The sequence below is a fragment of the Caretta caretta genome, chromosome 2 (genome assembly GCF_965140235.1).
Source record: "Caretta caretta isolate rCarCar2 chromosome 2, rCarCar1.hap1, whole genome shotgun sequence".
In the NCBI taxonomy this organism is placed as follows: Eukaryota; Metazoa; Chordata; order Testudines; family Cheloniidae; genus Caretta; species Caretta caretta.
In genome coordinates this window covers 13585231-13657319 of record NC_134207.1, presented here as the reverse complement: position 1 = coordinate 13657319, position 72089 = coordinate 13585231, and the positions used below count along the sequence as shown (strand labels likewise).

The 72089-nt window shown below is 42.5% G+C and overlaps 1 long non-coding RNA gene across 1 annotated transcript; it reads left to right on the top strand.

Moving 5' to 3' along the window:
* Positions 1 to 21041: 21041 nt before the first annotated feature.
* Positions 21042 to 70318, top strand: LOC142070726 (uncharacterized). Its single transcript, XR_012666678.1, has 3 exons — positions 21042 to 21131; positions 64728 to 64853; positions 70180 to 70318. It is a non-coding gene; the product is annotated as an uncharacterized LOC142070726 (long non-coding RNA).
* The last annotated feature ends 1771 nt before the right edge of the window (positions 70319 to 72089 follow it).

The window sequence follows — 72089 nt, the reverse complement described above, 5'->3', positions numbered from 1 at the left end:
TGATGTGTGCAAAGATATTTTCTGAGCAAGGGTAAGAAAGAGAAAGAGTTTACTTTCTGGAATATACCTTACTGTGGTAAAGAGAGCCCCCTGCTTCACTGCAAAACTTTTCATTTGATCATTGGCCATTTATAAGTAAAGATAGTAGCGGAGCCAGATTGTGAAACCAATTTTTGAGCAGGCTTCCCCAGTAAAGTCAAACAGGATTTCTTCAGATCTGATCATACAATGTTGCTTCATGTTTGGAGCACCACTTGGACAGATAAATGGTTTCTAAGTGTTCTGCCACACTTGACCGGCCTTGCAGAGATAAGTGTAGGCAAGATGTTTAGGTACACACTACTTCAAAGGTGGTCATTTGATGAGAATGGTGGTTACCACTCTTTTCAGGGTCTGCTATGTCACTCATCACTGTGGTGTTGGAACAAAGTCAAGATATTAATGCTCAGGTACTCCTGTCTGTGGAGTGGGTGGATGGAGATGGAATGGGTGCAGTGTCACCAGTCCTAGTTGTTCAATATTCATGTCTCAAACCGATACACCCCAAAATCATGAAATTGTCTTAAAAATCATTGGCTTAAAATTTGGGCTGTCGAGCGATTAAAAAAATTAACTGTGTGATTAATTGCACTGTTAATAATAGAATACCATTTATTTAAATAGTTTGGATGTTTTCTACATTTTCAAATATATTGATTTCAATTACAACACAGAATACAAAGTGTACAGTGCTCACTTTATATTTATTCTTGATTACAAGTATTTGCGCTGTAAAAAACAAAATAAATAGTATTTTTCAATGCACTACAGTACTTGCATGAGGTGAAATCTCTTTGTTATGAAATTTGAACTTACAAATATAGAATTATGTACAAAAAACTACATTCAAAAGTAAAACAATGTAAAATTTTAGAGCCTGCAAGTCCACTCAGTCCTACATCTTGTTCAGCCAATCACTCAGACAAACAAGTTTGTTTACATTTGCAGGAGATAATGCTGTCCACTTCTTGTTTACAATGTCACCTGAAAGTGAGAATAGGCATTCTCATGGTACAGGTGTAGCAAGATATTTATGTGTTAGATGTGCTAAAGATTCATATGTCCCTTCATATGCTTCAACAACCATTCCAGGGGACATGCCTCCATGCTGATCTTGGGTTCTGCTCGATAACAATCCAAAGCAGTGCAGACCAATGCATGTTCATTTTCATTATCTGAGTCAGATGTCACAAGCAGAAGGTTGATTTTATTTTTTGGTGGTTCGGGTTCTGTAGTTTCTGCATCGGAGTGTTGCTCTTTTAAGACTTCTGAAAGCATGTGCCACACCTCGTCCCTTTCAGATTTTGGAAGACACTTCAGATTCTTATACTTTGGGTAAAGTCCTGTAACCATCTTTAGAAATCTCACATTGGTACCTTCTTTGCATTTTGTGAAATCTGCAGTGAAAGTGTTCTTAAAATGAACAACATGTGCTGGGTGATTATCTGACACTGCTATAACATGAAATATGTGGCAGAATGTGGGTAAAACAGAGCTGGAGACATGCAATTCTCAGACAAGGAGTCCAGTCACACATTTAATTAATGCATTATTTTTCAAATGAGCGTCATTAGCATGGAAGCATGTCCTCAGGAATGGTGGCCGAACCATGATGGTGCATATGAATGTTTAGCATATCTGGCACGTAAATACCTTGCAATGTCAACTACAAAAGTGGCATGCAAATGCCTGTTCTCACTTTCTGGTGACATAGTAAATAAGAAGAGTGCAGCATTATCTCCGGTAAATGTAAACAAACTTGTTTATCTTAGAGATTGGCTGAACAAGAAGTAGGACTGAGTGGACTTGTAGGCTCTGAAGTTTTACTTTTTTTTGTTTTTGAGTGCAGTTATGTAACAAAAAAAGGTCTACATTTGTTGTCATAAATATAAAGGGAAGGATAAACACCTTTAAAATCCCGCCTGGCGAGAGGAAAAACTTTCACCTGTAAAGGGTTAAGAAGCTAGGATAAGCTCGCTAGTACCTGACCAAAATGACCAATGAGGAGACAAGTTACTTTCAAAAGCTGGAGGGAGGGAGAAACAAAGTCTCTCTCTGTCTGTGTGTGTGATGCATCTGCTGGAAACAGAAAGGAATGGAGTCTGAGAACTTAGTAAGTAATCTGATTAGATATGCGTTAGATTCTGTTTGTTTAAATGGCTGAGAAAATAAGCTGTGCTGAATGGAATGCATATTCCTGTTTTTGTGTCTTTTTGTAACTTAAGGTTTTGCCTAGAGGGATTCTCTATGTTTTGAATCTAATTACCCTGTAAGGTATTTACCATCCTGATTTTACAGAGGCGATTCTTTTACCTTTTATTCTATTAACATTCTTCTTTTAAGAACCTGATTGTTTTTTTTTATTGTTCTTAAGATCCAAGGGTTTGGGACTGTTTTCACTTATGTAAATTGGTGAGGATTTTTATCAAGCCTTCCTCAGGAAAGGGGATGTAGGGTTTGGGGAGGATTTTGCGGGGAAAGACATTTCCAAGCGGGCTCTTTCCCGGTTATATATCTGTTAGCCGCTTGGTGGTGGCAGCAATAAAGTCCAAGGGAAAAAGGAAAATAGTTTGTACTTTGGGGAAGTTTTAACCTAAGCTGGTAAAAATAAGCTTAGGAGGTTTTCATGCAGGTCCGCACATCTGTACCTTAGAGTTCAGAGTGGGGAAGGAACCTTGACATTTGTAATTTGCACTTTCACAGCAAAGAGATTGCACTACAGTACTTATTTGAGATGAATTGAAAAATACTGTTTTTTGGTTTATCATTTTTATAGTGCAAATATTTGTAATAAAAACAATATACACTTTGATTTCAATTACAACACAGAATAGAATATATATATATATATATATATAGGAAAATGTAGAAAAATATAGAAAAATATCCAAAATATTTAATAAATTTCAATTGGTATTCTATTGTTTAACAGTGTGGTTTAAAACTGAGATTAATTTTTTGGAGTTAATCGTGTGAGTGAACTGTGATTAATCGACAGCCCTACTTAAAATCAAGAAAATATTTTAAAACTTTAATAAATGTTGGGCTCTTAGTGTTTAGGAGGCACTTGGGACACATTGTCATTTTCTCTACTGCCATGATGGCCAGAATTATACTTTTAAAAAAATAAGATTCTTACACAATCCCCTGGCGAAAGGAGCTGGAGCTTTCAGTGATACACCCAAAATGTCAAGACTGATGATAAAATCACAAGAGTTGGCAACACTGAGTTTAACCTTGACTCCACCTCCTCCCACCCTGTGGCCAGTTGATTCAGCATGGGGTAAAAATAGTAATTTACTACTAGTATAGGCCAAGAGCAGATGACTTCTGGAGCATAGCGCATAGCGAAGGGAAGAAACTGGGAATCTCAGAGCTACTATGTCTCCTAGCGGCTTCTGCACCAGCCCTCGCTCAGAGCTGTGCAGAGTTTCAATCTAACCTTTCATGTTGAATGGCTTTATCTACAGTACAGCACTTCTAATTATCATCTAATTTTAGATTAATTTCCAATTCTCTCCACTGGGCTTTTGTAATGAGATAGTGAGTTACACTTGCAGAAGGCACTTATTTAAAACATATCTTTATTGTCAAACCTCCTAGGCAGTTAGTTTACAGTGGGATTTAAAAAAACAAAAAAACAAAAAACCTGTTTGCTGAACATCTGGAGTCTCACTTTTTCATCTCATCAGCTATAATCAAGAAAAGAATCTGAATATGTGGAGCTCCCAACATTGCTCATTGATTCTCTTTACATGCGTTAAGAAGCTGCATATTTTCATTGTAATGTTGATGTTACTGTTGTTTTGCTTCAGCGCCCAGAGTGCTTGAGCAAGGAGAAGAAGACACTTAATAAATAAAATGAATTAGCCTGCAGTTTGAAACACGAGTACTTCGAGTGAAACAACTACATCTGCATTGTTGTTTTAAACACCAAAACTTAAAAATCAAATAACTGATCCGATCCAGATCTGCCCATACTATCATAACACAAATCCCTATTTAAGGGTCCAATGTGATCAATGAGAGATTTTCCAGTCACTTACTGGGATTTGGATTAGTCACAAACTGAGAACCTAAAAGGTATTTAAAAGCCTAACTACTTTTGAGGATATGGACCAAAGTGCCTAAAACAATATTTAGGTGACCAGATCCTAGGCTATGTCTGAGTGCAACTTGGAGTTTGGGTCTGTTTGCTATAACCCACCTTTATACACTCTGAGACTGGGGTTGTGTAATTAATGTACAGATCCCAGTGTTTTACAAAGACAGGTAAGCAATATTATCTCTCCTATAGAGATGATTAAACTGTGGCACAGAAAGGTGAAAGGACTTCCCCAAAGTGACCCAGCAAGTCAATAGCCAAGCTTGGAATAGAAGCAAGGGCTCCAGACATGCAAGCCAGTACCCTAGTCAGGGCCGGCTCCAGGCACCCGTGAAGGAAGCAGGTGCCTGGGGCGTCCAATAGAAAGAGGCGGCACTCCGTCCGTCATCAGGGCGGCACGTCCGGGTCTTCGGTGGCAATTTGGCAGCGGGGCCTGCAGTCCCTCTCTTACTCTTCGGCAGCACTTCGGCGGCAGCTCAACCCGGCTTGTTTTTTTTTTTTTTTCCCTTCGCCACTTGGGGCGGCAAAAAAGCTGGAGCCGGCCCTGATCTTAGTCACTGGATTATGCTGCTTTCGAGATGAACTTGCATAAGAATCCAAACTGCACCTCTGAACCGGTTTAAAACTTCTCTCTCCCTCCTCATCCTCCTAAGTAACTGACCTTCCTTTCTTCCTCTTACCATGGACAAGCAAATCATCACCAACTATAAGCAAGCATATACTGTGGGGCTCGATTACTGTGAAAAGACACAGCGCTTTCTTCCATCGCTTTCTTTTCTGAAAAGCACTTTTTTTTTTTTTTTTTTTGTGGTCAGCACATAAAACTTCTAGGTAGCCTTAATAGAAGGACTTTGAGAAGGAAAACTACTGTGATTAATTATAATACCGTAGATAGCTAAGTATTTACTAAATAAGACCACACTGATGTGTGCAGTAATGAACAGGCCAATGTGCGTATTAATTGTTTTTATTATTATTGTTCGAACCTAGTGCCCAGCATTGTGCTATGTACCACTCAAACACATAAGATGCTATCGGTGCCCTGAAGAGCTGGTAAGCTAATTTTAGACAATGCACTACCAGTGAATGTAACAAACAATAGGAAGGAATTTTATTTGCTCCTTAGACTGTAAGCTCTCTGGGGCAGGGGCCATCTCTTTGGTATGTGTTTGTACAGCATCTAGCACGGTCCATGGCGTGGGCTCCTAGGCACTTCCACAATGCAAACAAATAGATAATAGTGAGTAATGGGATGGGGGAGGGAGGATGGGGGTAATCGTATTAAAGACTTGATGGACCTGATTCAGCTTTGTACAGGGAGACTTTGGCAAACCAGTAAAGTGCCTGAAACTACTATTGCTTATTGCTAAAAGCAGCCAAGTCAGCAGGCCGTAAAATGGCATTTTAGCAGCCTCAGCTTGACCAAGGCAGGAGGGGAGGGGGGTTGGGTGAAACAGAGAGGGCAGCTTGACCCTGCGTCCTTCCTGATAAGAATTGTGTTGAAGTTGCTGATACATGCATTTTAGAAGAGCAGGATGTGCCCTCAGGAATGTTTGTTAGGGCCTCCAGGCTGCAAACTCTGGGGAAAAACCACACCTGGTTAATCAATAATCAGAGGGAAACCTCTTGCTGCACTACTGAAACTGCTTACTTACCAAGTTCTTTAAGGGACATGTCATTGTATTATAAATAAAGGGGAAAAGTTTGAGGTGGGGGGGACTCTTCAAGTCTGCACGCTCTCTCTCTCTGGATGCATCTTGTATTCTCCACCAGCAGCTACTGTGCCACTCAAGAGCCACACTTGGTAATTATCAAGGGTTGGGGGTGTTTTACTAACCTGTTGCAGACGTGTGTAAGTGCTTGAGACTAAGTAAAGTTTAGCTTTAAGTGAAAGCACTCTTGTGTTGTCCTGTTTGTGCCAGTCATCTATCGGTCGGACAGCTGTGTCTCCCTGGATTTATTTCCTGACACCACCTCGCACAGAGTAAAAGTTACCAAGAGCTTTGGGTTGAAAGAACTCCGGTAACAGCTTTGCCTGGGGTCCCTTGGCACCAGATAGGTTGATACGAAGGACTCTCGGGTAGGAGTGATCCCCAACCCAAGAGGCCACTATGCCTGATGCAAAACCAGCTCTGCCTTTGCAGCAGACCCCATGGTGCAGGAGGAGTTCCAGGGCAGGGTGGAGGTAAGGTGGGATGAGGGCAGGGCAGAGGAGAGAAGGAGCAGATTTGGCATGGCAGGAGATTGGGCCAGGGAATTCTTATGTCCTGGCAATTCTGCAATGGTGTAGTGGCCCACATGGCTGAGCTTAGGGGGGCTGAGCTAGCCCCCAGCAATTCCTGAGTAGACGAGGTGCAAGCTATCTTGCCTCTAACCCTACACTGACACCCACACAGGGATGTATCTCGTCTATTGTGAGCACAACCTGATGGTTCCATTAAGAGATACAGTACAGACCTGTTTAAGCGTGGATGTCGGGAGTCAAGCCGTCATGACCGCATGTTAACGGACTGCGGATTAAGAGGGCCATGCAGAAAAAAGTGTCTATGATTCACTTAGAAAAAATGCCGTTATTTTCTGCTCTTTCTGGCTCGCATTTTTTTTTCTTTCTTATGAAGTCTGTCATTCGCCACACATGAATGATTTCGATATTTTCCGCATTTTGCTCTTCGATAAATCATACAACAGTTTCTACAGCACTAAGGGCTTCTGTGGGCAGAATTTTGACCTTTTCAATGACATCCTCGCCATCACTTTCGCGGTCCGACGTAGCCTCGCAGCCTGTTAATATTTCTTCCTGGGACAGAAATTCTGAAGTCGGCCAATCTTCATCCATCTCCAGCCACTCGGTAATGATTTCCAGTGACATATCCAAACTAAAATCTTTTATCATTTGAAAGAGAAGTTTACCTTTATCCTCTTTTGTCTGCATGCATGTTTGTAGGAAGTCTTCTTCTGAAAATCCATCAAAGTCTGGCTCTGAATCAGGGGCCACTGCTGGAGTTTTCCGAGTCTGAGCCGTCTTTGACAGAAAAGGCATCACCGAGAGCCTTCATCCAGCAGTTTTCAATGAACTTTCGTTTTACTCTGTCCCAAGCTTTTTTAACTAAATAAATAATTTCCTTCATGTTTAACTGTTTCAGGAATTCGGAAATGCCTGAAGACATGCATGACACGATCGCCGAAATCAGCTCCCGTCTATAATTGTTTTTAAAATTCTGAATAACGCCCTGGTCTAAAGGTTGAATTTTTGATGATGTGTTGAATGGTAGGTATAGCACTCAAATTTTTCCATTGCTTGTTACCAGTGATTCAGCTGGAGGATGGGATGGACAATTGTCAAGTATTAAAAGTGCTTTGGCTTCAAGTTTCTTCGACCGCAGATGCTTACGAATAGCTGGAACAAAGCTGTTGTGGAACCAGGCATCAAAAATGTTTCTCATCATCCAAGCATTTTTGCTGTTAGCTTATATTACTGGCAGTTTGGCTCTATTGAGGTGACTAAAGCAGTGAGGGTTATGAAAGCGGCCAATGAGAAGAGGGGCAAGCTTATGGCTGCCCGTCTTATTACTACAAAAAAGAAGAGTCACACGATCTTTTATCTTTTTAAATCCAGCTGTTTTCTGTGTCTCGTAATTAAAGGCTAAAGTCTTATCAGGTAGCAGTTTTACAAATAAAGATGTTTATTACAATTATAAAGTTGTTCTTCGTGGTAGTCTTCATTTTGTAAAATAGATTTTAACTCGGAGGGAAATGCGTTTGCGGCCGATTCATCGGCTGATCGGCTTTCTCCAGAAATTGATACCTACGCTATGCATGACGCTTTTAAAATGACTTATAAACCCTTGCTGGCTTGGAATTATTCATCCCTCATTAAATTTCCAAATTTTGTCGCTTGGGCTTGAAGAATTGGCCCACTTTCAGCCTTTCCTGAGCAAACCCCGTGCGCATGGCTTTGTCTGTTGTGGGTTTTGCTGAATAGTGCACATGCTTTCGCTTAAGCCCCATGGCAGAATCGATATTTTGTATAAAGCCATTCAGTTTAGACTCATTTTTTAGCCATCCTCTGAGAGTAGATTCGGCAATCCCAATATCCTTTGAAACTTTGGCCTGGGTTTCTCCGCTATTTACTCAATCTATTGCAGCTAGCTTTTCTTCTACAGTGTAGGAACGCTGACGCTTGCCCTCTGCCTCTATATTAGGCCTACAGTTAAAATTTTCTAAGTTAGTATATATATTACTATGTAATTACTATATATTATATATCTCTCTAGCGTGACAATGAGTAAGAGTGTGTAATACGTCTTTACCAATATCGGTAAAGACGTACAACACGTTTCCGCTCCACACTTCCTGTCGATTTCTATGTCAGTAAGTTAGTGAGCAAATCTGTAGCGCTACATAGCAAGTTCCTGTACTGCATGTTAACCAGTCTCGTGTGTTAAATAGGTAGCACTGGGAGGCACGGCGCTACTGCGCGTTAAGCGGATTCGTGCGTAAACGGGTCTGTACTGTATTAGAAGTTGAGAGGGAGGTGTCAAGAGGGCATATGAGGCAGCGAGGGATGGAGAGATGGAAATGGGTAGTGGGCAGCGGTCAGGCCTAGAGAAGTGAAGGTAGAGGAGAGGGGCAGGTATCAGGAAGATTAATGCACATTACATGGTCAGGGAAAGTAGGGAGGCGAAAATCAGATGGTGGCAACGCTTCCACAATCCCTCACTCTGTACCATGGAAGGAAGAATAACTACATAGTTAGTCCTACAGTGATAGTTTGAGGATCCCTGCAGTCCAAAGACTTTGAAAAAATGATTAAGGTTTTTAAAAAATAAAGCCATCTTCATATTGATTCAAAGGCATTTCAGGGGGAAAAAAATGAGGTTTAAAATATAGCCCTTGTATTAGGAGTATTTCGAGGCTCCAGGAGTCTCTCCTTTGGGTACTGTTAGATGGTTTATTATCCATTATCTGTAACACAAAGATAATGAAAGTAGTTCTCTTGTAGTGTATGTGAAACCCACTGGAATACTAGGATTTGACAGCCATGATATATCTCAGTTAGTTTCTAATGGGTAAAGCCATCACAAATCATATAACAGACAGTTTGTTGGTTAAATAAGTCTACAAAGTGAGATGATGGAGCTCTTCATTTATCTTCATTGAAAAAGCTTTGACTGCTGTGTAGTTGATAAAATAAATCTAGTCCTATTCACAATCTTCCCCCCTTCCCATTCTTAGCAGTTTCTTTTCTATTCTGTTTAGGTTCGTATTCCTCCCTCATCATTGTAATATCTAAACACCTTCCAGTAGAGCATTAAGTGTGTGGTTCATTCTTTCTCTCATTCTCCTCCCAGAAGAAGAATGATGCAGTCATTGTAATGTGGGTTTTTGTGTGTGTACCCACTACTCTAGTTCATATTAGAAAAATGTATCTTGCAGTTGGAGCAGAAGGTGGAGTGGCTTATGATGGTCTTTAGTTCATTCCACAGTCTTGGGTTGGCCCCCTAGGAAAACTCCACCCTTGTGCTAGACAGTTTCAGTGTGCTTAAGGAGCAGCAGTTGTCATTCACAATCCTCGTCCTGGAGCTTCAGAGTGGACTTTTAGATGTGCTGGACCCAGAACTTTGGGCATCTTGAGGATATAGGCCATGACCTTGAACTTACCCCAGTACTCTATGGGCAGCTAGTGTAAAGAATGGAGGAAAGGTTTGATGTGCTTGTAGTATCCTCTGTTTCTGAGGAGACTCTCTGCTGTGCGAACTGGAGTTTCCAAGAGGGTGGTGATAACTTGATGCCCAGGTATATTGCACTGCTGTAGGCCAGGTGAGAGAGGGTGAATGTGTGTATAATTGATGCTAAGTCTTTGTTTGACAGGAGTATACAGAGTCTCCTAGCCAACTGATGATAGCAGAAAGTGTTACTCAAAGTTGCTGCTATGTGAGAGCTTAGTGTCTGTGAGGAATCCAAGAACACTTCTAAGCTACAGACTGAATTGACCAATTGTGGGTGTGTGCCTTCAGCCAGAGAAGATTGTACTGTGCCTGCACACTCTTCAAAGTGCTTTCCTTTGCTCACCTGCATCACTTATCTTGCTTGGATTCAGCTTCCACCAGCTGCTGTTCATCCATAAATTGACCTCGTCCAAGCAGTGGGCTAGCTTGGTGGTAGAACTATAGTTATATGGGGTGAAGGATAGGGAGAGTTATGTAGGCTATGCCTATTGCTGGTACTTGGGTCCATGTCGTCATGCCAGTGTTCCTAGCGCTTGCACGTAGATGTTGAAAGGGATCAAAGAGAGAATTAATTCTTGTGGGATTCTGCAAGTAAAGAGTCCAGTCAGTGACACAGCAATAAATTTGGAGGCCCCCAATGAAAGAACCTTGGAGGGCTTGTTAGGATATAGATATTCAGGCCTGTCTGTAAAGGCCTAGACTCTAAGAATTTAGGTGTATTCTTATCACTTGGCTAGTTAGAGGTATAAAAGAAAGAATCAAAATCACTGTCTGCCAGTGTAAGGTTCTTCTCTTACTATGACAGTCTGAGGCCCTGTTCTAAGGCTAAGGCCTTTGGCTAAGCAGCAGAGGCAGTCATAAGCTGGGAAGCGACCGGTCACCTCCTCACATTCCAAACTAGTCACATGGAAAGAAGGTGCTACTGGGCTCTTAGGAATACAATCCTGTCCTGATAATGCCTATCGCCTCCAGAGAAAGGGAAATGCCTGGAAGATGCAAAAGGAAACTTCGTTTGATAGCATCCTGTCTGGCAAGAGCTCACTTATCAATAGCTGGGATGTGAAATCCTCACTTTTATATTGTTTTGTCATTGTAATTCCCACTTTGCTATTGTTTGTCTGTATAATCTCTGTCTGGTTCTGTGATTGTTCCTGTCTGCTGTATAATTAATTTTGCTGGGTGTAAACTAATTATGGTGGTGGAATATAATTGGTTACATAATCGTGTTACAATATGTTAGGATTGGTTAGTTAAATTTCAGTAATATGATTGGTTAAGGTATAGCTAAGCAGAACTCAAGTTTTACTGTATAGTCTGCAGTCAATCAGGAATTGGGTGGGAAATGGAAACAGGGAATGGGGATGGGGAAATTGGAATCATGTTTAACTAAAGGGGGAAATGGGAACAGGAACACAGGTGTAAGGCTCTGTGGTGTCAGAGCTGGGAAGGGGGACACGAAGGAAGGAAACTGGAATCATGCTTGCTGGAAGTTCACCCCAATAAACATTGAATTGTTTACACCTTTGGACTTCGGGTATTGTTGCTCTCTGTTCATGCGAGAAGGACCAGGGAAGTAAGTGGGTGAAGGAATAAGCCCCATTAACAGGGCTCATTTCCGTTAATAATATTGCATTACCAATGTCATCAAAGTATACAAATAATGATGTATAGAAATACATAACTAGTTATTGGTTGGGAATACCTTCAAAGCTTGCTTAATTAATTAATTAATTAATTAATTTCTTGTTGCATTTTACTTGTCAGTGGATAGCTACTGGAAAAAAATATGAATGTTTTTCTTTACCTTGTATATTTTGAGTCATGAAGTGCTCTATTGACGAGTTTTTCTATCCCATCCTTCAAGTCCAGTGTCTTGTAAATGTCATTTCTATGGACAATGCAGCCAGTACTATCAAACATTCTTGAAACAAGGTGGACTTCAAATAAGTTTTTATTAACTTAAGCTTTGAGAAACTTCCTTCTGCAGCTGCCACAGAGATTGGATTTCTGAGAAGCACTCGTAGAGCAGTATACGTGCTTGAGTACATCATGGACAAACTGCTCCTGAAAATGAATTGAAGTGTCTTAAGCGTATCTACTGTCTGAGGCAAAACACCAGAAAGACTCTGGAGTTCATGTGCCAGGTCTTACTCATCTATACCCAGAATACTGCCATCAGAACTCATCAGAGTGGTTTCCAGGTTACTGCACAATTTTTCCAAGTCACTTGCTGGAAAAAAAGTTTGCAATGGTTTCCACACCACACAGGAACCTAATCCCTTTTTTGTGCTCTCATAATAATTCAAAATGTTCTCCCAGCTTCACGAAAGCAGCGTCTATAGCAATATTTAAGAAGTCAAATGTAAATCTCTGCTGACATCAACATGACCAAGCATTGAGCTCTGCAATTTTTTGCCTCCAATATTAATTTTAAACAACAAGTTGTGCCAAAACTCAAGTGAACCCAAATGAAGGAGAGTACATTCACCAGTGATCCGGCTTCTCCAGATACACCATTATCTTTTGTTGTTTCTCTCAATTTCAACAGTGCTGATTGTACACTCTATCTGAAACTGCACAGCTTTGACACTTTCAATTTTGCTTTCCCATCTTGTGTCAGAGAGAGGCTTTTATATTATTTTCACACAGGATTTCAGAACTGTCCACCTACTTGTTGAAACTGCAAATAGAGTGTACTTTTGTTGAAGAACACTGAAAAAAGTTTTCGACCAGTTTGAGGAATTTGCTGTGTCACTCAACACTAGATTTAAGGAATAGCATCCTCAAGGAACAAAATAATGCCTTTTTGATCTCTTGATTTAAACAAGTTGCACACCTTGGTGCTGTCCTCTCATATTCGCACCATTATCATATTCCTGTCCTCTATAATTATCAAATATCAGACCATGTCTGGTTAACTCCTGAAGTTGCTCATCTAACAGTCTTTCTGGTAGTTTTGTGCACATTCAGAAATGTTAGGAAGTGCTCTACAGTGTTGACTTCTGTCTCTTGGATCTTAACATACCTCAAAAGGACAGACATTTGTTCCTCCTGACTGATATCAGATATGCAATCCAAAATAATGGAGGAATACTTCATCTTGTTTATGTCATTAATAGTAGTACCTGTTACATTTTGATATAACTTCAAAACGATATTATTTTGTATTGTAGAGCTTAAGTAACGGTGTCTGTCTTCTTTAGCAAAAAACCATCTTACGTGCCCCTTCATCACAGGCTCAGATTTAGTCATAACTTGATTTGGCCTAAAGTTTCGAGTCATCATTCAATTTCTCTCCATTTCACCATATTTCCAGTGTGAACATGGCGTTTCTCATGAGTTTTGAGCATTTTGTGGCTATATTGCCATTCCTGAGAACCACCATCAATGAGACTATGCTTGCCAACACCAAATAATTTGTAACAAAAACAGAACACTGCGTCCACTTTACCAGAATATATGAGACAGTGTCTTTGTACAATTTCTTCATTTTTCAATTTTCTTATATACTTTTCTTATGTCAACCTTTTCCCATTATTATTCGGAAACTTACCTTTAACTTGCAATGGTCCGTATTTCACTATGTTTATTCTTGTTTTGTCATCTATAGAACTGGGCCTTCTTGAAGGATCATTGATGTTAAAAAGGGATAATGTAATTAGTAGAATGTCTTCTGAGTTTTAGCTACTCTCTTCCACTTGTTGCGATATAGCAGCATAACTCTCAGACAATGTTTCTTCATGCACCTCTAAGCTTTCTTTATTGATTGGTTTCCTGGACTGATTCTACATTCGAAGAGATGCCAGGAGGCAAAAACCTCTCAAGTGCATCTTTGCCTCTTAACCTGCTCCTCTCTTTCTGTTTCTTACTTCTTTTTTGCCTTATTGATATACATTTTCTAAAACCTCCCAACATCTTGTGGAACAGGGTCCAGATGTGCAAAGGTACAAAGCTAGAGGGTAAAAATGGGAGGGAGGTGATGCATAGAGAACCACATCCAGCTCTCTCTCTCTGACACATGTGTGTGAGTGTACACACGCACCCTCTTGTTTCCTTTTTCTCATCATAATACAAAAACAAGGGGATATTCAATGAAATTGAAAGGCAATAAGTATATGGAACTGAAAGGCAACATTTTCACCCTAACTGATCTAGTGATCTTGATTGGGGCTCAGAGCACTGCAATCCCTCCCGTAAATAAGAAACATCCTTGTTGAGACTTTAGTCTGTACAATCAAAGAGCATTCAAATGCACTGTGCACCTAATTTTGACCAGCAGCACAACACATAACAGGTATATTCATTGCAGGGAATATACTATCTCTAAGGAAGTGTGTGTGTGTGTGCGTACATGCGTACATGCATGAGGGAGGGGTTCCCAACCACACATGGCTAGGAAATATACCATCTCTGAAGGGGACACAATGTATGTTTCTGGGGAGTTCAACCACAGTGTATCGTCTCTTATTCCGTTTAGTTTATGTCTGCAGTAGCACTTTGATGCAGAGCAGAATAAATATAGTGCAATTATGGGATACTTGGCATTTATGTGGCCTTTTGCACAGTCAATCAAAATAGCCTTGAAACTACAGACCGGATCTGAGGCTCCCTTTGGACGTGAGCCCCCCTGCAGCCGCAGGGTTGGTTGCTATGGCACTGGGTCCAGTAGTGGAGGTGCAGTTTCCCATCACTATTATTTGGGTGCCTCTTTTTGGGAAGGACTTCAACCATTTTAGCCCATTTTAAGACATCTCTCAGATGGCAGGGCAGTAGCTCATGGTTGACAGTGCTGAATACTACAGAAAGATTCAGGAGGGTGAGAATGGATGTCTGCCAAGCATCCACTGACAGCAGGAGATCAGCCATCAATACCCTAAAACTGTTTCCACCCCATATCCTGACCTGAATCCCAAGTGTGGCAGGTCTAGGATATTTGCTTGAATTAGATGAGCTTGCAGTTGACTTATGTCTACTTTCTGTATAAGCTTGTTCAAGAACAGAAGGTCTCATACTGTGGCAGTGGGAGAGGGGGGAGATTACCTCTTTCTTGATTAGATATATACAGAATTATTTCTTTCCCGCATGTTATGTTTTATTATCAGGAAACTTTGAACTGCACTTTGTAAAGGGAGAAAAGACCCCAATAAAACTCACAGGAAACAAATTGAATGGAATACTAAATGCTGGGTGGGGGGCAGGGGAAAGAGAATGATATTAAACAGCTGAGTTGTGAAGAAGTAACTTCTTAAAGTCAAGATAATTTACTGTGCACTCTTCCTTAAAAGCTTATTACAATAATTCCTTTGCCAATAATTGTGCAGGTTTTTATTACATGAAGGACGGAGCCCTCTGTTCCTGTGGGGGAAGTTCTAGAGCTCAGTGCATTGTGGGATTTCCAGTCAGACACAGCTGAAATGCAAAACATTTTTTAAATGAAGGCGCCCCTGAGGAACCCCTAGAGAAGGGTTAGGGAGCTCAGGGCAGGGGGCTGGGGTGCAGGAGGGGTGAGGCAGGGGGCTCAGGGCAGGAAGTTGGTGGCTCAGGGCAGGAAGTTGGGGTGCAGGCTTCAGCCCGGCGCTGCTTACCTCAAGCGGCTCTGGGGTGGCAGCGGCATGCAGCAGGGCTAAGGCAGGCTCCCTGCCTGCCCTGGTCCCGCGTTGCTCCTGGAAGTGGCCAGCATGTTCAGCAGTGGCTCCTGCGGATCGGGTAGGGTAGGGTGGGGCAGACGGCTCCGCTGCGTGCTGCCCTTGCCTGCAGCTACCATCCCTGAAGTGCCCATTGGCCACGGTTCCCCATTCCCAGCCATGGTGTGGGAGCTCTAGGGGTCGGTGCCTGCAGGTGAGGGCAGCTCATGGAGCCCTCTGGCCCTCCTCCCACAGGGGCCGCAGGGACGTGGTGCTGGCCACTGCTGGGAGTGGCACGGGGCCAGGGCGCCTGCTTTAGCCCTTCTGCGCCATAGGGCTGGCAATCCCGCGGGCTGGATTGAAAGCCCTGGCAAGCCGGAACTGGCCCGCGGTCTGTAGTTTGCCCTCCCCTGTACTAGAGGCAAAGAGTGAATGGACCCTGCAGTTAACTGCATGTGTTTGAGACCACTCACCCCAATTGCTTTATTGTAAAGACAGGCAATCTGCCTTATCTAGATAAGGGTGTCTTTGTGTTTTGGTGGAGAGGGGTTAGATTTCCCTTTCCCTCCCTTTGCAGCCCAGCTGTCTAATGCTGTGATTACAGCAGACCTAGCTAACCAGGGTCAGACTGAATTAGCTCTGTGGTGTTGGATGTGTCAGAGGGGAAAAAAGGGTGTTGGTGATTCAGTCTGTGTCACTCTTTTTCCTGAATCAATATTGAACCAATGCCCCCACAAAATGATACCAGCGATTGGGCTGCTTCCTCACAGAGAAGATTTAAAATTAAAGCTTCGAACACTTGTGGTTATGAGAGAGATCATTCATAGATAGCCTTAATCCTGTCTAAATCCCAGCCCTGGCAGCTACAGTCTCTCTACCTGTATTAACCACTGCAGTTTCTGTTAGCTATTGTCCCTTCCTAGCCCAACCTGTCATATTCCACCACAGAGTAGATCAAGGTAAGCTCATTGAGAAGCAGGTGTAGCAATGACAGAACACTGGACTGGGACAGTTTCTATTCCTGCCTCTGCCAATCATCTGCTTGGTGACTTTGGGTGAATCACTTTCTCTCTCTGTGCCTTTTTCTCCTCCACCCATTGCCTGTCTTGTTTATACTGTACATTTTGTGGGGGACTCTCCCTAAGTGTCTGTACAGAACCCAGCACACACAGGTCCCACTCATATTGAGGTCCCATGGTGCTCCTTAGGTATAAATAATAGCAGACAATTTATTCTGCTCTTTTTAGCCTTTCCCCCTCAACTATCTGCAAACTGGCATGCTTTTCTTAAAAATACATTTGCAATATTGAATTATTCAGGGGATAGTTATTCAAATGGAATGTGGGGCTATATATTGCTTAGAGACTGCTTGCTGTAGATTCACAGGTATTCATAGTTTTTGTATATTCATAGATTTTAAGCCCAAAGGGAACGATTATGGCTATTTCGTCTGACCTCCTGCAGAATGCAGGCCAAACAATTTCACTCCGCAATTCTTGCAGCAAGTCCCATAACTTCTGGCTCAGCTGCAACATTCCTTTGACTATACCTGCAGATGAAGTGCAAGGGGCTTGCAGGGGCTAGTTGGAAAGTCTTATTCACTGAGGCACCCTTTAATTCCTGCAAAAGACAATCTCAGATTTCCCATCTTTAGCCCCTTGTGAAGATCGGCTAGAAAATGCAAACAGATAAAAATCGATTGCAGAGACTGAAAGTGCTTTGCAGCTGGGCTCCACATCTGCAGCAGAAACCTAGGGGATCTCAGACACCCCAGTCTCAGGAACCCACTGTTTTTGTGTACAGTGTCTCATAAGCCTGTTAGTTCTTCGAGCCACACCCAAACCTATTTTACCACACCTCTCTGGAATCCCTAGGCTGGCAATGGACACAATGGTGTGAGGGTCATGGGCACAAATTCATTATACCTGTGTTGGAGAGGAAGCAAAACATTGTTTCACAACCTGCCTCAAAATGCTAAGCCTGGCCCAGCTTGCTCAGCCCCCTCTGAGTTCACTCAATATCATCGGCTGCTGCAAGATCTCTGTTCTGGTGTCTCCCACCCATGAACCTGGTGGAATTGTAATGGATATTCCCTGCAGCACATTCAGCTGCCCTCATCCAGCGCATGAGGAGGAAGGAAGAAAAGGACAAGGCCAAAATTCAGTTGCAAAGGGTAGAAAGTCTGACATTTAGTCCTCACCCCTGGACCTGAGCAGGCAGGCAGAGGAGAGAAGTGAGCTGCAAGGTCTAAATGTCTGGTACTGGGGAGGGAACCTCAAGAGCTGTTGTCCCTCCATCAGACTGAGGAGAAATGTGCTCTCACCCCACAAGGTGGAGCGGTGGCAGAGGGACTGATGGATTTGGGAAAGGGAGGCCTATAGAATTGATGGATTCTTTGAGAAAGTAAAAAGGTATGTATCCATGGAGATTTTTTTGTGGGCGTGGAGGAAGAGTGATAGATTTTGCTGATGGGGTGGTATGGGAGGGGATTTTGCCCAGGGAATGCTGCATTCACCACCGACCAATGTGGAACACTTCTGAGAGAGCCACTTGTGAAAATGTTGCCAGCATGTACTGACAACCTGATCCTATACTAAAGTCACTAAAGGTTGCCTAAGTCACGTGGTTTAGTTTCTGTTCCCTAATGTGTTTCATGATGGCCATTTCCAGTGCAGAGTTTGGATTACAGTATTTGTATCATTTATGATTTGTGCAACACACAAAATAATGGTACCCCCGCCCTGATGTGTTCTCAGTTTAAAAGGCCTTATTCTGCAAATAAGAACTAGTAGGCATAGTGCTTATTAAAAGAACTGGGTGACATTTTTTCACTGAAACTTTTCTTTGACCAAAAATGCAGATTTGGTGACACAAAAACATTCTGTGAATTACTGTTGATTTTGCTGATGTTTTTCTTTTGCGGGGAGTGGGACCCTTAAAAGCAATTTAAAACAAAACTGAAACTTTTCATTTTGATATTTTCAAAATGAACCATATTGATGTTTTGATGTAAAATGCCTTTTTTGTTCTTTTTTAATTTTCTTTCATTTTATTTAAAAACAAAAACATGTTTAAAATGCTAAAAATTAAAATGAAATGTTTAGTTCCACCCAAAACCTTTTTTTTTGTACTGTTTGATTCATCGAAAATTTAAAACCCTTTTTTTTTTGTTTGAACCCCAACTTTTATTCCCCCCTTTTTTTTTGTAACTGCCAGCAAACCAAAGCATCTGTTATTCACACAGCTCTGCTTAGTAACAGGAGTAGTCCCATTGCAAACACAACTGCTGTAGTAAGTGTCCACAGAACAGAGAACTTTACAATGAAATAGAAAAGAATGGGTGATTAGGAAGTGCAATGCAGTTATTAAACTTCACAGATTGTTTTAATCAATTCCTTTTGGCTTAGCAGAATTGAGCCTTTAGAAGGGACTTGAATACAGAGAGAGCAAGATTACAACTTTGCTTTCAGTAAATTTCAGAGGGATTTCTGTTTTGGAAAGGAAGTCTCAGCCAATGGAAGTCTGCTTTTAACATATATACTTAATCTTACCTCTGTGCTAGTAATTAATACTGCACTTGTAAAAGGAGGTTCAGGGGTTATTGATTCACCTAGAAGATCCCATTAATAGAGACCTTAGCATTTGTATTTAGACCTGAGCACACTTTCAGCTGGGCCAGAAAATTTAAAATCAGTAGAAAGTAGTCAATTCTGAACCTATTCAAGACTTTGGAAAATGGAGTATTGGGTATTAATAGTAAAAACAAAGACCTTCTACTTCTTGTCTGGATACTACTTTGAATTTAAATGAAAAGGAAGATGAAGGGAGGGAGGGGGGAGGAGTGAAAATAAGTTACAGATAGCTCCATCCACTTCCAGTCTTTATTCAAGCCTAATTTAATGTTTACAAATTAATTCCAATTCAACAGTCTCTCGTTGGAGTCTTTTTGCAAACTGGACACCATTAACTTAGGCTTGAATAAAGACTGGGAGTGGATGTGTCATTACACAAAGTAAAACTATTTCCCATGTTTATTTCCCCCCCCCGACTGTTTTTCACACGTTCTTCTCAACTGCTGGAAATGGCCCATCTTGATTATCACTACAACAGGTTTTTTTTTCTCTCCTGCTGGTAATAGCTCACCTTAACTGATCACTCTCATTATAGTGTGTATGATAACACCCATTGTTTTATGTTCTCTGTGTATGTGTATATATATACACATATATATATATATATGTTTTATATAACATATGTTTTATGTTCTCTGTGTATGTGTATATATATACACAGAGAACATGATATATATCTATATCTATATAGCTATATAGCTATATCTTCCCACTGTATTTTCCACTGCATGCATCCGATGAAGTGGGTTTTAACCCACAAAAGCTCATGCTCAAATAAATGTGTTAGTCTCTAAGGTGCCACAAGTACTCCTGTTCTTTTTGTGGATACAGACTAACACGGCTGCTACTCTGAAACCTGTATTTAAAGAGCAAATCATAGAAATATAGAACTGGAAGGAACCTTGATAGGTCATCTAGTCCAGTCCCCTGCACTAAGGCAGGACTAAGTATTATCTAGACAATGCCTGACAGATGTTTATCTAACTTATTTTTAAAATCCTCAATTGATGGAGATTCCACAACCTCCCTAGGTAATTTGTTCCAGTGCTTAACTAGCCTTACTGTTAGGAAGTTTTTCCTAATGTCTAACCTAAATATCCCTTGCTGCAATTTAGGCCCATTAGTTCTTGTCCTGTCCTTAGTGGATAAGGAGAACAATTTATCAACCCCATCCCCTCTTTATAACAACCTTATATATACTTGGAGACTTTCCAGGTTTTCTTTTCTTTTACTTTCAGAACTGAGTTTGACTCTATAGCAAAGCTGCTGTCAAGAAAACTTGAAAAATTATCTATTTTTGAGTTTTAAACCCCATCCAGAAATGCAGTCAACTCTTCCAACACAATTGAGGTGGCTGGCAAGCTGGACAAAAGGAATTTGTCAACATCTGGCCTGCTTTCACCTATTGCAATAAATTCTGATCAGATTCTCCATCTCAACTTCCATGAATGACTAAGCAGCATGTCTGTGTACAGGGCCAGTGTTCTGAGAGCTTTGGCATGGTTATTGTTGCTATGGAGACTACCTCCTTCACATGCACATGTTCCACACATCTGTCTTCTTTTGTTTATGGCTCTTAGGATGAGCATCCCTATGTGGTGCTGAAGTCAATGGAGAGAATCTCTAAACCACACGCAGAAGAAAGTATTTAGAAAACCTAAATTAAATGAGTTGCAAGTTTGTTTGTTTTTAAATTAATGACTTTCTTAGGCTGAGTTGAGTTGAATCCTTTAATTCCTTCTATACCCAGGAAACATACAAACAGCGGGGGAAATGTTAAAGCACTGACGGTTAGCAATCAGGCACTCACTATTCCACTATCCACATTTCCCATAAATAATGTAAAGCATCTTCAGTAGCAATATGCTCTTATAAAACAATAATAATGTGATGCTGATTCACATTCATATTTCACATTTCACATGCATAGCAGCTTTAATCTGAAGATCTCAAAACATCTACAAACCATTCTGGGATAATCTCTAGACTGCCTTGTGTAGTGGTAAGTACGTATTCCCCTTTGATTTGGAGGCACAGGTAGAGCTGGTCATGGAAGGTTATTTTGTTCCTATAATTTTGACAATGTTTTTGGTTTCATCAAAAATGTTCATCAAAACATTTTGGGCTTTCATCCAGAAATGAAATAGTGAACATTTCCCCTTTATTTTTGGTCAAGATTTTTATATTTGGGCTGCTGAAACAAACACAAGCTAAACAAAACAAAAAGAACAAAATCAGGTTTATGAGTTTTCTGGTTCTTTGATGAAAACCCCAAAAATATAATTGAAAACAGACTCTCTTGTGACAGAAATAACCCTTTTCACAAAAAAAGAAAAGCAGAAGCAAAAGCCATTTTTCACTGAAAAATCATTTTGAAGTATGTCGCCCAGAGAGGTTGAGCGACCTGATCACAATGAGAGATGCAAAATCCAGGTCACTTTTACTTAGATGTCTCAATATGAATATAAATGTCTAATTCAATTTGACAATGCTGGTCTAAGAGACTCATCTATGATCACAGAGTCATTGCAGAAATAAGTAGTGGAATCCAGGTCTCCTGAGTCCAAATTTCCAGACACATGTCCTTCCTTTAAGCTACCTCATTTTACCTTTAAAGTGCTTGGCTTTTTGCTTTTTCCATTCTCATTGTCCCCCATTTACCTCTTCCACACTCTCTAAGGAGAGAGAGCTGGAATGGATACAGACTATTTAAACGGTTAAAGTCTGTGTTTATAAGTCCATTAGGAGTATATCGTTTTTAACAGAGTGTGCCGGCTATTCGAATTCGGATACTTTCCCATGGCAAAGATTGTAGTGGGAACATAAAATGCTACCAAATGAATCCACTCTGAAGATAATGATTGCAAGGAGCCTGGGAAATGGTACAAACCTTCCTTAATATCATTATAGCCTTACATTGTATAACTGTATGCCTTACTTGGATGCCTGTGGCATGTTGGAGATAATTTTATTGTGATTGTAACAAAGGGGTGTATTTAATTTGTTTAAAAAAGATAAAAGGTAGTTGCATACTTTTACCACACCATAAATGACACCAGAAGCAGTCAGTGTTGCTTTATTAGTCTGTACGCTTCTAAAAATGTGGAAGTCTTTTCTGTTACTTGGAGCTGAGGACTGGAAGTCAGGAGTGGAGCTGGGCAGTTTTCTTTTCTTTTTTGTAAAATACTTTTTATTTAAAAAAGCATTTTCAGTGCTGCAAAAGTATTCACAAATGCAGGTCAAATTCAATGAATAATTTTGGCCAAGAAGAAAATATGAAAAAAATTGTAAAAAATGGAAAAGTTTCATTTTGAGTTTTCATTTTAAAACAGTGTTTTGAATTCAAATTTTGACAAATAAAAAAATAACCCAGAAAAATCAATTATTCACTCACCTCTAGTCAGAACTACTGGGTTTCTCTGCCACTGACTGGCTGTGTGAGTTTAGGCAGGTCATGTAGGCCAGTGGTTCTCAACCAGCGGTACACAGAGGTCTTCCAGGGGGTACATCAACTCATCTAGATATTTAACAACTTTTACAACAGGCTACATTAAAAGCACTAACGAAGTCAGTACACAGACAATGGCTTGTTTATACTGCGTTATACACTATACACTAAAATGCAAATACAACATTTCTATTCCAATTTGATTTACTTTGTAATTATATGGTAAAAATGAGAAAGGAAGCAATTTTTCAGTAACAACATGCTGTGACTCTTTTGTATTTTTATGTCTGATTCTGTAAGCAAGTAGTTTTTAAGTGAGGTGAAAGTTGGGGTACTGAAGACAACTCAGATTCCTGAAAGGGGTACAGTAGTCAAAAAAGGTTGAGAGCCACTGTTGTAGGCCAACATTTTCAAAGTTGGGTCACTAAAATAAGACCCAAATCTGTACACCTAAATATAAGTGGCCTGATTTTTAGAGCACCCATGACTCCCAGTGAGATCAAGACAAACTATCTGAGCCTCAGTTTTCCAATCTATTAAATAGATATAATCTATTCCCTAACTTTGTGAAGTGCTTTGAGATCACTCGATGTTATAGAAATGCAAAGTTTTGTACTGGAAAACTTTAAAGTTCATATTTTTAATGAAGCAAGAAAGTTCTTTTTTGATTTGTTGCTAAAAGGCTATATAGAGAAAGGAAGGCTAAAACTTAGAGGGTAAAATATTTCCAGGACTTAGGCTCCTAAGTAATTTAGGCACTTCTGAAAAAGTTACCCAGAGACATTGTACCTAATCTTGCTCCCATTGACTTTAATGGGAGTAGAATCAGTTGCTTTTAATACCAGGCTTCACAAAGCATGAACAAGTATTCTATAGGGAACAATTCTACACTTGCAAGATGCTGGACTAGATGACTGTGATGGAATGGGATATGAATCTACCACACTGTGAAATCTGTTTTGTATCTTTGCTGAAATACTGGCAGTGTGGTCACGTTAATTCAGACTAGCTCAAAGGCAGACATTTACTCTGCATTCCAGACAGCTGCCCTGCCTGGGTAAGGTTTTATTTCTCACTGAAGGACCACCACTAAGAGCCATCGACTCTCTACTGGGCCACTCCATGGAACAATGGTTTTGCCACCCCAGTGGTTTGCAAGGGGGGGGAGGCACAAGTATGTCTGGTTTGTCTGGAGCTTTTCAGCTTGAGCACATAGCTCAGAAACTGTGGCCCTGATTTACAATGGAGCTCTGCTGTATGCAGTGGCCGACCACCACCACGCATAAGAATGGCTTGCAGGAGAGAGAGGGCATGGTGGACTCTGCCCAGGCTGAAGCATTGATAAATCCTGAACTCACAGAAGGGATGAGCTCAGAGGACGGGAGGGTGCGGCCTTGCTCTTTTGTTGTTTTCTGGGATCTGCAGCTCTTGAGTGCTTTAAGAGTAAAGTGACTTGGGTTACGAAATCCCTCTTTCCTTTCCTACCACTTTGTGTCGAAAGGGTTCATCTTGCACAGGGGTGGCCAACCTGTGGCTTTAAGCCACATGCGGCTCTTCAGAAGTTAATATGCGGCTCCTTGTATAGGCACCGACTCCAGGGTTGGAGCTAAAGACGCCAACTTCCCAATGTGCCGGAGGGTGCTCACTGCTCTGCCCCAGGCCCTGCCCCCACTCCACCCCTTCCTGCCCCCTCCCCTGAGCCTGCTATGCCCTTGCTCCTCCCACTCCCCCCCCACGAGCCTCCTGCATGCCACAAAACAGCTGATTGCGAGGTGCAAGGAGGGAGAGGGAGGTGCTGATTGGCAGGACTGCAGGTGGGCGGGAGGTGCCGGGAGCAGGGTAGGGGAGCTGATGTGGGGCTGCTGACATATTGCAGTGGCTCTTTGGCAATGTACATTGGTAAATTCTGGCTCCTTCTCATGCTCAGGTTGGCCACCCCGATCTAGAAGCCTAGAGTGCCCACAGCCTACCTGGAATGCTGAAGGAGCATATGTAAGAGACTCGGGGACTTGGGACGAGGGGCTGAAGCACTGGCTTTGGGGTCTGCATGGTAGCATCTCATGTCCCCAGGACAGAAATTAGAGAAGATGTCTGGTCTTAGGATCATGTCCTGGAGTCCCAGAGCTAGAAACAGGGACTAGACTATCCCCAGACCTAGCTGGCTTTGAAGCACATGGGTCCCAGAGACTGGGTCTATTTGCAATAGAGTGGTAAATCTGAGTTACTAGACTAGGTTGTAATTATGACATATAGACCTGTTCCAACTCTATCTGCCATGACAGGGGTAGATGAAGCTTATCTTTCCTCAGGTAAAAAGATAATTCCAGGAGATGCAGATAAAATAGTAAAACAGACTATTGTTAGAAGTGCGATTCAATAATTAGAAATATTGACAGCTATACATGTGGTAAATTGGTTCTATATTTCAATTTCCATTCTCCTAGCTGCCCTCTCCTATTCCCTTAGTTTAAATACCAAAGAATAATCCCAGAAAAATATAGGATTTCACCAGGTGCAAGACTCTGAGTTTACCTGGGAAAGCAGCAGCAGGTTCATTCTGTGCCCCTTCATCCATGAAGGCACTGAAATTGCTTTTCCAGCTGTGAAAAACAGTGAAAGTTTTAAATCAAAGCTAAAAAATATTTCAATTCTTGTAAAGCTGACAGAAACAATTATTTAGGAAAGGCTTAATCACACAGCCCATGTGTGTGTTTAACCCCAGTAAAGCCAATGGAAATTTTGCATGTGCAAAGAATGCAGCAATGACTAATCTCCATTGTCTAAATCCACCCATAAAATAATTTTCATGGTGTTTTCCTCTACCATGCCTATGAGAGGCAGAAAAAAGGAAAAAGAACTACAGTAAGTGCAATAATCATCATGGGTAAATGGAAGGAGTGAATAGACTAGTTAGTAATTACTGGGTAACCTAGCTAAAGTTCATTCTGATGCTTTACACTTTCCTGATGAAGCACAATTACTGATTCAAATTTAACATGTTGCCATATGAACTTTAGTGGAAAACTTTGGTGTATGCAGCTATGTAACTCTTAAATCTCTCTGTGTACTACAGATTCGATTTTCAGAAGCACAAAAGGACAGATAGGCACCTAGCTTCTGCAGACTTTCAATGGAACAGGTGTATAAATGCCTTGTGCCTTTGAAAACCTCACCCTCCATCTACATATTCCCTAAGGACCTTAAGATTGCCAAATTTCAAATGGCACAAAACCGAACACCCCTACCCCGCCCCTTCTCTGAGGCCCCGGCCCTTCTCACTCCATCCCCCCTCCCTCCGTCGCTTGCTCTCCCCCACCCTCACTCACTTTCACTGGGCTGGGACAAGGGTATGGGAGGGGGGTGAGGGCTCTGGCTGGGGATGTGGGCTCTGGAGTGGTACTGAGGATGATGGGTTTGGGGTGCGGGAGAGGGCAACGGGCTGGGACAGAAGGTTGTGGTATTGGGGGGGGTCCCAGCGACACTTACCATGACTCGTGCCTGCAGGCTCCGCCCCCGCAGCTCCCACTGGTCATGGTCCCATCCAATGGGAGCAGTGGAGAGGCACTGGGGGCGGGGGCAGCGTGCAGAGCCTCCTTGGCCGCCCATGCGCCATGGGGCTGCAGGGACCTGGCGGCTGCTTCTGGGCACCGTGCGGAGTTAGGGCAGGCAGGGAGCCTGCCTTAGCCCCAGGCCCCCGCTGTGCCATCTACTGGATTTTAACAGCTCAGTCGGCAGCACCAACTGGAGCTACCAGGGTCCCTTTTCAACCAGGCGTTCCGTTCGAAAACTGGATGCCTGGTAACCCTAAAGGACCTTGTCGGCTGCAGAGGCTGGAGGCCATTTTGTGCACTTTTCAAAGCAGACACTTACCCAGAACACACGCACTCCTGGAGACTATTCTGCTTTCCTGGGACTGTGTTCTCTTAATTTGAGCTAAAAGTAAATCAAACAAAGTATTAGTTTGTAATTTATGCAATATATGCGTAAGATCGTACAGAAGAAGAGCCCAGTGTAGCCTGAAAACTTGTACCTTCCACCAACAGAAGTTGGTCCAGTAAATGATATTGCCTCACACACCTTGTCTCAGCAGCGTTCTGTTTGTAACCCTTTCCTACAAAGCACATTGGGAAGGATTCTTTCCTGCTCTGGCCTTATAGACAGCTGGGGAAGAACTTCCTAGCACAGGCATTGCATAGGACAGCTGTCAGCTGCCCTGCATAGGCCCCTGTCACAAACCCCAGCATAAGGAGTCTGTTGGGAGAGGAGCTAGGGCACAAGGTATATGCAGAGGGCAACAGGGTGCCTGGGTGGTGCTGCATCCTCTGGGCAGCCTCGTATGGCCTGCTTTCATTTAAAGCAGCCGCCTGACATATACAGTTCCCAGCACAGTCCAGAATCGACAGGGCGCAATAGAGGCAGAGAGACCTTCCACCCCAAGGGCTGCAAGTTGTGTGCTGCACTTTTAACAGGCCTTGTTAGGATATAGATATTCAGGCCTGTCTGCAAAGGCCTGTATTTTAAGAATTTAGGTGTATTCTTATCACTTGGCTAGTTATAGGGATATAAAAGAATCAAAATCACTGTCTGCCGGTGTAAGGGCCTTCTCTTACTGTGACAGTCTGAGGCCCTATTCTTAGGCTAAGACCTTTGGCTAAGCAGCAGAGGCAGCCATAAGCTGGGAAGCGACAGGTCACATCCTCACATCCCAAGCTGGTCACATTGAAAGAAGGTGCTATTGAGCTGTTAGGAATACAATCCTGTCCTGATAATGCCTATCGCCTCCAGAGAAAGGGAAGTGCCTAGAAAACGTAAAAGGAAACTTCGTTTGATAGCATCCTGTCTGGCAAGAACTCACTTATCAATAAAAGGAGTACTTGTGGCACCTTAAAGACTAACCAATTTATCTAAGGTGCCACAAGTACTCCTTTTCTTTTTGCGAATACAGACTAACACGGCTGTTACTCTGAAACCTGTCACTTATCAATAGATGTAGTTGTGAAATCCTCACTTCTGTATTGTTTTGTCATTATAGTTCCCACTTTGCTATTGTTTATTTGCATGGTCTCTGTCTGGTCCTGTGATTGTTTCTGTCTGCTGTATAATTAATTTTGCTGGGTGTAAACTAATTAAGGTGGTAGGATATAATTGGTTACATAGTCACGTTATAATACGTTAGGATTGGTTAGTTAAATTTCAGGAAAATGATTGGTTAAGGTATAGCTAAGCGGAACTCAAGTTTTACTATATAGTCTGCAGTCAATCAGGAAGTGGGGGGGTGGGTGTGGGGAGGGGAAACGGGAACAGGGAATGGGGGTAAGAAAATTGGAATCATGTTTGGCTAAGGGCAGGAATGGGAACAGGAACACAGGTGTAAGGCTCTGTGGTGTCAGAGCTGGGAAGGGGGACACTAAGGAAGGAAACTGGAATCATGCTTGCTGTAAGTTCACCCCAATAAACATCAAATTGTTTGCACCGTTGGACTTCGGGTATTGTTGCTCTCTGTTCATGCGAGAAGGACCAGGGAAGTAAGTGGGTGAAGGAATAAGCCCCCATAACAGGCCTAGCCTAGAATCTCGGCTGCTATGTCTGCAAAGCCAGCATATGCAGGAGCAAAAAGATACCAGAACCAGGTCAGACCTAAAACACATCAGCTACATCTTATTTTCTTTTCCGCTTTATCTGCCTGGCTTACAGGATGGTAAACACCAGTTTTCATTGCCACAGGAGTGGAATCCCAGCAAAACCATGAAAACAATCACACAGTGATGATCACATTTTGTTTTATTGAATTACGTATCATGTGGACTTATACAACCTGGTCACAAAGTAAGTGTGTTAAGCAAGCGTAGCATCTTTTAAAATAAAACAGACGCATTAAATAGCAAACTTAAAAAGCAATCCATTTGAAATGCATTACACGTGGCACTGGGATGGAACTTCTTGCCTGGCCTTTTATGACAGTCTCAGTGGATGGCCTTAGTAAAATGTGTTCTGATCACCAGCTGCTCAGTTCCCTGAACATAGCATTGGAATTAAGTGTGCTGGGTTAATAGACAGTTTGAAGAAGGGTCAGGTACAGGCGCAAGGGGAAGAATTCTACTGTGGATTGAGCCTTTCATTGTCAAGCTTTTTTAAAAAAAAACCCAAACAAATCAGATTAAATATCAGCTTCCCGAAAGTGCTCCTCAGTCACACTTGCCGTTACTTAGACAGAGCTGGGAGGTACCTGTCCCACCAAATGTTCATTAGAACAAGAAAACAACGTCCGCTTGGCCAAGCATGAATATAACACACAAAAGAAGCTCGACTAACTCTAACTCACTAGTGTCTTGTGTATTTGCAGCAACGTTGCCAACTCTCATGATGTTATCACAAGGGCCTGCTTTAGCCCTCTGGCCGCTATGATAAAAATAATATAATAAACAATAATAACTGAACAGCTCTCAGCGAGTACCAGTACATCTCTAGATTCAGCTCCCTCCCCCATTCTGCGCAGGGATCTCCCCAAGCAGATCCTTACTTCTGTACATCATTGGTCCATGTATTATTAAGTTGTATTGTAGTAGCACCTAGGAGTCCCAGTTGTGCACCAGGACCTCATTGTGCTAGGCGCTGTACAAAAAGAGAACAAAAAGATGGTCCCTGCCCCCAAAAAGTTTACTGTAAGTATTGGGGCGGCTCAGTCCTGGAGCAGCAAAACCCCAAAGCAGCCAATAACTTACCAGGTTTACCATGAGTCAGAGGCAACCACTGTACCTGCTTCAGCAGCAAGGCCTCCTAGATGCTCACTGTGGGGAGTCCCAATAATTACCCAGACACATGGCTAAGGGAAAAGGGTATGTTAGCAGGCTGCCAGGAAAGGAATAAGTTGCAAATACTGTAAGTACAGGGGCTTAAACACTTGCAGCTCAAGGTGAGAAACAGTGGTTCTGGTGGGGGTCCCTGAGGCAGTCCAACTGAGAGTCAGGGCTTTTCAGGCCTAGTGCCTGGGGTGCTCTCTCCAGTCCAGTCTCTATTTAACAAACAGGCGCTTGCAGGTTTCTAAGCCATGCTTAGTTAGTGTCTCTCACCGGGTCCCCTCTGCACTGGTTCCTTGCCCAGCTGCTGCTGCTTCCCCATAAGTCCCACCCAGAGCTGCACCTTGCTGCCACATCTAGCACTCTCAGCCTGTTCCACAAGCAGCTTTGCATACAATTCCCGGGGGTTTCTCTCTGCTGCTCCTGACCAGCCCTGGGGCCATCGCTTCCCCAAAGACAGAGCCCACCCATGCCCTGGTTCAGGGTCTTTCTCCGCTACCTGGCCAGAGGAAAGGGGATCTGCAGTGGGGAGGGGAAATGATGGGAGCTATAGTTCCCTGCTTAACTGGTCCATCACATTACAATCGATCAGTGGTTCCCAAACTGGGGTTTGTGAAATGTTACAGGGGGTTCTCGGGGAAAAATTCCCTAATGGCAGACAGAGCTGTCCCTAGGGGGCCTGGGCAGCACAGGGCCAGCGGCTCAGAGCCCTTGGACTTTCAAGAACTAAGCAAATCATAGCAAGCATGTCTGTCACACTGAGAGGTTTCAGAGTAGCAGCCGTGTTAGTCTGTATTCTCAAAAAGAAAAGGAGGACTTGTGGCACCTTAGAGACTAACCCATTTATTTGAGTATAAGCTTTCATGAGCTACAGCTCACTTCATTGGATGATTTAAACTTCAAGGCTCCTTATAAGAAATGGAAAGGGAGGTGGATATTTTTTGCTGTTTTTAAAATTAAATAAGCAGCTAGTATTGTTTTTAAATTATTATGAAGAACAAGTTTAAGCTTTGTTGTAACATGTGTTGTTTGCGTGGACTGCTCAAGACCTGAATGCTTGTGTAGGAGGAATTCTTTGAGTTGGCTTCTTAAATACCTTCATGCTGTTTCACATCTGATACTCCTTGATGAAACCTAGGAGCCTTGTCTTATAACAGGCTTATTCAAAGTGATACAAGATGCGAAAGTGAGATCTTGGAAGGGTGTAGCGGTTTTCATAATGTAATAAAAATACTGTCATTATAAATAATAAATAGTGTTTAATAAGCATGTCATAAAACAAATTTTATATTTGCAAGATCACTGCTTTTATTATTTATATTCAGGTAAAGGAGAAAATCCCTGGAAATGTTCATTTTTAGGAGGGGGTTCGCGAGACTTGACATTTTAGTGAAAGGGGTTCCCAGGTTGTTAAAGTTTCGGAACCACTGCAATAGATGGATCCCCTGGGGGGATCAGAGTCTAAATGATTTTTGTATACCCTGAATATTAGACTTATATAGTCTTGAGGTCTTCTCCCATTACCCATGCTGGAACTCTACAAGTGCAAGGTACGGATGGATTGTGCCAAAAGCCTGGGAGACGCCACAGCAGCAGAATTGCTGGATGTTCGTTACTCTAGCCAAAGACCAATGCCCTTCTCCCCATATGGCCCCTACATGTGATCAACAGTTGCACACAATATACTATTATATAAATATTTTTAAAATCAAATTATGGCAATAAGATCTTAGTAGTTAGGGACGGAAGATTCCTTTGAGATCAATAGACGAGTGAAACTGATGACAATTTTTGCATGAATTTTCATTGACCTTGTTTCATTAATGTGTTTCATGTATTTTTATGGCCTTGTCATTTTTGGGAAGCTGGGCATCTTTTGTTCGTTTTGTGGGTTTTGTTTGTTTATATTTTGTTGGTTTTTTTTAGGACAGAAACCCATAGAAAACTGAAGAGCCAGTATGAGTTAAAAATCCTCATGTCTGAATTTTCAGCATGGCTTGAGTCTTTGTAGGCAGAACAGTCTAATGAACTGAGCACAGACAAGAAGACAGAAATCCACAAGTTCTCTTCCCACCTCTGATTGATTTTATTACTTTGAACAAACCTCATTTTGTGGTACCTTACAACACCAGCATGAAGCAGGTCAGCATCACTGACCACATTTTACTGAGGCTAAAAGCGTTGAAGTGATTTGCCCAAGCTCACATAGAAATACAGTATTACAACCACAAGTTGTGGGGCTAGATGCAAGAATTGCTGGATGACATTGAATGGCCTGTGTTAGGTAGGAGGTCAAACTAAATGATCATAATATTCCCTTTTGGTTATATGAAATGGGATTAGAACCCAGCTCTCCTGATTTTCAGGGAAAAAATAGAAGCTACCGTGCCTTCTCGTTCACTACACGTCATGCAATTCTCATTCAACAAACAATGAAAATATATATGCCAAAGACCTTTGTAACTGTGAAATAGCCCTAAAATGCTGCATTTTTAAAATGCAAGAATAAGCAAATTTCATAGTGGAACCTTTCACTAAGAATATTTCATCCAGCTCTCATTGATGGGTCTCTTTCCATTCAAGGACAGGAGATAGACCCCAGAATAACTCATTTACCACATCTTATTTTAGAGGCAGCATGAGCTAGTGGACGGAGCACTGGACTGGGAATCAGGAGAGCAGGGTCCTGGATCTGCCACTGACTTGTTGTGTGACCTTGGGCAAGACACTTTCTCTGTTTCCACTTCCATTTTTGTCTATCTTTCCTATTTAGGCTGTAATCTTTTCAGAGCAGAGAGTGTCTGTGTTTTTCACACAGTGCCTAGCACAATGGGGCCCTGATCTTAACTGCGACGTGTAGGCAATAACATATCACTAATATTTTTCTAGCTTATCATACAACAATCAACATCGGTGGGATCATGTCTTGCTACAACCGAACCAAGCCATAGGGTGCAGAGCCACAACACTTTCCCAAAGTCTTAGTATGTCCAGATCAGAGGTTTGGATTGACCCTATTTGCACCTGCTACTTGGAGTGTCCTGTATAAGTTGTGTGCATACACTGGGGTGGGAGAAGGTATGCTAAATCCTTATGCTCTTTTACAGAAATCATCATAATGAAGGAAACAGTATTTTGAATTTAATGGCACTCATGGGATTGTTATTTTTTTCTTTTGTGTTTTTAAAACAAATAATATCGATGCATTTGGGAGAGAGCCTATTTTGTGAGTAAATTAGAATATGTATGAAGTGTGATTCTCCTCTGCAATCTTTTTTTCTGATTTCATGCACATGTACTCATGGGAGGAATAATTCACTAGGTGTGAACACTTTAATAACATAATTTAAAGAAACATTAACTGTTCTGGTGCTGATGCACACATCAGAGCATCAGAAGGCCGTAATAACAGTAATATTTAAAATGGATCCATCCTGCAGAGTAAATTATCTGTTAAAACCCTTTATTCCCAGCTCCACACATGCCAAGTGCTTTTAGTTTTCTGCAGTTTGATCAAAAAGCAGTTTCAAGAAGAACAATGGAAGAAAAAGAATATACATTATATAGAGTTGCAGTAATGACTCAAATCAGAGAGCACTTGTATCTCACACACTCGCACACACCAGGATCAAGACTGTTTAGGGATTTTACTTGTTGAAAACAAAACTTTCGTTTGCACCCAGAAAGAGCCCAACTAAATGTAATATGCTGTATCTGAACGCACCAACCTGGGCTGCCTCTGACATTGTGCTGATGATGTCAAAATTCACGCCTCTGACAGGGATTGCATTTACACAGACATCCACGGGCAGGGACTCACCCAACGGATTTACATGAATGATTTCCCAGTCACTCATGAACCATCAGTAGAGAGGCTCCCGCCAATTGTCCCCAGCTCCATCTCTACACCCTAGGACTGTATGTACCATCTTACACTGCTCAAGGCTCCCCTGGGCTGTGCAAGTTCATTAGCCCACCACTGTCTGTGTGGAGTGGACACACCCCTAGCCTTTGTAAACTGAGCTGAGATTTCCCAAGCACTTCAACCAAAACACACTGTTTTAGGTAAAATATAAAATAGGTTTATTAACTAGAGAAAGATACATTTTAAGTGATTCTAAGTGGTAGGCATAAAGCTCAGAGATAGTTACCTCTAGAAAATGAAAAGTAAATGCATTCTAAATCCTAAACTTTTAGTCTAAGTAAGAGTTGAATCAAACAATGTCTTCTGCTGACAGATGGTAAAAACAGGTTACAGTTCCTAAATATATAGACTGGACTTCCTTTCTAGCCTAGGACCACCATACCCCAGTTCAAAGTCTTTGTCTTCCAGATGTTATTCCAAGTGTTGAGATGGCGGGGGGGAGCAAGTGATGATGTCACTTTCCCCTCTTTTATACTTTCTTCAAGCTTGCTGGAAAGATCCTTGCTGTGACGTGCAGATCAGGCAGTCCCCATTGGTCAAGCATTCTCCACTGCATATGTGCTCTCTCTGAGAAATCTCTGGAATGGCCACTGGGAGAGTGGACTCCCTTTTAATGGGCCATAAGCACATGGCTGGCTGGTCCTTTGTTGCCACTGAAAGGTTGTTGTCTCCCAACCTCACAACATATGTTAGTAACAGATATTGCAATACTTCATAGCTTCACATATAATCATGGTACACACAATCCAACAGGATATTAGTGGTCAACAGATGGTCTTTTCAAATGATACCTCACAAGGCATGCATTGTACAAAACACATCATAATCATATCACAATGGTGAATACGGGGGTTTCAGGGTGCTACTTTGAGGTACAGAGTGTCGCACGTCCCCCCATAGTTTTCTGCAGGCGTGTTAGTCACTGACTAATGTGGAGGCAGAGTACCCAAGGTCCTCTTTAGGTTTTTAAATACAACTCTGAAGCATTGCTAAACGTTGCAGTGGTACCTACGTGTGTTTCTGTCAAGTTATGTGTATCTTTTAACACTGTGGATCAGTCTCGTGATCTCAAAAGTTAGCCAGTGTGTCTTCTCTGTGGTGCTAGAAAGCATTGCTTTGTATCTGTGCAGCATTGTTAACCCTTCTGCCTTTCGAAATGGTGTTAAATCAAGGCAGATATTAATGTTTTCTAGAGTGTAGATATTTTGGCATTTAGCTGTCAATGCCATGAGGTGGTGTGCCTCAGTTGTTCCTTCCACACTGCAGACCAGGTTTGCTATGGTTTCATTGCTGTGACAAGCTTCAAGCCTGTTTACAGGTGTTAGCTGAGAAGCAGCATTACCACAGGGCCTCTTAACACAGGTGTGTTCTTATTTATCACTCTTAGCATGTCCAAAAGCTTTTCCCAAAAATTGTGTGTATTACACCCTTTCATAGGATTTACCATCAGTACCAAATTCTTTGTCATAAGATTTACCAGTAGCATCAAACCTTTTATCATGAGATTTAACAGTAACACCAAATCCTTCATCACAGACAGGTGTTTCCAAGTATTTTTATCATACCACGCCTTCTGTTTGGACAGTCTGGTTTGTTCAACACACATTGTGCCTTCCAACTCCTTTCTGATCCTTAACATGTACTCAGTTACTGGTCCCCCCGCCCTTTCTCTTCAGTGTCTCTTTCAGTATGGGTCCTCAATCCAATCATATTTTGGGAGCTTTCGTACCCCAAGGTATGGTGAGGTAAGGATGTAGGGGAATTCTGTATATTGGCTGACCCTCTGTGGAGTTGTCTGCCAACCCCAGGGTTATTCATATACAAAAAATCCACCTCCCCTTTGGGATTGCCCTGTGATCCCCCTATGAGCCCTGGGACCTTCCGTAGGGGGTTGTGATCTGTGCTCTCTGGGTTAAGAGTGTCTACTCTGGTAAAATGCACCTTTTTCCAGCAGCTCTCCCTCAGGTACTTTCTGCTTCTTATCAGCCTGAAGAAAGCCATCCTCCCCTCTGCCAGCTGGGTAATTTGCATTCTCACAGACAACCATTTCTTCAGTAGAATTTGCATCCTGTCTTAAAGATCCTGAAATCCTGTTCATTTCCACAAACATATCAGAAGACAGGTGCCCTGAAAAACTGGGACTTGGATTGGGGTACCCTCCGTCACCACTTTCTCTATACCTGAGAGGTCAGCTGTGTGACTGCTCCCCTCCGAAAGGTAAGGTACACAGTTCCCTCTCAAAACCTGAGTCACAGGATGAGTGCCTGTGTGCAAAAATGCTGAATCAGCCATTCTATCCTGAGCATCCTCTCCCAAGTGACCAGTGAGGAGACATTTACATACTCTCACTCTTCCTTCCCCAGTTTTCTTCTCTGGGCCCCCTCTAGGACACATCTCTCTATACTCTCTAAAGTGGGATCTATTCCTGTTACACTCATAGACTCATAGATATTAAGGTCAGAAGTGACCATTATGATCATATAGTCTGACCTCCTGCACAATGCAGGCCACAGAATCTCACCCACCCACTCCTGTAATAAACTTCTCACCTATGTCTGAGCAATTGAAGTCCTCAAATCATGGTTTAAAGACTTCAAGGTGCAGAGAATCCTCCAGTGACCCATGCTGTAGAGGAAGGTGATAAACCTCTAGGGCCTCTTCCAATCTGCCCTGGAGGAAAATTGCTTCCCGACCCCAAATATGGCAATCAGCTGAACCCTGCAGCGTAAATTGCCTTCAGCTGCAGCGTAGGAGCCGGTCTCAATTTTCCTCACACCTGAAAGCAGGCTGCTTCCTCCTGCTGCAGAGGAATCAAAGAGACTTTCCCCTTTTCTTTCAGCAGTTCCTGGAACTTTACACTTTCCCTCTGGGGGCCCAGCATAATACTCCTTCTTGCTGTGGGCAAATGCCTTAACAGCCTGAGCTATCCTGAAAAATCATTCCCAATAAGCATGTCAATGAGAATATGGCCTACTATTCCCTCTGTTAGTACACTTTCTTAACCATCAGTTTCTCTATGCATTTTGGTCAAAGATATAAGAATCCTGTAACCTCCTACTAATAAAAGCTCTGCCTTTTTCCCCAGCAATATGGCACCTTCTTGAATTACACTATGCTTAACCACAGAAATGTCTGCACCTGTACCCTCCCACCCTAAGTATTCCTTGCCATTAATCTTGACAACTTTTATGTACTCCATGTTTGGTTCTGCAGAGGCTAATCCCACAATACCAGTACGATAAGTTTCAATTGCCTGAAAGGTTTCTGTGTTGAGGACAGCAGAATTAACATGAGCTATTTGTTGTCTGCTTCCTCACAGCCCAGGGCATTTATTCCTCAGATGATCAGTGGAATTACAGTGATAGCATCTTTTGGACTCTTCTGTTTTCAAAGGAACGGTTTTGGGGAAGTGAGTGCCTAGCCTCCCAGCCACCCTCTTCTTTTCCGCAGGGGTACAACGGGAACCCTGCTTCCCACCAGTTTAAAATCCTCTTTTAGTGGTTTCAATAGATATGTGGGACTGCTCAAAGGCATCTGCTAGAGAAGACATCTCATCCACAGTTTTCACATTTTTGTCCCATAGACATTGTTTCACATCATCTTTACGTATGCTTAGGAAATGCTTCTGAGCAAGAAGGTCAAATATTTCTTCAAAGCTTTCAATCCCTTTTCCCATCAGATCTTTCATCCTGTTTACATATTCTCCATTACTCTCATCAACATTTCTCTTAAAATTCCTAAATTTCACCCTATATGTTTCAGGGATAATCTGAAATTGTTTTAAAACCATTTCTTTGAATTTAGAGTAATACAAAACATCTTGAATTGGCATTTCATTGAATATATTAAATCCTTTACCAGTTAACTTTGCAACCAAAGTGGGCATTTTCTTGTCCACAGGTATCTCATGAATCACACCTTAAGGTGCCACAAGTACTCCTTTTCTTTTTGTGAATATATTCTGCAACATCATCTGACTCTTTGTATGCAGAACACAATTGTTCACATTTGTGGATTTTTGGAGAGATGGGAATCAAAATTGTTTTTCAATGAAAAAAACGGGTTTTAGAGGTGTTTTGGTTTTGGCACAAAATGTTTAGTTATTAAGAAAAAGTTTGAGTTTTTAATACCATGCTCTTAACCATGGTATCTGAGCACCTAATATATTTTTATCTGAAGGTTAGTTCTCTTCTCATAGCGATGGATATAAACCAGATATCAGTTCTGGGTTTTTTTAAGGCTAGCACCTGCCCTTAATAACATTGACCATAAGGGGTTATTGATCTTCCCTACCAAGAGTAATTTTCGAGTGGCTTGGTATCTGAGAAAAAAATGGAATCCTGTGGAAACCCACATAAGAGTTTTGGGATCAGATGGGCAATTTGCCCACTAGGATCACTGAGAAAGAAAGGAACAGAGCCACTCTGGTATCAAAGGCATCCAGTAAACTGAAGTAAATCAAAGTGGACAATTGATTTACGAAAAGTCCATCAGTCAACCCCACAAACAGAGTCTCCATACCTTATCCAGACATAAAAACCTAATCAAGCAAGGTCGAAGAAGCCTGAAGACCAGAAGACTCCAAGGATTATTTAAGGTCTCTTGTCAACATCTTGATCTCCCACCAGAAAGGGCAGATTTGAGAGAAGATTAAATGAAAACAGGGAAAATGAATAAATTGTCAGTATCAAGCAAGGGTTTCTTGAGCAAGGGCTGACAATTCCATCTCTTATAATAAAAGCTCACATTCAATGCTCCCACAGAGAAGCATTAACAATTAACTCCAGCCATTGCCATCACATCTTTCTACAGGATTTCATCAGCCGAAGGGGACGTGAACCTTATTCATATAAAATGAATACACATACATATAAAATGATGGGGTCTAAATTAGCTGTTACCACTCAAGAAAGAGATCTTGGAGTCATTGTGGAGAGTTCTCTGGAAACATCCACTCAATGTGCAGTGGCAGTCCAAAAAAGCAAACAGAATGTTGGGAATCATTAAGAAAAGGGATAGATATTAAGACAGAAAATATCATATTGCCACTACATAAATTCATGCTATGCCCACATCTTGAATACTGTGTGTAGATGTGGTCTCTCCCCAACTCAAAAAAGATATATTGGAATTGGAAAAGGTTCAGAAAAGGGCAACAAAATGATTAGGGGTATAGAACGGCTTCCATATGAAGAGAGATTAATAACACTGGGAATTTCAGCTTGTAAAAGAGACGATTAAGGGGGCATCTGATACTGGTCTATAAAATCATGACCGGTGTGCAGAAAGTAAATGAGGAAGTTGTATTTACCTGTTCTCATAACACAAGAACTAGGGGTCACCAAAGGAAATTAATAGGCAGCAGGTTTAAAACAATCAAAAGGAAGTATTTTTTCACACAACACACAGTTAACCTGTGGAACTCTTTGCCAGAAGATGTTGTGAAGGCCAAGACTATAACAGGGTTAAAAAAAGAACTAGATATGTTCATGGAGGATAATTCCATCAATGGCTATTAGCCAGGATGGGCAGGGATGGTGTCCCTAACCTTTGTTTCTCAGAAGCTGGGAATGGGCAACAGGGGATGGATCACTTGATGATTACCTGTTCTGGTCATTCCCTCTGGGGCACCTGGCATTGGCCATTGTCAGAAGACAGGATACTGGGGTAATTGGACCTTTGGTCTGACCCAGTATGGCCGTTCTTGTGTTCTTATGTTCATAAATCACAGTACACATGAGCCCAAGATTCTCAGTGAGTGGCTGAAGTTCAAACAGAGAAGACTTCTTATCCCTCCTCAAGACAAAACTCTGCTACAGTGATGGTTGTCATCTTAGCTGACACATGAGCGTTTGATCCAGGGATCTCCAGAGCTTAAAGTAGGGGCTGTTACAGCTTAAGTTAAGGCTCCCTACCTGTGGACGGTAATAGACTCGCATCTTCTGTGGATCAGCATGGGCAGGTACGGCAGGGGGCGGGCACAACAGGTAACACACTCACCAGTCAGTTCCACTAGTAGAGATAGACAGCTCAGTCTGGGAGGAAGTGATCTCATCTGCAAAAATATATGGGTTGTTTGTGTATGCTACAACCCAAAGAAACAATGGGATGCCATCTTATCTACTCAGACATTTCACATGGGCTACACGTTAACCATGACTCCGGCCAGGGAAAGTCATGGCCTGCTTATGTAGTACAAACCTTATTACAAGTGTCTATGCAATGGTCAATATGTTTATTGTTTTAGAGTTGAAAGCACTTCCCTTGAGAAATATGCCTCATGGACTGAAGAACAAAGCGATATTTACTGAGCAGAAAGCAAGGAACTGGCATGCAGTGAATATTTCACATTTAAATGACAAAGCCGGACTGTGGTACCTTTTTCTGCACTCGCTTGTAACAACTTCACATTGATTTCAATAGAATCACTCCCAATTTACACTGGTGCATGTGATCTCAGAACCCATGCTCCCCTTTAAACATTTTAAGGGTGAATAAATAGAAATGTGTTTAAAGATACAAGTGGCTGAACCACGTGAGCTTTGAAATATTACTATTTTTGAGAACCTGATCCAATCAAACTAAAATTGGACTTAATAGCAAAAAAGTAGAGAAAGGGACTGGTTATTCACCAACTTAACTCCATGGGATCCAATTCTCCACTGCTATTGCACCTAACGTAATCTTGTGCACTTGGAAAGCATATTAGAATTGTAGAATCTTACACCCACTTCGCACAGGTGCAAATGACTCCTTGCGGCTCAAAGCAATGAAGATTCAGGCCCATTTTCTTCAGTGGAGTACCTACTTATATGCACCAAGGGACATGAGAAGAGAATCTGGCCCAGCATGTGTCCGTTGAACACTCCCCTCCCCCAGCTTCGCTACACTGTGTGATTGTAAACATACTAGTAGTTACTCCTTTGACCTTTGCTGGTAAACAGCCTGACAGGAGTGATAGCTATGTAGATCCTCCAGCAACAAATAAAGATTGATATATATGTATAATTCCATTAAACCATTGTTCTGTTTTACTAGTGCTGACTGACTGAATCCATCTGCTGCTCTCTAAGGACTACAGAGCATGGAAGCAAAATTCCGGCTAGCATGGATAGCAAGAACGAGACAACTTGTCTTTGAAATAACACACCGTTGCTTCATGACTCGTGGACAGGCTTGACATTCATGACATGCTTCATAAATGTGAGCTAATTCTGGGAAGAAGCTCAAGTCTCTTCTCACTCACCTTACAGACAAAATGCCACAGAGTGTTTTGTGTTTTCCCCAAAAGCTACCGATTTCTTCCTGAAGTTCCTCTGGAGCTCTATTCTCTTAACAAGCCTATCTATCCAAACACTGAATGCTGACAAAGGAGCTATTTCGTGTATGCATGTTTTCTGATAGGCTGAACTATCCAGCTTTAGAAGGAAGATGAGGAGCATATGACCTCATACTTCTTTCCCATATCAAAAATCTATTTTTATGGCTCACATTCATCCCTGGTGTAATTCCTTTGACTTCAATGGATTTATACTAGAAGTGAATGAGTCCCACCGATTCCATGATCATTAACTAGGTCTTGAATGCAGAAATGATGATAATACTATATAGCCTTTGACTCAGAAGGATCCCCAGGTATGTTACAAAATATCTCAGGGTCAGACCCAACTCTCAGTTATGCTGGTGTAAATCTCGAGTAACTCCTATAATTCTAGTGGCATTACTCCAGATTTACTCAGGGGAGAATCTGAGTGTCTGTTAATTTCTATGGTATACAGGTGTAACAAACTAACCTTTAAAAAGAAAAGGAGTACTTGTGGCACCTTAGAGACTAACAAATTTATTTGAGCATAAGCTTTTGTGAGCTACAGCTCGAAAGCTTATGCTCAAATAAATTTGTTAGTCTCTAAGGTGCCACAAGTACTCTTTTTCTTTTTGAGGATACAGACTAACACGGCTGCTACTCTGAAAACTAACCTTTGTGATTTTAGAAATGCACAGACTTCTTCCTTTCTATGGACTCACTAATTTCCCAACCTGTATAAGTCATTGCCCTCTACTACAGTATATTGGACCCAATCACGTGTAAAAGATTTTCCTACTAGCTAAGCTAGTAATGCAATGCCACTCAGTGGAGACCCGTGGTTAAAGAGCCTGTTCCACATTCAGAAAGCAAATGCCTTCTTCGGATGTGCATAACTTGCTGGTATGCCTGATATCTACATATATGTGGCCACAGATCATCTTAATTGAATTTCTCTGCTCTGTTGGCTTAATTGCCAGGAAGAATAGCCAAAGGTTTTAAACCTTATTAGTTTTGTTACATTATAATGTCACTGTTGCAGAACTGCAATTCATATGGTGCCTGTGTTTCCTGATCTTGGTGGTGGTCTTCCATCCCTCTTTCTAGAATTCATTCGGATGGCGTAGCCAGGAGAACTGCGCCCATGACAGTGCCGTTATTTCTGCCAAGGGTTTCAGGCCGATGATGACCACGGTTGGCTACAGGAACATGGTGGTCAAGCAATATAAAATGAGGATCAAGATACCATCTGACTTTGATCCCGGGCACTACCTGTGGATTAAAGACCATCAGCAAGGAGCTTATTAACTCCAGCCAACCATAAATAGACAGGAAAGATCCTCAGACAATCTCATTATTACTGTTCAGCTCATCATTTGTTCCTACATGGCCCCATCTTCCACTGGGGAGCTCCAGGGGGCACTTTTGAGGTTCCCCAGCATGCAGAATAACACAACCACCTTGTGGTATGCCGCTGACTCCCCTGGTGTGCCAGATCCAATCTGGGGGCAGGGTTAAACAGGGCTGGGGCCATGACTCTGCTTCCTCTCCTTCTACCGTTGGAGCACTATCCTACTCCCCAGGGGGCTCACAGGAGTAATCCCTCAATTTCCCTGCAGTTATCCCTGGCCTATCGACAGGCTGAGCAAAGGTGAGAGATGCTGTTTGTGCCACATCACCCCTGGCATTACACAGCCACGTTAATGGCCAGGCCTTCTCTGTCCTATTACAAATGAAAATAAACCCACAGTCATAGGGACTTTTTTTTGTAATGGTTCAAATGACTCCTTGGTGAGATCCTCAGGTGATATAAATAAGTTTGGCTCCAGAAGAACATGTGCCATTGCAGGTCCCTAATTCTTACAACATCATCACATGGAGCTTGCAGGCTGCTGGTGATTGTTGCAGGGAGTGGTTCATATCAGCCGTGAATGATTTCATGCGATGTACGTGTCAGTCCTCAGCTGGTGTAACTTGGAATGACTCCGGAGCAGCTGAAGATCTGACACAATATGTGCCATGTAATTCAAAGGGATTGAATTCCTGCTTATTAGGGAATTAGATTACATTGCTTGAATCATCTCCCAAAACTCCATTCAGTTAACACGGCAAGACAAGGCTTCCAGAAGCTCAGAAGGATAAGCAGGGATCGCTTTTTTAAATCAAGTACTAGTATAATCGCACTTCAGCAATAGACGGGATGCCATCAGACTGTCCTGTTCTCTCTCATTCGTTTCAGCATGTGTTTCTGGGAGAGGCTGATCCTCTTGGTCTTTGTTGACAGAGGCACTGGTCAGAATGCAACTGAATGCCATCCCTGTAACTGGGTGGAATAACTCCATCCAGTTAACTCAATGCTGGTCTGTTGGCTGCTGGAGCTCATTAGCCAGGATGGGCAGGAATGGTGTCCCTAGCCTCTGTTTGCCAGAAACTGGGAATGAGCGACAGGGACTGGATCACTTGATGATTATCTGTTCTGCTCATTCCCTCTGAAGCACCTGGCATTGGCCACTGTCAGAAGACAGGATACTAGGCTAGATGGACCTTTGGTCTGACGCAATATGGCCATTCTTATGTTCACCTTTGCCACTGTGTGACCATGAACAAGTCACTTAACCAGGTTATGTCCCATTTATTTTCCCATCTGTAAAAATAATTAACACTTCCCTACCTCGCTTGGATGTTGTGAGGCTTAACTTGTTAATAGTGGTAACATGGTTTGAGATCCGTAGATGAAATCTGCTATAGAAGTGTAAAGTGGGAGAAAGATATTTTATGTTACCAGTTGCATATATGTTGACATGAGAAAAAAAAAACACCTAATGCTTCATTAAATTCCACTCTACCCAAGCAGGAGGAGATAAACAGAATATTCCACTCAGATTAACAAAACACCAGAAGGAGATCTGTGTTGCCATAGGTATCAGAAAAGGGCTTGACCAGAACATGGGACTTTGATTTCATCAAACTTTTCCCCTTGATCAGATAGAAAGAAGAGTCCAGATTGATTCATAGAACACAGAAAGCTTTGGTAATGTGTATAAGACAAGACTATGTTTACTCACTCAGTTCTGTGAACAGAAGTATGGTCCTGACTGATAATCATGGATCAGATCATAGGTCTGTTAAGCCTAGTAGATTGCCTGCAGAAGCAGACAATACTTGGTATCCGGCCGCAAAAAATGACATGGTCTATATCACAGTTAAACAGGTTCATCACTTGTATTAAATCAGACAGGGAACAGCTCCTTCTGATACAGAAATGACGGACGAATCCCATCATATCACATGAAACCACTCACTGCTAACATGAACTGCTCACTGCAACAGTCAGCAGCAGCCCACAAGTGCCACACAATGATACTGATTAGGGATCTATGGTGTAACATGGTCTGGCCAATATTCTGTCATTGCTGTAATGCCACAATCTAAAAAAGAAAAGGAGGACTTGTGGCACCTTAGAGACTAACCAATTTATTTGAGCATAAGCTTTCCTGAGCTACAGCTCACTTCATCGGATTGGTTAGTCTCTAAGGTGCACAAGTGCTCCTTTTCTTTTTGCGAATACAGACTAACACGGCTGTTACTCTGAAACCTGCCACAATCTAAGGCTTTAGTCTAGGGTGTCTTCCCAACCTGATTTCACATTCCTTCCTTCAAACCTGGCTTTTCCTATTGGCTTACATGCAAATGCAGCTTCCTTTGTGTTGGTTTCCCAGCGCTCAATTTACATTAGAAGCAGGAAAATAACTAACTTCCCTTCTCTGGAAGAAAACCTGTTTCTCCCTGTATTTGGTTACAGAATTTAGAGCATAACAACAGTAATTGTGCATAATTCCTCGTATAGTATTAATATGTACATTCCACAATGATAGTAGTAACCAGTGTGTCACTGGCTTTCATTTGATACCTTTCAAGACATTTTTGGATATAAAAAGTGTGTGTCAAGTGTAGGGAGTTTGTCAGGCCTGATAGGTATTGCTGACACACAGTAGTGAATCACCAGTGGGCCTCTGTATCACAGGGCTGTTGAGAATTTAGGGGAAGATTGAACCCAGATCCAAGCTTTATGGTTCTGGCCCATTCCCAAGAATCATTAGGGATTTTGGCTTTAAGTCAAAACTGATAAAATGTAGCCAAAGCAAAACTTGAGCATACTTTATTATTCACAGCTATGGCAAACATATCATTTTTTGTATGGTGAAAACAGTTTATGGCAAGAATCAATGTGCAGATTGGAAGCTCCACAGTGGGATCATGGGACTTTAGAGAGTCCTATGAAGAAAGAAAAATAATAATAATTCAAGAAAGGAAAAATAGCATAGACTCCTAAAATGTTCCAGAGTTCACATAAAATTAATCAGTGAACATCAGAAAAAGAAACCCCACAAATCAGGAAAGTCAATGGGATAGCTCAGCTGTAAACAGAGGCAGCCCATGATGGTTGTTATAGAACTACTCTCAACTACTGGCTCTGTCCATAGCATGGAGTTCTTTAGAGGGTTTCTTTGGTGGCTGTAGTAAAATAATCAGTTTGTTTAAAACATTTCAAGGCCGAGTGGACTTCCTTGTTTTTTCTTAAGTGTCTGTTAATGCTAATGCCTTGAGTAAAAGCTGCAGGGCCAGAGATCAGGACACTTTTGGATTCTCATCCTGACCGTACCCATGACTTCTTGTGATCTTGGGCAAATCTCTCCACCTCTCTGTACCAATTACTGGTAAGAGAGAGAGAAAACCTACCCAAGTTTGCCAAAGCACTGTGATATTAACAATACTTTGTTTCCTCATCTGCAATGTGAAGGATACACATGAAGCCTGCAAACAAAAATGACAGAACTCGATGAAGGCCACTGAATAAGATGGCAAAAAGGACAAGATTAGAACTTGTAGCTTTTGGGCATCTACTATCTTGGCCAACCATGTGATGCTGCCTCTTGTAGATAGTCCATCCACTCAAGCTCATGTTGTTAGCCTTCATGAGTTACTGTCATTGCCTTACTATTACTAAAACTGAATTCTTGGGGTCAAATTCTGTAGTTCTTACTCATGCACACCTCAACTGACTTAAATAGGAGATGTGCTGGAGAAATTAAGGATTGGGCCCTTCCTGTTATGCTTTGTTTGGAGTAAATTTGGTTCTCATGAAAGGTACCAGGTTCACTACCTTAGAAGAATGAAGTCCTTTCCTTATTGCCAGATCACTTATATTAAAGGCTCTGCAAAATTTCTCTACACTGGCTCATGGGTGATCCTGATACGTGAACTGGGGGACTTTCTAGAGATGAGAATGTAACTCACTTTGCATGGCCCATTCAATCCCTGGTCTCTTTGCTGAAACTGCCCAGAAGAATACCAGCTTTGGGAGGCTTTGTGACATGGAAACTGGTCCAGTAGGATTAAGACCACCAATTTATATCACATAGTCAATGAAAGATGCGGCAGATAGAAAACAAAATTTAGTCTCTACAATCTGGACTGGATTTAAACCAAAATGCAAAGATGAAAACTTCTGTCACTCATTACCCATAAAGCTAATCTCCAAGGTCTATTACGAATCCTCTCAGCCAGCCCAGTGCTAAGCTTTAATTTCTAATACGTGCAAACTCTGCTTTTTCACTCAAGAGATAACCCTTCTCTGGGTTTATGAGCCCAAACTCCCTCGTCCCAGGGAGTAAGTGTAGAGTACCTATCTCTATAGCACCAACACACTTCTCTTCACCCAAGGAGTGACTGCAGACTCCTTCCCTGCAGCCCTTAGCTGCTCTCAGCTCCTGGGCTTTACACAGGCCCCTCCTGTTCCTGTGCAGCTGAGCCTCATTTAATCAATCCCTGTTCCCTGTCGCCTCCTCCAGGTGCAGCCCGGGGAGTTAATTGATCAACCTGGCCACTTTAGCCCCTTCAAGTCTTATGTGTGGTGGACTTCGCATCACAGGCATAGAAGTGCAGCAGTGCATGGAAAGTGAAAGGTAACAGGAAAGAAACGCAATGAACATTTTAGAGCCTTCACAAAGTTTTGGTTCAGACTGGGTTCCAGAAATGGACAAAGGTTGGGATGATGTGGGAGAGCTTGCTATTTCGTCTGACCCAGTTCACCCAGACCAGCCTGGACAGATCATTTCGCTCCTCAAGTACATAGAGAAGCTCTTTTGAAAACTTGTAAAGCTCTGGTTCTGAACAACATCCACAATATATTTACAAATGAAACTACTCTTTTCCAATACGAGTACTTAGCAAGAGCCATCTGATGGATTTGAAATATTTAAAGTTTATCTACCCTTTTTATATATTAGCATATTAATCTGCCTTTCCAGGCTCAAATGCAGCCTTTGTAGCACTATTTTTCAGGGGGCGGTTTCTGATGTCTTGTGGCTTGTCTGTGTAATTCACGTTTGAAAAGCCACAAAAGATTTCAGAGAACAAGAGAACTCCACAAATCCCTTCCCAAATCCTTCAATCGTTAGATAAAAAAATCCCGACATTCATGTTTGTAAACCCAATAATGGGACAAATTCCAACCATTTATGGCTACATTTGCAATTGAGTTCTCTGCTAACATGAGGATTAAAGCAGGGATTAATTTCTAGCCCAAAGAGCCAGTGTTTAGCTTCACATACTGCTAGTAGCCAATTCATTCTTTGATCACAGGATATACCAAAATGTTAAGAGTATAGGAACGATAAAAATGGTCATTTTTGATATCTCTTGTTTGAAATAAAGATTAGAACCATTTTTTAAAAAATCCCATCTCCATATTTTCTCCATGGATTCTTTGTACTTTTAATAGGAGAGTTGTTCTGGCATAGTATAAAGCCTTCCAGGGTCTGGCAAAGTGTATTACCTAAGGCTGTTTGGCTGAAGTTAAAACATACAAAGATGCCGGCCCCAGTGTCTTTATACTAAGGGTAATTTGATAGTGTTACTGGAGGTGAGCTCCTTGCCCTATGCAGTAACCCCGGTAGCAAACTGGCATTCTGATCTGGCAGATAAACAAGACTGTGACAAATAGCCCTGACATCCTTGTCAGAAGAAAAGACATGACTCAGACCTGGTATCTGTGAGCAGACCAGTGCCAGCCTTCTGTGACAAATGGTTCTAGTCTGACAGTGTATTTCACTGCTTGAACTTTCATCCATCAAAACAAGAGACAGACGCACAGGGCGAGGGAGGCGAGGAAGGAAGAGCTAGAGAGAGCCAGAGATACAGACAGAACGGCTGGGCTGCCAGCTTTTGTATTAGGAGTCACATCTCTTTCCAGCATTTGAATACTGTGTGATTCTCATTTGGCTCCCCAATGGAGCGGTGGATCCGCAGGACTCAGAACGTGTATAAACAAAGTGATATTTCTTATCAGGAACATTGGCAACACATGGATGGATACTATGGGACAGATTTGTTAAAAAAGTAAAAAACAGAATCCACCATGTGCACACCTAAATAAGCGACTAGTTGACTTTAAATATAGAATTCAGCTCCTATTTAGGCACCTGACTCAAGTGGCCAGCGCTCAGCAGAAAAATCTGTTTTCTGTGTGCTGCTAGGTGCAAAATTCTTTAAAATCTGGGTTCTTAATTTGGGTACCTAAATGAGATCCGAGCTTCTCTGAAAATCTGGTCTCAATTGTTGGCTCTGAGCTCTTCGGAAAATCTGGCCCTGTATAAAACCCTAAATGGGATCAGTTAGTTGAAGTTAGTTGAACCATAAACTGATGCATTGTGAGTAGTAAAAATTAGTAGATGATTAGTCAGTCCTCAATGAAGACTAATTGCTTTGTCTAACTGTTTAAATTCGATCAGGTGTCTTTTTTGAAATAGATCAGGTGTCTTTCTTGAAAATACCGTATTTTCCAGATAGATTAACTAGGGTAAACTCGAGCTGCAGGACCCTTAATTTACATCCATTGAACAGTGTTGATCAGATGCTGCTTTTAGTTACAGTGGTAAACTCTGAAGTCTGCTGAATCTGAATAAATTTTCCAAGCTTCTCTGAGAGTTTTTAAATATGCCATAGTTTACCAGAAAGTAGGTCATGTTTTACATGTGCTAAATTATACCTAGAAAGATGTGTTTTCTCCCTCCTGTAGAAGAGGATGCTAACATGATGTCCCATCAGTTCGGATTCTCATGGTGGAAGTCAAGGAAAAACATGTTTTCAGCCATTCATGTGAATGCACAATTACACCAGAAGACATTTGTTGTTTAGGTAACCATGAAAATGATCCTAAATGGAAGGACATGAAAACAAAACCAAGTAAGTGACTAGAGCTGTGTGAGACTTTTACAACAAAATAGGGAAAACTCACCTAGCTTTGAGTTTGGCTGCAAGCTGAAAAATCCAGTTCAGGTGAATATGGGCTATTCTGGTTTAAGAACCATCAGAAACTCAATGGTCCCTCATAGCTTCAAGCTAAAAGCATTCTCATTTTAGCTGAGTGTTGCATTAAGTTTTTTAGAACCTGAAATTCAAAGCAAATTTCAGGGGTATGAAAGTTCCTGTTAAACTCACCACCCAGTTTCTCACAGCTTTTGTCAGAGTGGATATTTTGAGAGCCAAGACGGTGGGCCAGATTTTCAGCTGATATTAATTAGACCAACTTCATCGCAGTCAGCAGAACAGCTGGCATGTCTGTCCAAGTGAGCATTTAAAGTGCATAAATAAGTTATAAGGGAGGGAGGATGGCTAAGGCACAGGAATGGGATCCCCTCCTTAAAACTCTCCTCTGTCATGATGCCTACAAAAACCACATGAATAGTTAGATCACTGGGCCCAGATCCTGAAAAATCCGTAGGCACCTAATTCCTATTGACTTCAATGGACAGTAGGCAATGAAATACCTTTGAGGAATCTGGGCCCTAGTATGTGACAGCTGCTTATCATGATGGCCAGTATCTTCTCTCAGTTACCTTATGCTCTTCCATGCCCACTTGTTGTCTTATACTTATTATCTCTTTGCAACAAGGGCCATCTTTCTGAGATGCGGTGGTAAGTGTCCTAGCACAATGGGTTGCCTGTGTTATTAAATATGGACAGTAACACATCCCTACTTCACAGGGGTGCTGTGTGGTTGAAATCCTTAATATTTGTAAGTGCTCTTGGAGATCATCTAATAGGACGCACTGCAGAAGTGCAAATAATATTATTACTAGTCTAGGGGTGAATTTTACTGATAGAGGAAATAAAACATGAGAAAATCGTCACCTAGGGCTTAATGCAAAGCTCACTGAAGTCAATGGGAAGCTTTCCACTAACTTAACTTTAGGTCTGGTCCCTATAAAAAAGAAAAAGGGAAAACACACACTGAAATACTCACTTTTTTCCAATTCATAAATAAATGTAATGAATACATTATCATGGAAAGTCAGAACGAAAGGGACAAGAGAATACTTAATTACTGTTGCACATGTGAGAGTTGTATTCAGTTAGCCACAATTCATGATAATAATGTAATGTGCCATGATTATAATGCCTTAGTTGTTTATATTGCAAACACTAAAAAAGGAAAAGTAAGGGCAAAAAATAATTAAGAACAGGACATTCTAATCAGTAATCTGATGTTTCAGCGATAAGGCTGGGTAAACAACTGATTTTGTTGCTTGCTGTCAGTTCAGATTTTTTTTTTTAAGTGTGCTTTGGGTTGACCCAAAACTTATTGTTTTCAAAAATTTTAGAAAATTGAAAAGTTAAAAAAATAATTTGGGGTCAAATGAAACATTTTTTTTCAAGTCAAAATGAAATGTATCATTTAAGTTTTCAGTGTCTTTTTAAAAAGGGAATTGAAGAAAATTTCAAAACAAAATTTCATTTTGAGTCAAAACATTGCCATGTTTCATTTAAAAAATGTTGAAATGAAACATTTTGACTTTTCTATTTTATTTTTTTTTCCCTACATGAACAATTTGGTAAAATGGACATGAATTTGTTAGACCTTTTGGTGTTGTCCAATCTACACTTTTCACCGGAAAAACGTTTGGGCCACAAAATGTCATCCTGCCTTATTCAGCACCAGAACAGGATCAGAAACCATGATCTCCGTGTTCATTATACTACCTAATAGGATCTCATTCCTAACTATAAGCACATTCTTAAGTTTCACTGACTTTACATACTTAAATCCCATTGACTTCAGTGGCTCATGGGCTTAAGGGTTTCGCTCAACTGACTCCCAATGAATTCAGTGGAGCTTGAGGGTGCCAGCATCTTGTAGTATCGTGCCCTTTAAAACACAGTACATCATTCAAATTGCTTAAGGGCTGATCCCATGCGAGATTTCAGGCTTAAAATGTGGATCAAGCACGTACAATGTTTGGCTATCTCCATGCCACTCCTTACTCTGCATATCAGTCTTCACTTCGCAAAAGTTCTGACTAAAGAACTGTGACCTTGTTTTTCAGCTCTTTCAAGTGCCTTCCATACCAAGAGGTCTTCAGGAAACTGATGGGAAAAATCTATTTAACCTGGAAATAAATGTCCTTGATGACCACATCCATAACTTGACCCTTCTCTTTCGCAGAAGGAAAAATAATAATTAACACCCTATCTGAAATTTTAGAGATATTTTCTCAAGGTAACTTCCTGTCCACCCCCCTCCACTGGTCAGCTACATACAGAAGAGAGAAGAGCACAGTGTTTGAGCTGCAGTGTCTCTGCACTGATGCAGCTTGGGAGCCTTATAGAGGAGATCTGTTTTCCAGTGGGACATCTCTTAAGGCCCCTCCTTTTGGCCTCCTAACTTTTGTCTTCACTACTGGGGTAAGTCAACCTTAGTTACGCTACTCCAGCTAAGTGAATAATGTAGCTGGAGTTGATGTAGCTTAGGTCAACTTACCCCAGCGTCCTCACTGAGCTGCGTCGGCAGGAGATGCTCTCCAGTTGACTTACCTTACTCTTCTTGGGGAGCGAGAGTACCAGAGTCGACTGGAGAGTGCTCTGCCTTTGATTTAGTGGGTCTTCAGTAGACCCGCCAAATCGACACCCCCTGCATCGATTGAAGCAGCGTTGATCTCCCTGAGAGGGAAGACAAGCCCTAAGTGCTTGATCTTGTACCACTCAACTCAATGGGAGCTTTTCCGCTGGCTGCAACAGATGCAGCATGAAGAACTAATGCTACCACGAGATATTGAAGCCCATTTTACCTTTTTCATTCACATGGCTGGTCATGTCCTTAATTACCAGCAATATGCATTAAATCTGATTTTTTAGTTAATGAAACCACAGTTCGGACTACAGCACAGTCACATTTTTTTCTAAATTTTAATTAAAAGATTTTTGTATGATGCAGTCAGAGATCCATAGAGTCATAGCAGATCAGGGTTGGAAGGGACCTCAGGAGGTCATCTAGCCCAACCCCCTGCTCAAAGCAGGACCAACCCAACTAAATCATCCCAGCCAGGGCTTTGTCAAGCTGAGTCTTATAAACCTCTAAGGATGGAGATTCCGCCACCTCCCTAGGTAACCCATTCCAGTGCTTCACCACCCTCCTAGTGAAATTTCCTACTATCCAACCTAGACCTTCCCCACTGCAACTTGAGACCATTGCTCCTTGTTCTGTCATCTGCCACCACTGAGAACAGCCGAGCTCCATCCTCTTTGGAACCCCCCTTCAGCTAATTGAAGGCTGCTATCAAATCCCCCCTCACTCTTCTCTTCTGCAGACTAATTGTTGTTTGTTTTGTTTTTAGGGAATTGGACATTTCCCTTTTTTTAGTAGTTCTAGTTTGGATGAATCATTTTCAAATTAGGGGTTGTTCTTGAACTCTGCTTTACCTGTTAGCTTCACCTTGCTATTTGTTAATCAAGTCATAAAATCATAGAATATCAGGGTTGGAAGGGACCTCAGGAGGTCATCTAGTCCAACCCCCTGCTCAAAGCAGGACCAATCCCCAATTTTTGCCCCATATCCCTAAGTGGCCCCCTCAAGGTTTGAACTCACAACCCTGGGTTTAGCAGGCCAAAGCTCAAACCACTGAGCTATCACTCATCTGATATCAGGACTCTGGAAATGACCTACAACTCCCAAGACAGCAAGCTAGGGCTGTTGCAAGGAAGGCCTTGAAAGAATAGCATAGAAAAGTAGGAAAGTGTTCACAGATTTAATGACACTTGGTCTTATGTTAGACATTTGCCACTGACAAACAGACAGCTGTCTACCTTTGGGTTTTATACTGCTGCCCATTACCATGGTATCTGTGCACTTTACTGTGGAATGGTGATATGTATTGAGGCAATCTGTTGATGAGCCTGCTGAAGCAATGTCATAGACAATTATGACATTCAGGAAACTGACTCAGTTGAAAATGTCATTAGTCCATATTTCCTACAATTCCAACAACTTGTTTCTCTTTACTCCTTGCTTTTAAATAATGGACAGGATCTTTATCTGATATAAACTGACTTCAAAGGATTTATCCCAGCTGGCCCAAAGCCATCGACAAATGTAAAACAAAAATATTATTTGATGGAGAGGACTTAGATTGTACCTAACTTTGTCATTTTTTATTTCTTTGTGGATAGACATTGTTTACCCACATCTGCATGCAATAAAACATTTAATAAATAAAACTCTAATATTTCTCCAGATTTTTTTAAAAAGATCTTATATTATATCAGCCAGTCTGTTTAAAGCATGTAAGAAAAGCTGTGTCCCCCTATTCAGTGAAGAATCTACATCACGAGAGCTTAACAGATTCTTTCTTTCTTTCTTTCTTTCTTTCTTTCTTTCTTTCTTTCTTTCTTTCTTTCTTTCTTTCTATCCAGAGATCTTAGCGTTGCACCTGAAAGATATGTGACTCTGCCAACATTAAGGATTGTATTGTTTCTTTTAGTCACACCTTTGCTTATGAGGTGGTGAGGAGCATTGTTTTACCCACATCTCCTTGGTTCATGAAGGAAGGTGACTGATGCTACAAGACTTCAGCATATGCTGCCTTGTGTAGCTAGTCACCGCTGCTTGACTGGAGTGGGATGGGGTGGGACCATGTATTCACATATTGTTTACATCTTCCTGACACTTCTGGGGTGGCCTGAGTTCTAGATGGCGTTAGCAAGGACAAATCACTGTTCTTGGGGAGTTACTGGGGATGGTAATTGGACTAAGGTTAAAAGGAATGGGAAAACTCCTTGTGCCCTTCTCCTCCCGTGTCCAGCCAGCCAGAGGTCAGCCACAGTCTGGCCCTTAACTTACAGTAGGGATGTTTGTTAGAGAGCTTATTCCTTCACTCTCCCACTTCCCTGGTTCTTCTCGCATGAACAGAGAGCAACAATACCCAAAGTCCGAAGGTGCAAACAATTCGATGTTTATTGGGGTGAACTTCCAGCAAGCTAAATACAAGTTCCTTTTTCCTTATTTTCGAATCCCAACTTACTTCCTGTTTGCCCCTAATTTATATAGTAATATTCTTAGCTATACCTTAACCAATCATTCTACTAAAATTTAACTAACCAATCCTAACATGGATTAGCTAACCAATTATATCCCACCACCTTAATTAGTTTACACCCAGCAAAATTAATTATACAGCAGACAGAAGCAATCACAGAACCAGACAGAGACCATGCCAATAAACAATAGCAAAGTGGGAACTATAATGACAAAACAATACAGAAGTGAGGATTTCACAACTACATCTGTAAAGACATAAGAGTTTCCCAGCTGTGTCTATTGATAAGTGAGTTCTTACCAGACAGAAAACTATCAACCTCAATTTCCTTTTACAGCTTCTAGGCACTTCCCTTTCTCTGGAGGTGATAGGCACTATAAGGACAGGATTAAATTCCTAACAGCCCAATAGCACCTTATTTCAATGTGACTAGTTTGGAATGTGAGGATGTGACCATTCACTTCCCAGTTTATGGCTGCCTCTGTCGCTTAGCCAAAGGCCTTAGCCTAAGAACAGGGCCTCAGACTGTCACAGTAAGAGAAGGCCCTTACACTGGCAGACAGTGATTTTGATTCTTTCTTTTATACCTCTAACTAGCCAAGTGATAGGAATACACCTAAATTCTTAGAGTATAGGCCTTTACAGACAGGCCTGAATATCTATATCCTAACACTCCACCCCTTTTTTTTCTTTTTCTTTTGGGATCCTCCTGCCCAGGTATCCCTGGAAAAGCATAGGACATATGGCGACACATTTCCTGATAGGGCCAGGCATCGAGGTGGAAGGTGTCGATGCTCCATCTGTCCCACTGCCCCTTGTGTAGTATAGTGCCCTGCACCTTCTCTCGTACGGGCATACCACACCTATTCCAATTAGTGTTCCAGACTTCCCAGTGTATGCGGCCCGAGAAGGTTGGGTCCAGGTTGTCTAGTACACTTGGGGGGGCTTACTACATTACTTATAAGTTATAATTAGTGGCTGTTCTCTAGGGGGTTGTGCCCCCCTTGATTGTTTCCATATGCAATGTAACACACATATAGTTAACAATACACTAGCTGCTATGATACTCCACAGCAACACCGAGAGTCCTGACCACTGCAGTATGGTCCAACATCCTGGCCACCACCAAAAACACTGCTTCTCCTCCTTTGATAAGGTTAAAATTTTGTCAGCACCATCCTGTAGTGTGTATTGTAAGTGTGTCCAACTGTTGTCGCTTGCAGCAAGTTGCTCTTGTAATCTTTGTGTACTTTTGTCCATATTGTGTGTCCATTGAATATCCACAGTGAAATTTGGTATTGTCCAAACCAATTCAACTACTTGGTACGGTATCGGGTAGTAGGTGCTGGTTCGATTGTTTACAACGATTGAGTCCACTGATCCATTGGTGCACCATAGTCCAGGTGGCAGAGTATAGAAGTTCATAATTTTGTCATACACTGGAAGGATTTTGCCTCCTAGTGTTATATTGCAGGATTGCATACATTCCCAACAGAATACACCATACCCCATATACATTACCCCTAAATGCCCCCCCTTTGCAATAGGCCATTGATCCTGCTCCTCCATAGTCATAGGAGAGGGGCACATCCATATTCCTCCTCTGGATATACAACTGCTTAATGTGATGACAGTCCAATTTACCCCATTCCATGCCCCCCACCTATTCCCTAGTGGCTCCCAACGTGCTCCCCCTTCCCTACTTACTCCCATAGAGTACAAGGGAACCACCTTATTTGCATTTCCTTCCCATGGTATCATAGTAACAACTACACAAGAACTGTCCCCACAGGTCGGGGATGTTATTTTCCAGGTAGATGGGTATGTTTTTGCAATTGTGGATAAATATGGGCTAACTTCCCGATTCAATACTGAAGGCCATTGTTCTGACCAAGCATCTCTCATAATATCCATTAACATTATTAACTGAGCATTTTGAATACCTATGCACACTTCTCCCCATGTTAGTCTTCTGAAGCCATCTTCTACCCATGTCACCAGGTCCCCTGCCCAATGAGTTAACTGCAAGTTTACCTCTACTGCTGTCCTCCACCCTGTGGCAACTGCTGATAGTTGCTGTGCCATTAATTCATTAATTTGTTGTTGAAATTTCACATTTTGGCTTACTAATTGTTTGGTTACCCACTCGTCCCCCAGATTCCATGTACCCAGCATAGTGTTCCCAGCTGCCCACAATCCCCTTTTCCGACGACGATTCCAGGTGTGTCCCCTCACCCATACATTGAATTGTTGTTTCAATCCTTTTATGTACATACTACAATTAGGATGGATTTGGTCCACCCACCATTCCTTGGGGCGTACCACCCATGTAATAGAGTGAAAGGACACGTTAAAAAGTGCTGGCTGCACCTGCTCCCACAATGGCTCCCAGACATTTGCTCGTTGGGAAATATTCTTGGCTCCAGGCTGTGGCCACTTTAAATTTGGATTCTTCCAACTTGGCATCCATATCACCTGTAGGGTTACATTCTGTAAAATGGTTAACTCATCGTACACCCAGCGTCCCAAAGGGGATTTTACGCCTAATGTAATATGTACATAACAATCACACCTTTGGGGATTATCTTCCATGGAAGTACCATTGTGGTTACATATGGTAACATCACACCCTAAATGTGGGGCCCTATTTTCCCAAGAGGGTTCATTTGCTCCAGGAGACCAGAGGGTTATATTCTTTGGACCCTCTGTAACAAACCACATAGCTGGGTAACTGTGTTTTTCACTATCGTTAATCATGGCAGCACCCAGGGAGTACCATGCAATATTTCCTGATAAATTTGATATTCTCCACCTGGTTGGGATTCCCCCATCTAATCCATAAACCATATACCGACACTGCCAAATTCCTGTTGGAGTATTAGTGGTACATCTTTCTATGGGGAGATTCTCATAGTCTTCATTAGCTTTATTACCACAGGTTGCATGTGTAGCCGTCCATGTGTTTCCTCCTTTTGACACTTCACATCGTGGGAGCTGAATAGAATTTGTAAATGTGACAATTGTGATTAGCACTAGTAATTGTTCCATCCAGGGCCAGGGAATTTTCATCCTTTTCTCCTTTTTGAATTAACCTGTAATACACACATAACACAATTTACATGTCCCCTTTCCCAATCCCCTGTTTGTACCTTTTTATTTGCGTGCAGTGAACCCACTCCCGTCCTCCATTCTCTGTACCCAGTAATAGCAGACTGGGCCCTAATTGGTCAAGGACAAGATAAGGGCCCTTCCATTTAGGAGCTGGGAATGGATGGTGTTGACCTGGAATCTTGTACATCACTAGATCTCCCACCGTGGGTAGATTACGCTCCCCAGGCAGGTCATACCATGCTTTGACTCTTGCTGCTCCTTGCTCGTCTCGCCAGGCCACCGCCTGCTGTACTTGTTTTACATGTTCGATTAAAGTTAAAATCCATTCTTGTGTTAGGCAGTGTGTAGTGACTTCCCCAGGTACTGGGGAAAGTAGATTTTCCCACCGTTCCATAGGCCTTCCCATGAGAGCTTCATATGGAGAAAATCCTGTGCCCTTTGATTCTCGGGCCCTTATTCTCATTAAGACAAAGGGCAGTAACTGTGACCAGTTTTTTCCTCCGATTTCCACTCCCTTTCTTAACTCACTTTTAATGGTGCGGTTCATGCGTCCCACCTGCCCCGCAGCCTGGGGGTGATAAGCAATACGGAACAACTGTGTGATTCCAGTGAGGGCTGATAGCTCCCCTAACAGATCTGATCGAAAAGCAGCTCCTTGGTCTGAGTCAATCACCTTTGGGACCCCCCAGCGAGTGAATACCTCATTTACCAGTATTGCAGCAGTTACCCGGGCTGTTTGATACTTTGTGGGGAAAGCTTCCACCCACCGGCTGAAAGCATCCACTACCACCAACATGAATCGGTTTTTCCTGTGATCTGGTGGTAGGGGTCCTGTGTAATCAATCTGTATCCTTTCCCATGGTCCCCTTGGGGCTTGTCTCATTAATTCTCCCCTTAGCACCTTGTGAGGTGGGCTGTGCCTGGCACAGTCCAAACAACGTTCCAGATGTGATTTTAACTCAGCTGCCATTCCTGGCCACCAGCACAACCTTTTTAAAGTTCCCAGTGCCTCCTCAAACCCGGGGTGTCCCCCTGCCAAGCTTCCATGCACCCAGCTTAAGAAAGCCGTCCGACTTCCCTGAGGGCACAACATGACCGGTCCCTCAGTTGTTAAGACACACCAAATCCCTTCCATTAGTTCCACCTTTGGCACATGCCTGTCCCCAAGTTTCATGATGCCTTCCAGTCCTGGGTCAGATTCCTGCAACTCTCGAATTCGCCCTCCCCGATCTGTATCCACCCCGCTTCTTGTTAACACTGCTACAGGCACACTCTCTTCTGGCTCCCAGGGCCATGGGGGTGCCTCTGTTGCAGCCCGCTTGGCCTCTACATCAGCCAGATTATTCCCTTTGCTTAGGGGTCCTGTTTTCTTGTGTGCCTTTACCTTCACCACATTGATCCGTGTAAAACAGTGACTCAGCTCCTCCACTCGCTTCCACCAGGTAGCATGCTTGATTGTGGAGCCGTCTGTCGCCCTGAAATGATTATCTGCCCACCATCTCAGCATTAATGTGGCACCACAAAATACATAATCTGAATCTACCACCACCCAACATTCTGCCTCAAATTTGGGATCCACTTCATTTAAAGCTGTTAGCAAGGCTGCCAGTTCTGCCTCCTGAGCTGACTTTGCTTCTAGTGAGAAACCAATGGTGCTGACTGTCTCATTGCCTCTGATTCCCACAACAGCTAAGCCTGCAGTTTTCCGTCCCCCTTGATAGCTACAACTTCCATCCAAAAACCATACCAGTGTCCCCTCCTTTACCTGATTGGGATTAGCTGCCCGAAACACCTGATGTTGGGTTTTACCTGGGCTGGCTTCACATTGGTGTGGGGTGCCAGCCAGATGTAATCCAGCTACCCAGACTATGGGTTCCTTTAACACGTCTGCTTTAATGTTTTCTGCCTGTAGAGCCAGCAACCATTTAGCAATACGCTGCCCACTCACTTGTCCCTGTAAGATAGTGTGCATGTTTAACAGCCGCAGGGGGTCATGAGGAGATCGGACTATGACTTTCTGCATTCCCGTAAGGTATTTAAATTTCCCTACCCCCCAGTAGGAGCACAACAGCACCTTTTCACACCATCCATACTTCAATTCCACAGCACTCAAAAGTCGAGAGGCAAAGGCCACAGGTCGGTCCTTTGCTCCATACTCCTGTGTTAATGCACAACCAATGGTAGTGTCCGATACCAAAGGGTACAGATAAAAGAATTTCTCCCCATCTGGGGAGGCCAGCACTGGAGCACTGGCCAGGTTTTCCTTTAGCACTCTCACTGCCTCAGTATACTCTTCTGACCATTCCCAAGTTGAGGCTCGGGTTAGGTCAAATAGAGGCTGGGCTATTTCTGCATAATTGGCCACAAAATCCCTGCAAAATCCAGTTAGACCCAGAAAACTTTGCAAGCTTTTAACATCCGTAGGCAGTGGCAGGGACTGGATCAGTTGCACCCGTCCCTTATCGATTTCCCTTCCCATCTGAGACACTTCCACTCCTAAGTAGGTCACTCTTGTCTGTCCCATCTGAGCCTTTTTCCCATTGACTTTCAATCCTGCTCTTGCCAAAGCTTGCAGGACCTGCTCAGTTAGTTCCCTGTCTTCTTCCTCTGTCCCTGACATTAGCAACAGGTCGTCTACATATTGTATGCACCTTGCTGAATCCACCCCCTCCAGAGCCTGTCTCATGTATCTGTGAAAAATTGCAGGGGAGTCCCTATATCCCTGGGGTAGGACTGTCCAGCAGAATTGTCTGCCCTCCCATGTGAATGCAGTTTTATACTGACACAAGGTAGCTAGTGGCAGAGACCAAAACCCATTAGCTATGTCCAAAACAGTGAAAATTCGGAATTGGGGTCCAATACGGGCACACATTTCAGGGTCCGCTGCCACCACTGAGGCTGGCGAATTGGCCAGAGCATTTAGTGCCCTGTAATCCACAGTGAGGCGCCAGGTACCATTTGGCTTCCTCACGGGCCACACAGCAGCATTACAAGGGGATGCAACTGCCCAAATCAGCCCCCTCTGTTCCAACTCCCCAATAGTTGCCCCCACCTCTGCCAACGCCTCCCGAGGAATAGGGTACTGTTTCTGTGGGGGAGGGTCCCCTCCCTCCATCAGTACCTCCATGCTGCCCCTACCACAATCCAGGTTATCCTTAGCCCACACAGGGATGTGTTCCCACCCAGCCGGGGGTGGTGGGAGGGCATGTGCCGCTTTAATGGTCATAGTGGCTATCCCCATGGGAATGGTATAGCCCTGACCGTCCTGCGTTTGCCCCAGTAAACACACCCAATTGGCTAAATCCAGTACAAGTCCCAGTTTGTGTAAATCTCCTGCCCCCAACAGATTAAGCATATCATTACAACCCCACATAATCTCCCCTTCCCCCCAGATTCCTTTGATTTGTCCCCTCCTCAGGGTTAACTGTGTCTCCCCTCCTGTTGCCCCTACAATTGTCACAGTCCCTTCTGAGGGTCTCCCCTGCCCCCATGTGGTTAAACTGATGGCTGCTCCAGTGTCTATCAAAAAATCCCTCATGGGACTCCCTTCGATTGCCCCCTGGAGCGTGGGGCGACCAGATGCATCCCGTACTAAACTGAGAACATGGACAGGACGCCTCCCAGGGCACCCCTAAGTTGCAGTACCCACCTCTGTCCCTCCCACTGGTTCATGGGGGGACCGGGGGTCCTTGCACCGGACACATTCCTGTCTCCATGCAAAATTGTATGTCTGGCATTTCAGGCAGTCCCAGTCCCTTGGCCTCCAGGACCACTTTCCCCCTGATCTGGTAAGATCGTGGGTAGTCAGTTTAGCCTGCAGTCTCTGGATCTCTTGCTCTATAGCTGCCCGCTCATCCCTGACTACCCTCCCAAAGCCACGAACTCTCCCTCTACCTCCTCCTCTCCAGGCTGACCCACTCCTTTCCACCTTGTATTGATCCCCCGCAGTAATAGCATGGACTGGCTCTTCCCCCTGATGCATCTGCCTCCACACATCTGCCTGTTCCAGAAACTGGGGTAGCTGATTGGGAGCAAGTTCAGGGTGCTGCAACCTTAAATGCCCCACGAACTGCGGATTGCTCAGCTCCAACCATTTCTCCAGCAATTCCACACCCCTGCCCTGCTCCACACCCCCACCAGGTCCCGGTGCCCCTGTCTGGGGCATCACCCATGGACCGTCCAGGGGATCCACCCAGCACCGTGCCCAGGCCTGTATCCCGCCCTGTTTCCCCAGGGACTCGCTTCATCTTATTCATCCCCGCAGTACGAGAGTACACCCCAAACAAGTGTTTTGCCACCTGTCCGGGAATTAGAAATGGATGTGCCACTCCTGCCACATCGATTCCCAAGGTACCTCGTCCCAAAAGACTACACCATAAGATCACCTGGTCCTCCCGAGTTAGACCCTCCATCTCTCTGCCCACCTCCACTAGCCACAGCACAAACTGATCCCAATCATTCCGGGGTACCTTTCCCAAACGGCCCAGTACTGCCTCCCGGTCCTTCAGGGACAAGGGGCGGATTTCTGCCTGTTCTACTACTTGTGGGGCATGGTCCCCCCACCCCGCAACTGGGGCCACTATTCCTGCCTCCTGCAGTTCCTCCCGGGTAGCCTCTCTCGCAGGGGCTGTAACTGTGGATCGCCGGCTTACAACATCCACCGGCAGTGGTGGGTACAGTGTTTTTTCAGGGTAGGGTGGTGGAGGTGTCTCCTTCAGTTCCATTAGTGGGGCGGATGGTTTGAGGTCCCCAAATCCATTGCCCCCATGTTTACAATAATACAATTCCTCCTCTAAGTCTCCTACTCTCCCCAGCAGTTCGTCCCTCTCTCTCCGGATTGCCTCACAAGACTCCTCTGTCCGTGCAGCATCCCGTGCCTTCAAATCCGCTACCTCTACTGCTAACACAGATTTTTCTGTTAAAATCCGTTGCTGATCCACAATCTCCTCCAAATCCTTAATGTGTTGGAGGAGATCAGCTTCCCTTTTTACCCAGTATGCCATCCCAGCACACAAACCTTGTAATACCATTCCCTTTTTCCTACACTCCTTTCCCTTGGGGTCTCCCAAAACCTCTCCCATCTCCTTCTCAATCTCATCCCAGGTGAACCCCTGCACCTGGTATGGGCCCTGATTCTTCCTTATCCATTTGTTCAAAAAATCCGTTACCCCAGCTTGCCAGAACCCGCAACTACCATCACGAGAGTTCGCCATACCCCCTCCAAGCAGCTGCGCGGACTGATGGGGAGGGGGACTTACAGGCTGCCACTCACCTATCCAATGCGATGTATCCAGGTCACGGCACCAAGATGTTAGAGAGCTTATTCCTTCACTCTCCCACTTCCCTGGTTCTTCTCGCATGAACAGAGAGCAACAATACCCGAAGTCCGAAGGTGCAAACAATTCGATGTTTATTGGGGTGAACTTCCAGCAAGCTAAATACAAGTTCCTTTTTCCTTATTTTCGAATCCCAACTTACTTCCTGTTTGCCCCTAATTTATATAGTAATATTCTTAGCTATACCTTAACCAATCATTCTACTAAAATTTAACTAACCAATCCTAACATGGATTAGCTAACCAATTATATCCCACCACCTTAATTAGTTTACACCCAGCAAAATTAATTATACAGCAGACAGAAGCAATCACAGAACCAGACAGAGACCATGCCAATAAACAATAGCAAAGTGGGAACTATAATGACAAAACAATACAGAAGTGAGGATTTCACAACTACATCTGTAAAGACGTAAGAGTTTCCCAGCTGTGTCTATTGATAAGTGAGTTCTTACCAGACAGAAAACTATCAACCTCAATTTCCTTTTACAGCTTCTAGGCACTTCCCTTTCTCTGGAGGTGATAGGCACTATAAGGACAGGATTAAATTCCTAACAGCCCAATAGCACCTTATTTCAATGTGACTAGTTTGGAATGTGAGGATGTGACCATTCACTTCCCAGCTTATGGCTGCCTCTGTCGCTTAGCCAAAGGCCTTAGCCTAAGAACAGGGCCTCAGACTGTCACAGTAAGAGAAGGCCCTTACACTGGCAGACAGTGATTTTGATTCTTTCTTTTATACCTCTAACTAGCCAAGTGTAGGAATACACCTAAATTCTTAGAGTATAGGCCTTTACAGACAGGCCTGAATATCTATATCCTAACAATGTTTGAACCTCAAAAGATGCTCCATTTGAATGCAGTTCAGACAAACAGCTAACATTTTGGATGCTTACTCAAACTTCCTGGCCTTCTTGAGTCTTCAGAAGTGGAATGGAATCCTCATGAGATTCCTCAGACTTCTTACTTTATGTATTGGCTGAAATATCGCAAGAACAGTTTTTGTTTCTTACCACTGCTGTTTCAGCAGCTTCCAGCTGAAACCTTGAAGGTGCAAAGATGCTCAGAAGTGAAAACCAATTAGATGCCACATACCTGAACATTTCATAACATCCAGAAGTTCGGGCTGTAGGCATGACCAGTGCTTCTGTACAGAGGAAGTTCTCTTCCATTTTTTCAAACTAACTACTGAAGGCCTAAGCAGGACCTTTAAGTGGTCAATAGTTCTTGTGTTGTTCCTGCCATGTGGTAAATTTGGAGTTCTATAGAACTGTCATTGCTTACACTAAAAGTGAACTTGGCCCATATGTCCTGAAATTTAGTGGTACATACCTATATCTATCTACTGATAGATAGATCTATGATCGAGGTCAAAAATCATGAGTGGTATAGAGAAAGTAAATAAGGAAGTGTTATTTACTCTTTCTCATAATACAAGAACAAGGGGCCACCAAATGAAATTAAAAGGTAGCAGGTTTAAAACAAACAAAAGAAAGTATTTTTTCACGCAATGCACTGTTGACCTCTGGAACTCCTTGCCAGAGGGTGTTGTGAAGGCCAATACTATAACAGGGTTCAAAAGGGAGATAGATAGATAGATTCATGGAAGATAGGTCCATCAATGGCTATAAACCAAGATGGGCAGGAATGGTGTCCCTAGCGACTGTTTGCCAGAAGCTGGGATTGGGTGACAGGGCATGGATCACTTGATGATAATCTGTCTGTTCATTCCCTTTGGGGCACCTGCCATTGGCCACTGTCAGAGGACAGGATACTGGGCTTGATGGACCTTTGGTCTGACCCAGTATGGCCATTCTTATGTTGACATGTATCTATAGACAGATAGGAGCTCAGCTGTATTTAATCACATTGAGAAATTACACACAAACAAAGGAACAAAATCAGAAGGTCACCAGTGAATCTGTGTTCTGTAATTAGAGACTCACTATGCCACAGCATACCACAAGCAATCTACAGAAGTTAAAAATAGCATGACTCCAAGAGGTGTGGTGTGACATTTGCTGCAAGGAACTACTCTGCAGCTGTAATGAAGTTAAGCATTTTGAACACTAGTTCAAGAGATATTTCATTACTGGTGCAACTGTGCTTTTAGAAGTACTTGGGCCACTGTTTCTAGCTCCATCCTAAACCTGACAGGTGCATGCAACTTTCAGAATTTTTTTGGATGTCAAAAGAAAAAAAACTCTTGAGTTCACTTTGAGTTTTACGGTAGATTTGGTTCAGGTCCGTTCTTATGTTTCCAAATCTGCTCATATATCCCTACTTGTTTGCTCTTGTTTCAGAACGTACAGAATCTGAGTTAAGTCCTCAGCAGCTGAAGGGAATGCAAGTCCGTTTGCATCAGGATCGTGATGGATTTTACCCAAGAGAAAACCTTAGTTGCAGCCATTTCCAAAGAAGAAGTGATGGTGATTGCATTTTCTTATTCAATTTAGATTTTCCCAAAGTAGCAAGAAACGTCTCTTAATAATTTATCTGGAGTTTAAGTATAATATTGTTAATTGATAGAAGTAATTTCAGTACTTTTTAATATAGCAAGTCTCTAGTGTGCAATACGGTTAGTCACTGAATGGCATAAAACACACAGAAGCCTTTTTTAATTTAACTCTAAGTTCTGAGTTCATTTTCACATGGAGCTGAAGCAAGGATATCCCAATGAAGTTCACACTGGGATACATCTTCTTGAATCTCATCAGCAATGGAACCTTATGTTAACCAATCACACAATTATACATAATATACTACAGGTAGAAAGGAGATATTCTGAGCAAAATCCTTAGCTGGTGTGAACTGGAGTAGCACCACTGACCTCAACAGTGCTATGCTGATTTACACCAGATGATGATGTGGCCCTATTTTTTCTTGCTGGCAAAAATACCAGTGCTGTGGTACAAAGACCTGCCCAGCTTTTCTGCTGGAGGCGCTTGCCACAGCTACACAGAGGAAGTATACCTCGTTTACATTTATGGCCACATCTGATCTATACCTTTCACATCTAATTCGAATGTCTGGACTTAGTGCAGTTTTAGTACAGCTACACTTCTCATACACAGCGAACCGGATCCACTCCCACAGGCTTCCGCAACAGCTGCTGTGCTCCGGCTTGAGCCCCTGTGGTCGGAATTCCACCAGGGGAGCAGACTGTGGTGACCAGAAGTTCCCACAAGCTCTCTCCTGCCCAGCCTGTGGCACAGTCACCAAATGGGTGGTGCTAGCAGGGGAGTGGGCCTGACCAGGGCTACACCTTCATTCTGTGCGCCTGACGCAGCACCCTGCATCGGCAGAGCACCTACCCCATGGAACCCCTTTCGTGTTTTAATGCTGCCTTCTCTTATTGCCTCTATGTATCACCTCTGTAACAATCTGGGGGCTCATTAAATAACAACTCAGTGAATGAGAAAGGAATAAAAGTTTAATAAAACAATCTGGAGCGCTTCTATAGTGAGCTGCTGCACACAGTCATGGGGTGTTTCCAAGCCCCGCCTCCAGGGCACATCTCCAAATTCCTATGTTCATAATACTGTCCCTTATGAGGGAGAGTCTCTAAATTATAATCTTCTACAAACATATCTCTACATCTTTCCTCTTAAAGAAAAAACAAATTAACTTGGAGAGAGAGAGAGAGAGAGAGAGAGAACTACTATCTACTAAAACATACATTGACTTCTTAACCCACGTAGTACATTTCCATAAACCCAGTGTGTCAAGTGCCTAGAGAAGAGAGGTTACCAGCACAACACGCTTGAGTGAGTCTTTACCACTCACTTTCCGCAAATACCCCTTCTCCAGGCAGGTTAGCAAGTCTCTATGAGTCTTTCAGGACATTTAATCTTCCACTTTGATCTTCTCAGTCTCAGCCTTTCATTAGAGTCTGAGTTGTTCTCTTGTCCCTTGACAGTTTCTCCTTTGTGCCTTGATGATGTGCCTTGGTCAGATGGGAAATGCCAGCGTCCACATCTACTGCCAATGTGTTGGATTACGCTTATATCCTTTCAATTATGTTGAAATGTATCCCCCTGGTCTTTCTGGGCTACATAAAACCCTGGATGCAGCTGTTCTTTAATTGTACCCCTTCGGCCCCAAGTACTGGATGTGTGATTCCTCAGGCACACTCTATCGCCTGGGTTAAGAAATGGGCGATCACGGGCCCTTTTGTCAAAATCATATTTCTGCTTCCACTTCTGATTTTCTTTCATCTTCCGTATGGTTTCATTGTTATGAGATTTCAGCAAGTTCTCAGTAATTGGTAAATTACATCTGATATTTCTTCCCATTAACAGCTGAGCTGGAGAAAAGCCATTCTCCAGGGGAGTACTTCAATAAACCACTAATGCTTTATACAAATAACCCCCACTGTCAAAAGTCTTTTGCATAAGGTTCTTTACTATCCATATAGACCTTTCCTCAAATCCATTTGATTTGGGGTAATTTGGACTTGATATTTTGTGATGAAAATCCCAATCTCTGGCAAATTGCCTAAAATTTGCACTGAAAAATTGTGGCCAATTATCACTAAAGACTTCATCTGGAATTCCCTGTCTGGAGAAGATTCTCTTCATGCTGGCTATCACTGACTTACTGTTAGTACTGTGCAGAGTACAAATTTCTGGACACAGAGAATAATAATCTGTGACTATTAAATTGATTGCCAGGTAAGTAAATCAGTGCCAACCTTCTCATAAATCCTTTGTGGAACTAGATGAGGTCTCAGGGGCTCTGTTGGCATGGCTTGTATTTCAAGCATGGAAAGCAGTTTTCTACCACAATAGTGATGTTGTGATTGATCCGCGGCCAATACAGCATCACTTGTGCTCGTTGTTTGCACTTCTCAATTCCTAAATGACCCTTGTGGATCTTCTGTAGCATTTCTTTTTGGAGGCTCTTTGGAATTACAACCTTACTGCCCTTGAAAATCACCCCATTCATCACCGTAAGTTCATGTCTGCAGTTCCAATAGTCTCTTATACTTGTACAAAAAAATGCTCATTTATTAGGTCCCCCCCTTGAGTTATCACTTCTTTAAGAATTCTCACAATTCCTGTTTCTCCATTTCCTCTCTTATTTGTTGCAGTTTCCTTTTAGCTATGGAAATTGTCTTTACACTCAGATCCACATAGGCTTGCATCTCTGGCTCTAAAGTCTTTGCTGGTTTTGTGGGAGCCAGAACCAATATCATACTTTTACAGCTTTATCATCATTCTTTGACTCCTTTAGGTATAGTCATTTAGCGGTTTGCAAAATAACACTATTGGGGGTTTGTGGCAACTTCCCCTATCTGTCCATAAATATACTGATTTAATATCTCACAGGCAAACAATATTCCTAAAAGCTCCATCTTGACACGTGCATATCTGGTTTCTGCCTCAGTCACCCCCTTTTTCCTACAATGAAAGGGAGCATGTACATGTTTTTTATGGTTGATGCTAGCAATGCACCTCCCCTTCACTGAAATATTTGTTTCAGAATAACCAGCTCCTTTTATTTTTGTTTGTCCCAGTGTTGGTCTTGTTTTCAGTCTCTCATAATCTTGTTCAGACAGAATATTAACCTGAGCTCCTGTGTCCAGTTTCAGTGGAATAATTGTTCCATTCACTGACTTAGGCAGTATCCAGACACTCTCATCAGGCTTGCTAGATCCCAGTACATCTATATAAAACTCCTCAACCAGATTGTCTTTAACTGAATGCACTTGCCTTCTCTGCATTTGGGATCTGCAGCATTTTTTTAAAAAAATCACACATTTATGATAGAGTTTCCCAAAGGCAACACACACTGTTTGGGGCCATGCTGTGATCCACACGACCATCAGTACCCAGTCTTCCCTCTATCAGTAGTTTTCATAGTGAGTGGTTCCACTCTTTGATTTGACCTATTCTGGCTATATTCCTTTTTATTTACAAAAAGAAAAGGAGAACTTGTGGTACCCTAGAGACTAACCAATTTATTTGAGCATAAGCTTTTGTGAGCTACAGCTCACTTCATCAGATGCATTCAGTGGAAAATACTTACGCTCAAATAAATTGGTTTGTCTCTAAGGTGCCACAAGTACTCCTTTTCTTTTTGCGAATACAGACTAACACGACTGCTACTCTGAAACCTTTTTTATTTAGTACATGAACAACTCCTTCTGCTGACTTCAGTTCTTTCGCTTTTGCTTTCACAGTTTCCACGGACCTGCATATTTGGGGAGCTTGTTCTAAAATTTAAGTCTCCTTCACGGAACCGTCTCTCTCTTAACACATTATCTTTAATGTCACAAATGATTCTATCTCTGATCAGAGACTCTGTCAGCTCACCAAAGTCACAGTTTTTACCGAGTGTCTTTAATTCTGTGACACATTGCTCTATGGTGTCATCAGTTTTTTTGCATGCAAGTAAAAATGTGTCTCTCTTAAAGGTTTCACTCCTTTTTGGCACGCAAAGCTCCTCAAATTTAGTCAGTATTTTACTTAACTTCATGCTTTCACCTTCTTCAAACTTAAAGTTGTTATAAATATCCAATGGTTCCTCCCCAACAACATGCAAAAAGATTGATGATTTCACTTTTATCATTTTTCTCTTCTGCCCCCATGGCTGCCAAATACAATTGAAATCTCTGTCTGAATTTTTTTCCAGTTCTCTGCAACATTGCCTGACAATTTCACACTGGATAGCTGTTGCAACACATCCATATTTGGCTTCTTTCCCCTTCTTAAGTTAGTCAAGCTAGTATTGTGCTCACCAAACACATGCAAAAGCCTCAGTGCCTGATGCTCCACATGGTTCCATGGTGCTTCCTCTTGTCTCTGCTTTCAGTTGCAAACACAGGAGTTAACTTCAGAATGACTGCAGTGTCCTTCTCATTCAGCCCTTCTGACACCATGTAATGATCACGGAGTGCATTAAATAACAAACCAGTGAATAAGAAAGGAATACAACTTTAATAAAACAAACTGGAGAACCTGTCTGGTGAACTGCTGGACACAGCCATGTGGTCTTCCCAGCCCAGCCTCCAGGACACATCTCCAGATTCCTGTGCTCATAATACTGTCCCTTCTGAGGGAGTGTCTCTAAACTATAATTTTCTCCAAACATAGCTCTACATCCTCTGCCAGGGCTGAGAGAGTGGCAGGAAGTTATTTGTGTGGGGACAGGGACAGGCCATGTGGGTCACCTATCCCCATCCCTTAAGACACCCTGCCAGGAGCTGCCATACAACACTTTTGGCTAGTCTGGTCGTGGGAGCCTTGGGCATGTGAGACCCACACAACGAGCCAGTGCTGAGAGCATGCGGAGTCGGTCAGCACTGCGCCCAGCTCATGAGACAGCTCATGGTGTCCGACACCATCAGGTGGTCCAGAGACATCTACATGGAGCACATCATAGGACACCATCAGTACTAGGATGAGTAAACAAGACCACTGGTCAGGGAAAATAACCCACTTCCTCCCCAATGAACCAAGGGATGCACCCCACCCATGTACCTATTTGCTATAACAACACTGACTTAGACTGTAAAGACATTCTATGCGTGGCATACCCAAGATCACTTATTCACTGATGCTTTAAAAATTCCTGCACCCCAATCTGGGTCTATACTGGTTGTGTGCTATGTATGTATCTTTTGAACCTTGTAACCAATACTTGTAACCTCTCATAACTTAAGCCTGACCCCAGATGTAGAGTACCTTCCTTCTTAACTTGTGTAAATTTGATTTTAAACATTAGCTTTAATAATTTTTTTCTTCCTACCAGACTGAATTTGAACTACTGTGGCATGGCATGAGTGAAAGGCAGGCACTCGAGTTCAGCAATGACACAGCAGATTGGAGGGGAACCTGGAGGCAGCGGAATGATTGTGAGATGGTTTTGGGCAATAAAAAGTTGTTAATAAGTTGTGCTCCTCTGATATTTTGCTGGTACATTGTCAGTCTATTACTGCTTTTCTATTCCTGCTGTTCTCAGGGCAGGAACTGTGTCATGCAGTGGTGTTTGTACAGCACCTATCACAATCGGGCCCTGATTCTCTAGGCACTACTGTACTATAAATAAATAAGAAGATTAGAACATGTCCAAAAACATTTATTCTTAGATTTCCATTAAATGTTTGAATACTAAGAACTTGACACTGCCCACATTTTTTGAAAAAACTTTTCATGATGCACATGGTGTGCACACATACCACTATTTTTCCCAATCCAGGACAGAAACAAATGTTCCAATAGCAGGATTTTCTGTGGGATATAAATTCTGCTTCTCAGTCAGCTCTAGTCATCAACAAAATTAGGACTCAATTGTAGTTGCAAAAAACCAAAGATTGAGGTTCTTACTCCCTTTTTACTTTGATTCTGGCCATGCCAACCACTGGAAATTTGCTTGAATAAAGACAGACTGGAAATGGAGATTGGATTCAGATGGAGATCTCCAAAGCTGAATTGGAGTTTTGCTGCTAAATCCTACAGTCCGCCTTGAAAATTTCAGTCTGAGTTTTTGGTCCAGTATCTTTATAGGTAAAGATGATTAAAGTACCCAGCTTGATTTTCAGCTCCCAGGCTCAATTGGCCAATTTAGAAAAAAATCATCTTGTAACTTGTAAACCTAGCAAACATGCAAAGGGAGTCATTTTGGCTGGGTTCTCAGTAGAGAACTGGTGTGTTCTTAACTTGAATTCGCTAAACGGAGTTACACTCGAGGTTAAATCCTAGTTAAGACAAGTCAGTTGGCAACTTTCACATAAGTGGGTTAACTCAAATTGAGAACACACCCTTTTTTTCCTAGTGAAGACAAGGCCTGAGAGAGAATAAGCGTGGAACCAACAGGTGTCTTCTGTAAAGCCACTTTACAGAGCAATGTCATAATTTATCATACTGGTGCATTCTTTGGACATGTTCTACACTCAGTTACATTGCTGCAAACCCGGGGTCACTTCCATTGATTTCACTGGAGTTACACAAACTCTTACACTAGTGTAAATGGGAACAGACATTGGCCCAAAATGGCCACATTGCCGCTGTTACATCCCCTCATCTCGCTCAGTGTAGCTACCCCTCAGGCAATCTGTGCTGATTCAGTTTTTCTCTATTTTATTAGTTTCCCAGGCTTACCCTTCTCCCTTGAGTGCCAGAAGTTCTTCCAGGTGTACTTTAATTCAGCCTCCCCTGTAGTTCAACCTATTTACACTATGTAGAAACTTGTTCTACATGCTGTGCTGTTTAGTAAAGCTACAGGCCAAAATAGAAATCGACAGCGTTCGGTGACCTTTTCCTCTGACACCGCAGTCTCTTGTCCTGTTCCCTCCTTGGCATATTATCCACGGTACACCAGGTGACAACTGAGCTATCTGCACAGATACAGAAAGAGCAGCAGAGAAAACAGAGGTGACACAGTAAGGGTTGCAAAAGCCAGAGCCATTGTAGGAGAAAACAAACAAGACAGATTAGAGTAAACTCACTGGCTCCTTTGGTCTTGTCGTTATTCATATTCACTCGCATTTGACTCTCTCTTCTCCCCAGGCCTGGCCAGCCTGCTGTAGCAACTCATAGGCTCTCCTTAGCCCTGTCACTTTTATGATCTGTAACCGAGATAGTTGCTCACATATAAGAACCGCCATATTTTGTCAGACCATTGGTGCGTATAGCCCAGTACCCTGCTTCTGACAGTGGCCA